We start from the raw sequence: 51,359 nt of genomic DNA, 5'->3' as shown, positions 1-51,359 counted from the left end.
ATTGTATCATTTTACCAAATGAGTGTTTACAGGTTTCACCAGAACTCACCGAAAGACAAGAAGGTCCAAAAGAGCATGACAGAGAAAACTGCAACGAAAAACAACACTAGATATTGGAGCTGAACATGATGCTTCTTTATATTCCTGCTGTGTTAAAGTACATTTGAGCTGGACTATGCACAGAAGTGTTATAATGAATACCAGCAATTAATGCGTAGTTTCCGTTCTTGCGCTGTCCTGCCCTGACTGGCTCATCATTAGCGTCAAGGCCCAGTGATTCATCTGAGATCATTTCTGGGGATTTTGCAAACAACACTCGCTTTCCCATCCTCTTAAAGATCCTGACAGACACAGAGTGAAAAGAGAAAGAGCAAAACAGGAAGGGGGGGAGAGAGAAAGAGAGAGAGAGGGAGAGGGAGAGGGAGAGGGAGAGGGAGAGGGAGAGGGAGAGAGAGAGAGAGAGAGAGAGAGAGGGAGAGGGAGAGGGAGAGGGAGAGGGAGAGAGAGAGAGGGAGAGGGAGAGGGAGAGGGAGAGGGAGAGGGAGAGGGAGAGGGAGAGGGAGAGGGAGAGAGAGAGGGAGAGGGAGAGAGAGAGAGAGAGAGAGAGAGAGAGAGAGAGAGAGGGAGAGGGAGAGGGAGAGGGAGAGGGAGAGAGAGAGAGAGAGAGAGAGAGAGAGAGGGAGAGGGAGAGGGAGAGGGAGAGGGAGAGGGAGAGAGAGAGAGAGAGGGAGAGGGAGAGAGAGAGAGAGAGAGCATAAGATGTAATGTAATGTATTATAAAAGATCCTCAACAAGACCCTAACAGTCCGCCACAGCTAAGAAAACACAAACATGTTTAACGTGTATACACATTTGCAAACATACATGTTGGCACACCCAGACACACATAACGCATTGTGTGTGACTGGATGATGACGATGATACAACATCCCAAACGTCTTTGTGAACAGTGAACACTTCTATCAGACAGACAGACACGCAGACAGCGTTCCGCACCTCACTGGGTTCTCCTTGTAAGGTGACTGACCCGTGGACCCAGCGAAGCCGGTGCTGGCTGCGCCGTCATCAGGCTGGTTACGATGACCCAACAACAGCCTTGCACTGCGCCTCAACATCACTGAGAGAGAAATGAAGCCAAAGTGGAACACTGACACTGAGAGAGCTACTGACGGTCAAATATACTATAGGACATTAACACTGCATCGAGAAAGGTTAATTTACCTATTATTTACGACGGTCGGCCCATTCACCTAGAATGACAAATTCACATTGTTAGCATTTCAAGTAACACAAGAAAATGTGTTATTGATTTGTCTCTCCCTTGCCCGAACTCTTGTGTATCTTTGGAACACCTCCCTTCAATGTCCACACCCACCATCACATTCTGTCAAAATCTCCACAGCCTGTGTCCCTCTGGGACGCTGTTGTTTGGACAAGGTGCTTAATCCCAAAAAATCGCCTCAGTAAATATCCAGCGGTGTAAATGGATAAGATGTAAGAATGGTAACCTATCGTAAGTCACTCTACATAAGAGCATCTGATAAATGACAATAATCCACAAATAATGTCATGGAGAAGATCCAGGACTGCTGCCAACCTGACCCTCTACCAGCTACCCTGCTTCACCTTTTCATCCTCGGTCACATCTGCTAAAAGCATCTTTCTACCAAGCAAAATTCCAGGCTGCAGCTACCAGTTCCTAATAGTTACCTCCCTTCTCCTCTCTGACTGTGTAGAGCTGTGCCCTAGTCACCTGGAGAGGGTCCGACTCAACTTTTGGGTATCTCAACAGGCGCCCCTCAGGGATCAAATCAAGGCTCCCTTCTATTTGCCTTAACCAAACCACACTTTTTTCTGCCATCCCCTGATCTTCTCACATATTATCTTGTATAGTATCTTGTGGAGAGCTGAGTCATAGTCTCCCCAAAGTGAGTTGTCATGGAGACACCTGAGTCTCTCCATGACACACCTGGACTACAAACCACCCTAAAGCTCCCTTCCAAGGCCTCTCCACAACCCTGGATGGCTTCACAGTATCACCATCCAGACACACGCAGCATTACATCAATATCATATTACAAACATCATACTCTTTCTCAACAAAAGAATAAATCTGTTCTTTATCACCTACTCAGCACTGCTGCTAGTCCATTTCCTTGCACTCTTCTGCCTGAACTACTGACACTCCCTGCCGGCTGGCCTCCCTGCCTATGCCACCAGACTGCTTCAGCTCATTCAGAACGTGGGTGCTCAGCTGATGTTCACCCTTCACAAATCTATATATGATCACCTCAACTTATTTTCAGTTGAGTCATTTATTTATTTACTTTTAATCATTCTGAGTCATTCTGGTTGTCATTATAGTTATCTTCCTAGGTGTGACCAGGCCTTCACACTGACTGAAAAAGCAAGGAGCGTATTTGTATATGCTGAGAATAAGTTACTATGCTTAGAGTTAATAGTTACACTTTAAACCATCTTCATAAACTTGGGCTGAGAAGTAGAACCGCTGTGATGTTCTGTCATTTTATTGTGTATCTTGTCAAATATTTTCAATCAAATCATTTTTACCATGACAATAAGAGGTTCAGGAAAAATCTGAAATAAGTTTATCTTACCTTCATCGTTGGATCTGCAACATGGGAATTTTGCTCTAACATTTGCTTTTGTTGAAACAGTTATAAACAACTTGGAATTCTAGAATTGTGCCAGTTAGTCTTCATTCTTGGTTGTTGCGTGCAGTTAGCATTGTCACGCCATAACGGTGAAAATAACAGGATTGGCACCTTTTTCAATATTTTTCAAACACGACACAATGTGTATTCACTCAAAATTAATCAGAAAAATTCCACATGGTGTATTGAGTTATATCAAAAACGTGTTATGCGCATGTTTTTGAAAAATAAATATTTGGTCTTGACAGCGAATACCTGGTACTCGGATGTTTTTTCTCCAAGAACAAGAACTAGCGACAAAGGGAATCGTATCCATCCAAGTTTTCAGCTAGGAGACCATGAATAAGATAAAATAAACATGATACATTTAGGACAAATGAGAACAAACAACCTCACTTCATGCAAATATGTGGTGTCTGTCTTCACCTCAGGTAAACACACAATCCACACGGGAGTGCGAGTAGACGCCCGGGGTAGCGGAAACTGGTGGGATATGTTACAGGCCCGATAGTCCTAAATTATTGGTGACCATTTCCTGAAAAACGGTCAATATTAACGGTTAATATTGCAATTTTAATAGCAATATTAAGACTAATGAATGTAATCTGCCGGCATCAACTGGTATAGGAACTGCTAGCAAAAGAGCTCGTAATTCACGTAGGACCGTCTAACGTTTCCTATGTGCATAGCTTCACAGCCACTCTGTTAACTAGCTACCGGACAGATGGCAAAGATGTTAACATTTTTCTAACGTTGGTATCAGGAAAGCTTATCCCACCGCTCCCCGGCAAGACGCATTGAGGAAAAATAATCAAATCTGCCGGGAAAGCCTGGAGGTGTAGGCGGAATGTTTTGATTTAAGGTTTTTTTTTTTTTTGGTCCAAAATGTAACATGCATATGGTCTGTGAAAGAAGATGAACCATGCCTTGCAGCGCAGTTATAACCACCTTTTAAAAACAAAACAAACAAACAAACAAAAAAAGTCATTTTGAAACGTTTTTGAAGATGCATGTTGCTTTGGAGATCCGTTTGTTAAAGTAATCTACGCGACGCAGTGTATCCTGAGCTTTGGCAAGGATTGTGCGTTGCCATGGCATGGTAATAACGTACGGCATCTCGAGCGTTATTTCTTTTAATAGTTTATGTGGTATCAAACACGTGGGGACAGTTTTACCCACCAAACTGCATGACCTCTGAAGCTATTTTAATTTTACGCGAATAAATTCTATTGGCAAGTGTCAGTACTTGTGACCGGAAGCTTCTTGTAATGCAACTTTGCAATTCCTAAATTACAACACACGGTGGTGCGTTCGAGCTATGTTACCTAACCTACATTGAGTTGTATTATTCCGCTTCGGACGCAGCAAGAAGGTCCACCCACAGACGGCCCCCGATTTACATCCCCCGTTGAAAAGGCGGCGATCAAGCGTAAACAGTCTTTGTTTAATTATTATGTCGGCTGTCAATCTATGTAACGTTAAAAGTAGGGGGTCCTGATTAAATATGCGACTACAAGAAAATGGCCGCGATTACAGTAATCGCAAATTCAATGGCCTGTAAAACACGGCAAGGAACAGTTTAACTCAGTGTTTGTCAATAGCCTACAGTTTAACTAATAGTCTAATAGCAAGTAAGCGACCCAGTTAAATAAATATCGAAATATTTAACTTTTTCTGTCAAATTCCGTAAGTAAATAAAACTCAAATCAATGATCTAGTTCCACAGAAAGTTCCCATTTTATTACTAAGGTCTATAAATCTTGTTATTTCTAAGACTTATTACCATCTTGAAGGCCTTTCACGTCCTGAGCCATCGTGTTACTGTAATGATACATGACAGAAAGTAATGAAAGCTCATATTTAATAATAATTTACCCTCAATCAATACAACACAGTGTGACACAGTGTAAACAGCTGACAACTCAATAAAGAAATACTGTTCCACCAAAAAGCGCATTAAATCAGCACACTATAATGGAATTTCTCATGTTCAAAGTTAAAATACCTAAATAAATAAATAAATATGCTGAAAAGACAAACATTCTCTTTAAATGTGTCATGCTAAGAAGCATGACAAGCTGCATATTACAGCTGTCGTAAAAATGCATACTTACAGCATTGACACACTGTGGTCAAGCTATCAACACACAACATGATGGCATGAAAGGAAATGGTATGGTAATCATGTACTGTACTTCTGGCTGTCAGTAATGAGGACAGGAAAACACGCCAGCTTTATCTTAAGGGACACATATTGCATGTAGCTGCAAAAACCCACCTGCATAAATGCAAATATAAAGAATGAAAGCTTTTGAAAGTCACTCTGGATAAAAGAATATGCTAAGCCATAATGTAATGTAATGTTACGTGGCATGAATAAATAATATCTTAATCTATCTTAATCTAAATAATAACAAACCCAGCATGGAGTTTGTTCACTCGTGTCAGCTGCAACATCTGCCCAAGGCCTCCTGTTTATCTAGCTACCCAATTGGTGTTCCATATTAAATTAGATGCATTACATGAAATAAACAATTTCACAAACTGCACATTTTGGAGAGTAGCACAGCCGTGTATAGCCCTCTCTTACAAACAACAAGCATGCAACAATGCCATTCTTAATTCTCAGGGGTGACCTTTCAGAAATTGCTCAGTTGCTGAGACAAACGTATTGGTGTTTTTGGTACAAGTGTACTGTCGCCGAAAATGATAGGGCTCTATTACGTCCAACAGACTCGAGGAAATTCGGCAGGCTGCCAGCATGTTGGGACAAATTAGCATCTGAGTGTCATTCAGGATGGGCATATTGCATTTACCTGTATAGGTTCTCCCCCTGAGTCTGCACAAAAGATAGAAAATAAACACTCCAGCATAACAGGATTGATTTTTAAAATGAGTTCTTGGTTGCTTCCTGGTGCTTTTGAATAATACACAAAGACAAAAGTAATTACTACTGATTTCAAGACCTTCAGTCTCTGACGAAGCATTGGCCATTCAGGTTGCGTACTGTGGGAGTGGTCAGCTCTATGTAGCAGATGCTGGGAAGGCACTGCTGTCTCGTACAAAAAATAACACATTGAGAATATATTTTACAGAACACTTTTTTTTTTAGCTTAATGACGATACTGAAAATATATGAATTATTGTCATTTTGGTATATTGCAGTGTATTTCTGTTTTAAATGTGTTTAAATGAGTAATTATGTTTTAAATGTATTTGTAGTATATTCTTAGGCTGAACAACATATTTTTCAATATGTTACAATATATTTTATTTTTGTATAGGGCTGCAGAGGTACCACGCAAATGTGCACAATTTGGTGACATTTTGTGAGGTTTTTGTCATCAGCTTTTTTTATTCTTATGGCAAGCAAACCACCATGTCTCATTCTGCGAACAAAGCCAAACCATGCTTGCAGATATGAACTACAGTAGCTGGCACAGGAGGGTCAAAACAGGAAGCTCTGATTTGAAAAATGAATGTGCTGTTTATTTTTAAAACCACAGGCAGAAGTCAACATGCAGAATCTGCCCCTGAGCCATGGTACCACATTATGCTGTTCTTATTCAAGGTTTGTGCTCAGTTTGTGTGATGCTGTTTTACATCTGTGTGTGGATATTACATGGTATTCTTTGAGGTGAAGACAGGTTGACTTGAACATTCTTATATTCTAATATATGATTACAGTTGATGCTTTTTTAATTTGTATTTCAAATATATTCTGTTTGACTAGGTCCTACATTTCACTGAGAAAAATGCAAAACTGTGTCTTATATTGTTAAAAGTTTATTGTTCACTCAGACTTATAAAAAGTTTGTAAATGAAAAAACCAACATGGATACGTATTTGCAGGCAATTGATCTTACATTTCATCAGAACAGATGTGACACCATGATATTTTTGCATTTTATTTTTTTATGCAACTTTCTGCTGCATGACCTGTGATGTCATGTTCACTTCTCCATAGCTTGTAACAATCCACACTGAGGACAACTGAGGCAGGTAGCCAGGGGCAGACAGAGATGGGAAATGGAAACTGGGAGTTTTAGAAAAGAGGAGAATGGGACATACTGGTGAAGTAACAAGATAAGTAATGATGAAGAAGTGGAGGGAGGAATACAGGTGAAGGAACATAACTATTGTTTGGTTTCCATTTGTTTCCATTTGTATTTCAGCTTCTGATGGTTGGGGCTGTTGGGTTTTGCGTGTTGTTGGTGCTTATTTCTGTGGTCGCGTTTTGTCCTTAAATGTTATGAGTATGAACCTTAAATATGTAATTATGCATATGTGAATGAAAGATGTGCTTTTTATACAGACAGGGTTACACAAGCAAATTGTGTAACTACTAAGTGTAATTTTGTAACAAATTACAACAAATACAATAACTTAGTTTTAAAAATAAAATATGTTAAAAATAAATATTATGTTGGTAAATATATGCTCTGTACTCTGACCCACACCAATTTTCTCGAAAATATAAAATAAAGCCTAAATGTTAGTGTACAAAAATCAGCAGCTTCATAACATGTAGGATAAACAAGTTTAATTGCCTCAAAATAGCCTCATAAAAAGCTGAAAACACCAAACGCCAAAGGTGAAAATCATGACTGAAGAGCACAGAAGGGAATACGACCACATGCTTGTACGTCAGAGGATATGTCAGAGGCTGACTAAGCTCTGGCTTACAGCTTCTTACTCTCTGGGGTGTTCAAAAAGCTATAGTTTCCAACCTGGCACTAGCCAAATGCAGTCTGCCCAGAATAGATAATGATTTGGAGGACCATGAGCAACACCTCCCCAGGTTCCACACTTCATCATGTTCCATCTTTGTGATCCGCCCCCCACAATTGCACCAGAGGCATCAGAACAGAACAAGTAGCTCGGCCGTGAAAAACTGGCTCCTCAGTCATCCTTCAGTGGCTAGATGACCGCAAGGGCCCTGTGCTATGCAAAGTCCATCAACACTGAAGAATGAGATCATTTCAGAAACATATTAGGTGGACTGTCCAGCAACAGAGCTATGTCTTCTCTAGCTATCAGGGTTTTAGTTAGGTGGGCATCTTGATACACTAATTGTTGCATATAACAGACTGATCAATATGAAAGTGCAAGTGTGACAGTCTAGGCAGGAGTGTATAGTTATTACAGAGCTCTGCATGCGCTAACTGATTTCAAACTGCATGTGGACTGAGATTGAACATGTCATTTATAAATCACATTTGCTTCTGAGAAAGAACAGCCTATGAGAGCTTAAACACACATACATCCACACAGAGAAAAGTATGCATATACTATTATTACATTTCTTCAAACATCTGTAAAGATGTAAAGGTGTTTTGAAATTTCCTGTCAAAACCTCACCAAGCTTTCAGTGGTAAAAATACACTGTCATGTTATCATATACAAAATATAACACCGCTGTATCTTTAACAATTCTGATAAATAAAAAGTATTTTTAAAAACAATAAACTTTGCAATACAGCCCACTGAGCATTTCCATTGCACATTTTCAGGTTTAATCAAGTTCAGGTTTCATCAGGCCATCCTTCCCCTGCACCCCTGCTGGAGCTCTTTGCCTGACAACCTCTGTCATCTGGTGATTTCACCCCACAGTACCCACATGTGCTGAACTTTCCCCTGTAACAGTGGAACAAAACTACTCGAAAACCACCACAGCTGCAGAAACACTCATTTTCGTATGCCACCAATACACACCTGTTCAGACTATCTTTCCACCCATGTAAATTACAGCATTGTCATTTCATAAAATGTCTTATCCAGAGAGAATTACATAGGTTACAATTTTACTCATTTATACAGCTGGACATTTACTGAGGCAACTATGTGTTAAGTACCTTGCTCAAGGTACAAGGTACAACTGTACTGCCCCAGCAGGGAATTGAACCAGCAACATTTTGGTTATAAGCCCTGCTCCTTACCACTACACCACAATGCTGCCCATGGTGACCAGGAAGTGATCTGCATTCTGCTCCTTGTGTTTCAACAGCCCATACCTTGAGGGAATTTTCACTTACTGTTATATTGTTCTCACATTCCTTTGATCATTATGCTTATGTAGGGGTGCCAAAGTGGAATCTGAGGTTCTTCAGGCTGTGGTGGAAGATGGACAGTGACTCCAATTTTCAGTGACTCCAATTTTCAGACCCCAATGTGGTTAACATTTCAGTTAACCACATTGGGGTCTGACCAGACAGGAGGTGGCAGTGTAGTATAGTGGTTAAGGAGCGGGACTTGTGACCGAGAGGTTGCTGGTTTGATTCCCCACTGGGGCACAGCTGCTGTACCCTTGGGCAGGGTGCTTAACCCTGAATTACCTCAGTGAAATATCCAGCTGTATAAATGGATAACATTATAAGTTGCTCTGGATAAGAGCATCTGCTAAATGCCTGTAATGTAAGGAGGCATGACCAGAAAGAGCATCCTGATAGAGAATGTATGGCCTGGCATCCTGAGGTTGCAGAATGTAGCAGTCTGGCCTACATTTAAGGTCTAATGATTGCAGATTGTCACCCCTCTCCCTTCCCACTCAACTAACACCAGTGTTTGTAGAGAGATGCTGTGGGTAGATCAGGTTGGATAGGATACATGTGGTGCAGTGGAGGACTGCTCTGGTGGCTGTATTTTCTTTAGCAAACAGAGGACCAGAAATAGATACAGAAAAGACACATGTTCATTAAAGCATTGCAGGGAGAAAAATGACAATGTCTTGTCTGTGGTTAGAACAGAGTGTTAGAGTCACCCATGATGGACTCCCATTGACATCCTAATGCGAGAAATTTGAATGACTGACAAATACAATATTTGACAAAGCATTTACATAAATGACAGTGACAAATTAATGACTGACAAAGTACTTGCATGTTTGAGTATAGGTTACAAGGCGGAGGTTACTACTGTAAAGAATGAAAACTGCAACATCATGTTACTTTTGCCTTCCACAAGAGTGCACCTCATGTGGCTTTCAACAAAATGTCAGCCACAAATCTAAGAAAACCATATATATCCAACACTTGGAAGTTCATGTAAGTAGCCTACTTCACCCATTTCAAACCAGTTTGATTTGTGTGACTGTGCCCCTACAGCACTTTGTAAGAAATGTGCTAGGTTGCCAGTTATTTTCCTGCATCTACATCTCAGGTTGAGGATTTGCCACTATAATACAAACAATAAATAAAATAGTTTTTGGCAACTTTCACCCAACATGACCTGACCTACAACATGTCACAAAAGCAACTTTGCCATATGACAGGTAGTTACATTTGTGATTGGGCAGATGTTGTCAGAACGATGGTGTCCTTAAAATGAACATTTATGGATGAGTTCGTAAAATAACACCTGCTGCAATATATATGCAATACATAATATGTGTATAGAACACCATGCTCTGGATCCTCAGTTCATAATGCTATTTATTTATTCATTTGGAAGATATTGGAATTTACGTAGTGTTTCCTGAAAGTATCAGTTTTTATGTAAATTATGAGAAATTTTGGGTGCAGGTAACTGAAGTGCACTACATGCGTGTTGGTTTTAACTTCAAACGAGCCCTTAATTAATACGGGCTATGTAACTATCGCCTTTTCAGGAGTTGTTAACTCCTGAAATTTAAAATAAGGAGTCTGAGGTATAACAATGAATGATGAAGCTATTAAGATGAAGGCGGAGGTGGAGGAGACAAAAATAATTGCGTGATAAGTGTTGTAAATAATAATATACAAAATAGACAGAGCAGCTGTGCTCTTTTGAACTTTTGGTTCTATAACGGTATGGAAGTTTAATTAATTTTGCTCATAAGTCTGCGAGCTATCTACATTTCTGTAATCCTCCTATGTGTGGGCTGCCAGTATAAAGCCTTCTCGCAAAAGCGGAAATTAACATATTTGCTTGGGTGACCACCATCCACTAATTTTAATAAACGATTTACCTAAGCCCAAAAACAATTCCACTAATCGACCAACTGTAAAAGCTGCGCGCGTTGGGGTGTCGAGCTAGAAGCGGCGTAGGTCCTACCTCCTTGTGAGGGAGGAAATTGAAAATCATTTTTGTTTACATTGCATTAGGTTCGTATTCTTCAACGGCAGATTGTGTTTAGCTTGTTCCGGGAGATGGTAAGAGAAACATAACGGCCTCCATGATACATACGTGGAATTAATTAGAAAACAGCGCGATACACGACGAAGCGTTTCCTAGTTTTCCCTTTCACTGTTTACAATTTCGCATTTATTTCGGTCGGTCTTGTCCCCCGCTGCTCCTGCCCCCTAGTCTTTGATAAGTGACCAAGCTGGGAGGAGCCATCGTCATATGCGCCCCCCCTCTTTCTCCCCCTCCCCTCATTTCAAATGAGAGAATGAAAAATAGAGGAGAGGGGTCTGGTTTTTATATGAGCGGAAAAGGCGTCATTTTCAGCGCACAAAACAGTGGGACGAGTCTTACAGAAAGGACTGGGGCTGGTTTACAGATAACGGGAAGATGGGAAGGGAAGGCGAAGTATAAAAGCGTCAAATCGCTGTAACAGGCAGTGAGAGTAATTTCTCCGCTTTCATCATCATCGGGATTAATATCTTCGTCCATCAACCGTCAAATGAACCGTTCGAGAAATATGCGTTGAGAATGGAATATCGGCAACGCTCTTTTCTCCCTCCATTGTTATTATCAGCCTGGTAACAAATTCATATTCGAACGCGCGCGTTAAAGGGACAGACCGGCCGACGGACGACGCGATTGACTGATTTGCTGCTTCTCTGTTCTCTGGAGGAATTGTACACTCACCCCCGAGACGCATGCTTTGCCGCACAGCCTAAACTATGTAGCGCCGCAAGAAGATAACCATGAACGGGGTATAAACGAGACCGGTGCACTGCAAGCCAGAATAGGAATGTCAGTGCCTTTTTGTCTCCACAGCGACGGCGAGAACAACTCCTTAGCCGCAATGAACATCTAATACACCAACCACAGGCGATGGGTAAGCTGTTTTCGGAGAAGGACGGAGGAGAGAGAGAAGCCTCACATTTTACCTACTGCTGTTGTTGCACTTGTGTTTATGACTGTGTATGTTAGTGGGTGTGTTTAGTACATCTCAGTATAGCGGGCTGCATAGAGGAAGTGTTCGTTTTTCCTGTATAAATGTAAGCTTTGTAATTTTGTATTGCTGGGGAGCTTTATGTGATAGCGTTAAAATTGCACTGTCAAAAGCACAGGAATGTGTTGAGCGTTGCCGTATATGAGGGATTATTATGTATATGAATTGCTTTTTCCGTTATCAACGCAATGTTGACCACATCTGTCTTGTCACGAGCTCCTTTCAGGTTTGTGTTGTAATATTTGGAAGCGTTCCAGACGATTCTTGGCTCTCTGAGGTCGTAACGAGAAATACCCCGAGAAAATAGGGGGCTTGGCAGTATATACATATATAAAAAACTGGCGACCTGAGCTCACCCTACCGTCCATAGATGCACAACGAATAGAGACGACCTGTTTTCAGATGACTTAAATTATTCTCTACTACCTTTTTTGCGTTTTTGAAGGGGCGTGCATTTTACTTGACTTATTATAGAAACGCGTGTTACCAAACGAGAATCTTTGCTGTTTTTTTAGAAGGATTTCTAGTCAGTTAAAAACAAACAAAAATGGAAATCACCTTTATCTTAAAATATTATCATCATCATCATCATCATCATATATTTTCATCATATATTTTACCCTCATTCAGATTTAACTGGTGTCTATTCCTCGCTTTTTTCTTGATATTGCGACAGCTTGCTTTGATAAATATAAGGGTGCATGCCCCTGCTACTCAAGGATAAATGACATCACTGTTAATCTTAAGAGACATTGAGGAAGGTTTCGTGAGAAAGGAATATCCAGTATACCACCGGACGAACCGACCGTTTATAAACCAGGCCTAATGACGTGGTGTGCACTTAGGTCCAGCTGAAAACATCGCCAGGGGTCCACGAACGAACGTAATTGTTATTTTTTGCCAGTAATATAAAAACCGTTTCAAGCTTTTATTAAACGCTCAAATTAATCGATAGTCGTAAAGTGAATAGAGGAAAAACCCCTCAAGAAAGGCTTTGTTTTTGCAGTAACAACAGCAGTAGGAAAAATAATGTGGTAGATGCCCAAGAGCCAAGGAGTCCACCAATTTTTTAATTGTGCATATTCAATATGAAAAGTTAATGGTTGGACAAAACTCAACAAAACTGTTATTCTTTATTTATTCACGTCACCCTTTTCTGCATACTTGGAACAGGTGTCAGGTTAGGTGTTGTATTGGAAAATATGAAGAAATAAAGTAAGTTTATCAGAGCACGCAGAGCCAAAGGAAGGTGATGGGCGTTATAGAGACACACAAAGCTGTGGCTGTTGCACCACAGGGGTGGAGGCATCTGGCTCTCCTTCTGTGTCTGTGAACTTCCATCTCCTGCGGTCCATTAAGAGGCAGCTTGTTGAGAGTCTTTTTGAAAAAATGTAGATTGATTATAATTTATTGATTATAAAAATATTGATTGGCTGGTCATGGATATGAGGAAGGAGGCGCTGAATGTAGATCAGATCGCCTTGCAGATCTTAACGTGAGGAGGAAGGGCGGTTGGTTGTGACCGACCAGTCAGACTCCACCGCTCTGTTGCGATGTTGCAGAGGTCTGAGGAAATCCCCTACCCTGCATTCCCCCCCCCGCTTTCTTATCTCTGAAAATGTCACAGCAGCTTTCTCAACCCCAACAGTTCAGCATTTTGCCCATGAGTACCAGCAACATTTCACCACTAAGGGTGTGTTCACATATTACTCTTATACGTTTGAATTCCGTGGTGCACAAAAGCATCCATGTATGGTATGACGTCGAGGGGAATGCATGGATTGATGAAATGGTTCCCTATTTAGGTTGTAAACTCTGCATTCTAGGAAGGATCTTCTACGTATTAACTCTAGGCATGTGACCACTTCATCGAGAGCCTGACTTTTTATTTTTGAACATGGGTTTAGATGAGGTTCAATAAAAAACCCACAAAAACACAAGCCTTTATGATGTGCAGTTGCATTAGTTGTCTGTGTGCACTATCAGAAAATATAAGAAAGCATCTGGAATCGCTACACAAAAATGGGTGTTTTTGGTGAGACTACACTGCAGCAGTGGTTCTGCAGTGGCTCCTTGTGTTTACTGTTACATTGCTTCAGAAGGATCTCTTTCTGATCAAGCAGCAGCTTGTTAAATATGCTTTGAAACAGAATGAGGTGACAATTCACACTTAAGCATTAGCTTTCGAATCAGAAGAACTGATGTATTTTCATATGTGAAAATGACCACACTGCTGGTTCTGGATCATTCAACATCACCATGACGACGTAGACATTTCATCAGACAAAGGGTTTCTGAAACATTGCACCTGTGAAAGAGTGCAAATGCAGAAATGGAGATCTGCGAAATTTAAAGGCTGTGTTGTCCAAAACCAGTCTCCGAGGATTGCTTTTGATTTTTGTCCCTGTTTTATCTTAGGACTCAGTGATATGATGAGGTTAAAGGTATCGCTTTGAGAGAGCTGTCATGTCTCCTCCACACCAACAGGTGCCATTCACAGGGTTTTTTCTTAAACACAGGCACCCCCCTCCCCCTGCCACTGTCCTTAAACGGCCTCTAGTCTTTCTCCGAGATCACCAAACATGGGGTGATTTCTGTCATTGAGGGAGTAAAGGGAACTCACATACTAGAAAATTAATAATAAGTCCTCCACAAAGGCTCCAAAAATGTATTTTCTTTTATTCAACTGTTTCTCATTGTTTAAAGTGGTTGGTCATAGTTCTCTCCTAGGTAACTGTGCACCTGCAACTAATTGAGTGATAATAGACTGAGTCGAGGCACAAAAGCAGTGTGATTTCTGTCTTGCCATATGGGAATTTATATCCTAGAGTAGGGAGTCTTTTTGCTGCTTCACAGCCCAAGCCATGGACCTGTCCTATATCTGTGATATTATTGTGTGCTAGCACAGTGCAGGCTAGCAATTGTCCTAGATGAACTCTCGTCAACCTCAGTTTCCCGGGTCTTAATCTCAGACATTACATTGTTCAATAAATATTTGTTGATAACATATTTTTTGTTGAACTGATGGAGAATTAACCATGAAACTCTGGCCCACAGCCTGTCTGGCGCTGGCCTTTTTACAAGCAGACCAAGCGTGGAGGTATGTTGAGTTAGTGAACCCAAGAGCTGCTTTGAAGGAATTTTTTACTGAATGACTTGGTTAGTATTCACTGAGATGTAGCGATCCGGTCAGCTTCAGAAAGATTTCACATGTAAATCCCCGTGTAACATGTATATGTGCTTAACTTACATTAATCTTGACCTCTCTAGCTTTGCAGGTGCGTGATACCTATAGCTATACAAGCCTGGGCAGCTGTTTACTTAATCTGCACCACTCAAACAAGGATTAATAGATAATAAAGCAAAGAGGATCAAGTTAACACATCATTTATTAAACCAAAGCTTGAGAAGCAGTATTTTTCTTTTTTGTGTTGAGCTATCTACAAGGTTGTATGTTCCTCTTATTGAAAGTCATGTGACATATTATTCTGTAGAAAACTAAGTCAGCCTTGTCAGGAGGCTTGGCCAGGTTCCGGGGCTACTCAGCCGGACATGGTCTTGTTAGCGGAGAAGCGGTGTTAGTGTTGTTCCGCCACAGTTCTGCTTTAAGGGGGGAATTCCACCGTCTGCCACTGCAAGGCAGCCTCTCTGCCTCCCCTCTGAATAAGGATACTGCCACAGAGACAGCGCCCTGTCAGGAGTCCAAGTGTAGTTTACCATGAGGCGAAAATAGAAACCCTGTTGTAGTAGCACTGGCAGATCCCTAACAGCTTCTGGGTCTGCTCTCTTTGTCTTGCCAGTGTCACCTTTCAGACGTGTCCCGCTTTGCCCTGGCCTCACCTGCTTGGGAGATATTGGCCCTGACCTGTACTTGACCTGTGCTGTGTGGCAGAGACAACAGACCATTCCATTTGAGATTTGGAAATGGGGGGGTGTTTATGAGCACAATAGGAGAACGTTGCAAACCATGTGGGTAAATAGAAGGCCTGAAATACACTGTGGCTATTATTGTAGTGTTCGTGGGCTTTCAAAGCTCTATACAAAGACTGATATCGTTGTGCCAGTATGCACAAATGCACGCACACCCACACACAAGCACACACACGCACACACACGCACATGCACACGCACACACACAGACACGGAGTTCCTGTAATTGTTAGAATTAAGCTCCAGCAAGTCATCAAAGCATTCAGCACAGAGATTTGGCCAGTGCAAGGGATAGTGTTTTCACTTATTCTTAGAGAAACTAACTTATTGCTGAAACCCTGAACCCCATCCTTGTCTTCTTTTTGTGGTGGTTGCGGTGGTATTGGTGGTGATCGGGGGTGGGAGGGTGGGGTTTGATCCTACAGCAAGATATTTGTCTTCATTATAGTTTCCCTGTGTGACCACAGTGTACACAACTCATGATTGGCTTTGACAAATTTTCATCCTTCACTGGATCATCAGACCTCCAGGGACAGGGGGAGGCCAGCTGGTGGAGTCTGCGTGCCAGCCGTCTCTCTCTCTCTCCCTCTCTCTCTCTCTCTCTCAGCTCTGCATGCCCGCGGAGGGAGGGGACAGTATTCCATTAGGATTACTTCAGAAATGAGTTTCATCTGGGGAAGTGGCTGTGTGTGCTTTGCAGCTTGGGGTGCCTGATTGGAGGGTGTGCCTCGAGCAGCTCCCCTGCAGCCTGCCGGGTGGGGGGGGGGGGGGGGGGGGGGGGTTAGGCTTTCACGTGAGCCTCCTCCGTGGAACACGGCGCTCACGTAGGGAGGAGAGTGACGATCCTGAGGCCAACACATTCACTGTCCAGTGTGCCAGGGCTGCTGGTACCTGATCCCCAGAAAGTGTCACGGGTCGATCTGCAGGCCTTTACCTGGCCAGCTGATACTTTTAAATTCGGTCTACCTTTCCTAGGGGTTGCCTCTCTTCACACATGGTTGGATGTGTATTTTTAATGTTTTGTGGGAAGTTACTAATGAAGAGATGAGGCTTGCAGTAATTCTGAGTGTCTTGAAATCCGATTGTTAATTTCACCGCCTTGCCTGTTTAATGAAATTAAACTTTTAATTATAATGTTTCCAGGATAGGTGAATTCCACATATTTTAAGTTTTGGTAATTATGTAGCTGTTGCCATGTGTCACTGTAAGATCATTCAGATACTGTGAACGATATTCTTTTATCATTTATTTGCCCTCCAAGCTCTGTGAATAATAGATCTTGTAGGTGAAAGTTGTTTGTCGCTTATGTTATGACCTCTGTGCATCACCTTAAATAGCAATGCCAGGTCACATGCACCCTTTTAATTGTCACACCCAAGTAGCAAGCCAGGTGATCACAATATGGTGGAGATACTTGTGCTATGTTGTGGCATGATTTATCCTGTAGCACCACTCTGGGCCCAGGCACTTGTGTGAGGTGCAAGGGTGCAGATTTGTTTTTGAACCACTTTACCAACATGGGTCAGCAATATTTGGGCGATTTACCATAAGACATGATGTAGCATCACACCATAATGTGATAAACACGTAATACTGTATGTGGAGCTGTCGACCTTGTCATAACACGGTGATGTCCTGCAAAGCTATTACCTTGACTTGGTATTTTAATACCTTCATACCATTTAAGATGCAGTGGCACTCAGTCCAGCAGTACTATTGCTAGAATGCATGGAATCTTTTAATTTGTTTACTTAGTGTTGTCTTTTTTTTTTTTTGAAAAGAGCTCCAGCTCTCAGGCACAGTATGTATAAATATTTTACTTGGTTTCAGTTGACACATATGAAGTAGAATAAAACTTTGACCCAACCCTCACTGCATTATTTGAATACCTTGTAAATCATGGCTATGAATAGGTGAGGTGGCTTGCAAATTTTGCCATGCAAATATTTTTTTAAAGTCACTGTAGTGCTGGGTAACACAACAAACCAAAAGGGGGGTGGGGGGTGGGGTGCCACTGATGCCACTGAAGTTCACAGTAGCATCTCTTGATGCTGATGTCTACCCATTCATCACCAAGATAGAGGGGATTGTGCCATAAAGAATTATCATACCATCATACCATCTGAAAATTTGAACTTCGTATGATTTGTGGTATTGAAGGCTAATTATCTAGCTAGCTGAAAATATGAGCACAGTGCCAAGCTGTTAGCTGGCTAGGCACTGAAGGTACTAATATAGCTGGCTAAAAATAGCCACAAGGAATGCAAATCTAGATTCTAAACAATGTAAAAAGGGATAAAGGTAGAGTCACACCTGTTATTACAAGATAGTTAAATCACAGGTCTTTGGAGCAGACACATTGTCATTGAGTGGGCATTGCCCGGTATTGGGCACGCACACACCCAGGAGGCTGTTATTGTTGGTACAGCCTCTTCCTCTTTGGGCACTGCAGCAGTAGTTCTTTCCTCATTTGCACTGTACTCAGGATCACTTTGAAAGGGCAAGTTCCACCCATTTTTAGGTCTTCATCCTCTTCTGGGGAAAGAGTTGAACATCTGCAAACAAGCGTAGCTTTGGGATAATGCTAGGGTACCTGGCATGGCTCCAGTCTTTCTTGTACTGACTGCTCTCACGAGGGTGGGGCATTTAAAATGCAGGCTCAGTGAAATACAAATCAATCTATACAAAACAATGCAAACTATACAAAACCACTCACAAAAGGTAATGCAGCCTAATGACAAATGGGTTTATGATTCTCTATTCAGAGGACAGTGCCCTTAAATGTTTTTTGTGACAACGAAATTCAGTGTTGTAATAAATCAAGTCATGTGAATGCTGTGTGTAACTGCCATCAAAACTTTGCTGTGCTACATTATGGAAGTGGTCATGTATGTTGTTAAAAGTCACTTCTATAAATGTGACTTCTCTCTATGTCAAGGTGAAATATGGCAAGATCATAAAATTGCGAGTCAGCAAAGGGAACTCCCACACTACAAAAATAATAATGAGGAAAAAATCCTTCGCAGAGGCTGCCAAAATATATTTTCTTTTATTTAACCAGTGCTCGTGTTTAAAGTGCTCAGAGAAATTTGCAGACAAATATTGTAGTCACAAGATCATCATAAGTGTCATGAATCAACTGGCAAACATACCCCGGCTTAAAGGAATACCATAAACTGGAGATCCTAATGTGCTAATTAGCCAGCATATTCAGATATGACATACACAGTACTTCAAAAGGAGACAAATGATACAGAGATTAAAATACATTACGCACTGGAAATATACAAAATGCTTTTGTAAAGTTTTTGTGTAATTTTTCGAAAAAGCATACTGTAACTCATAGCATACTATGCTCACGTAGGAAAATGAGAATCATCTGAAAGCATGGATTGGCTAACAAATTTATAGAAACTAACGTGTGATAAAATTATGTTTACATAAAATCAAATGCCAGATTACGCTTTTCAAGGTTTAATATGGTAAGAAAATAAAATAGCTTCACAATGGGATAGATCTATTCTTTTCTTCATGATGTTAGTTCAACATGCTTTGACATCTGTGATTTACCATGTAAGAGTTGTGTCATAGCTCTACTTTTCTCAGAAACACTCTGTCAAATGATGGTTGGGGGTTCCGAGTGGCACAGTCAGCAAGGCTTTCAGTTTGAGCTCTACAGCCCAAGTTGGTAAATGGCCATTTCGTTTGAAGACAATGACCAGAACAAATTGGTAAAACAAATTGGCTTTGCTCAGCCCGGGGATGGGGGGAGTATGTTGCCTGGGGTATCCTTATCTGACCGCTGTCAGACACCTGCGATTCATCATGCCTCTGCAAGTTGCATCGATGGCGTCACTGAAGTAGCACCTTTCCTCTGATGAGCGCCCGCTCCAATGCAGTATATTGTAGTGCTAGCAGTGCAGAAATAACCATTGGTTGTGTGCAGGCATGTTGGAGGAAGGCATTCACCCCACCTTAGCGCTCCTGTGCAAGTGCATTATTTGTTGCAGTGAGACAAGCCTAAAGTACAATTGGCAGCACCAAAAACAGGAGTGCACAAAAAAAGTGGTTCCTCATCGGAACAAATTTAGAAATCACAGCTGACCCGATTTCACTGCTGTTGTAGTCCCCTCTTTATGGTTTACACAAGGCCTATTTTTAGCAACAGGTTCCGTGTGAATGAGCACATGTGTACATGTGTGAGCTGCGCATTATTTCTCACTCACAGCGTAAACTCTCGTGATCTGCAAGCAGAGGCTAACCTCAAGCGAATGCTGCGCCGGTGCCCGTTTGTTCCATTTGGGCCAGGGTGCTGTTATTTCTGCTCGTTCGTTTATCCTCACTGAAGCGACGCTTCTGTCTGTGCTGCTTACACCTGGCCCCCAAACAAAAGACAGGCCTCGTCATCTCTCACAACCTGTCAGGGTGGGCTTACATACATCACAAAGATGCGTCCTCGAAGTGGAACCCCAGCAGCTAGTGTTGCTCTCATCCCTGCAACTAGAAGTGCGTGAAATCCAGTTTCTGCAGTTGCGAGTGTACAGGCAATTTCAGCAGAACCTCGAAATGGAACAACCCTCGTCCTGGTCATCCCCTGGTGTTCTCCAGGATTTGGCTGGCTTACTCCACAGCATCTGTGATCAGTCATCTGTGGTGACGTGGGATCTTGGACAGCAGACAGAAATCACAACAATGAGACTGTTTCCATCTGTGCGGTAAGTTTGTCTCGCAGCCTAGTTGACAGCGTGACTTATGAGGCCGTCTCATCTGTCGAGGTACATGTTGCGCACTCTGTTATGGCTGACCATTCTGCAAAGCTGTGAATGACATGAAGCTGAATCAATCTGAACTGTTAAACTGTTGGTAGATTGCAGTTTAAATTACACAATGCTCGATCATGTCAAAGATACCCTGATCAAGGCATCTAAACCAATCAATTACCTGAATGTGAATGTTTCTGAGGTTGCATGTCTAATTCTGTTGGTCATTGATGGATCATTGGTCATTGCTGGTTTATTTTTAAGTATATTGAGCATTAAGCCACTGATTAGCCGAAAGACAGTCTGTGCCGCAGGGAAGTATTGGAATGGTTTAGGCTTCAAGCGTGTAAGAGGACCCCTTATCATTTTTCCATGGCACCCTTTCGATGTCGCACAGTTGGTATTGATTTCTTACAGACAACTGGCTGCTTTCAGTTTGTGTCATTGGGGCAGCGTTGATGAAGCTGATCAGACAGCTCATCAATGCTTCTCAGCATGATGGCTGGTTGGTATCAGTGATTTAGTCGGGAAGTCAGAGAGTGACCACCAATTCACATCGAAGGCGACATGCGGAGACCGAACCACATGCCTGCCCTGTGTTTTGCCACAGGCCCGGTTGAATGAAAACAGTGATGAACAGAATATAGGAGGTTCCACCTGTTCAATATCACGGCATGCATGCTGAACTGACAGGAAAGGATCATTGAGAGAGACCGCTTGCCTGAAGTACTGTTCCAGTTGTGTTCTAACGCATCAATAGTTGTCCCTAGCCTACCATGGACACAAATTTCCACTTTGGATTTACACAGCTTGCCAGTATGTTTACTAGGTGGTAACTAGGTAACTATGTACTCAGTGATACAGTTGTTCCTTCATTATTGCTTTATAGGCAACATCAGAGTACTGCAACAAAATCTATTTGCAATTAGGGGATAAAAATATATCCACCTTCATATTCACACGATTAGCACTGCCTACTATACATTCGCTGTAAGGTAGGGTTTTGTAAAATCAGAGAGATGAACACCATTGTTTCTATAATCACTACAGGGGCCGTTAAATATGCATATAAATGGAATAGGCACCCTGGTATTGCTGAGCTTTACTTCAGACTCGCATAACAGAGAATGGCTCGACCTGTGGGGGCGGTGCGCAACATTCTAAGGCCTGACAGACAACACAAGGAGGCTTTTTTCATTCAGATCATCCGTGATGGACCCTTTCTTCTGATTTGGGTCGAACGGGGCTATGTCGCAGCGTGGCATATTTAAAAGCTGAAGAACGTCCAAGGAAGCTGGCACTTCTCTCTCGGTTCTTAAAAACAGCAAACCCCAGTGTTTCACCACTTCCTCTTCGCAGTTGGTGTGAATTGGCTGTTACAATTTCAGCCCATCTGTCAGTTCCTTCGGAGGGTCAGAGGCATGAGTCATTTAGCCTTTCAATACAGCCCTGAGTCAGACACCCCTCACAGCTCCCCCCCCCCCCCCAGAATCCACCCCACTGTGTAACCCCCACATTGAAGACTTGATTGGCTAACTCCAACGGAGTGGAAGTGATGCCAGTTTAACATTGTGGTCTTTCCATTTTCCCTGTCAACTGGCGTGTCGACAAACTGTTTGGGAAAGATCGGGTCCCGTCCTAACTGACTTTCCAGAGCATGCTGCGAAAGTGTTGCCTGGCAGCCACTGTAAGGGGAAGTCTCGGCACACGGGCCCGCATTTAAGGCAGCGGCATCTCGGTGGTGCAACGGGAGCTGTTCCGAAACGGACACGTTGGTTTCCCTCCAAACAATGGGCGCTGGGTGGGGCCGGCCAGACATAATAGCACATGGGATTATCAGGTGTGTGTTTGTGTGTCTGTTTCTGCCGGGGAGGGAAATACAAACTGGGTTAATGTTTATCGTCAGAGTAAGACAGGGAGAGGATGAGAGGGGAGGGGTGCACGTTTGAGGGCTGTGCTGCCTGCAGGCTACAGAAGGAGGCCATTGTATGCAGAGAGGAACGGAGATAGAGCATGTTATCCGAGAGCCACGAGTAGGACAGCGCGGAGAATAGGCCCCATTGTGCACCGGGCTTCCTCTGTCAGAGGGACAGTTAGGCTGGTACGGGCTGCCCGCATACATGCGTGGCCCGACCATGCACTGGATGACCCGGCGGTCTTGTCAGGCGTGAAGGAACGGTGCAGGGGAGTGATCGTGTTCAGAGGGATGGGATGAACAGGTAGAAGCGAGTAATTTAATCGGCAGGGGCAACTGTTTGATTAATTGGGTGCATTGATTGGAGGAGATTACTCTGTGTGTCCGCTGGTAGGTTTTGTGGGTGGATTAGCCCCTTTGCGTGGAAGCGTAACTGAAAAAGAAATCAGCATGCTGTCAAGATACACTGAGTTAGGTATGCATCAGTGGGAGTCCTCCAGTATTGACTATTTACATTCATACATTATCAAGCTGTCCACAGTAAACTTTATTTTAAATGACTACTTTAAACAGGATAAACACGCTTGCAGGTTGTGTAGCACTTGTCAGCCCAAATGAGACATTGACACCCTCCAGTTAAAGGCAGTAAATGTTTCATATGCATCTGCTATGATGAAAAGAATTGACGCGTTTGAAATGTTAAAAACCTTGTTTTTTGGTTTGTTTTGTTGTTGGATTCTGAAGAGATTTAGGTGCAATGCAATGGGCTTCTTTTCAGTCTAATGCTGCGTATCATTCTGAATTGCTGCTTACATGGTTAAAAGGGCTTTAATGAGCTTATATTAACAATGTGGTTCATTCTGAATTCTGTTGCTGCATCCCATGGAAGCCCATCTTGCTTGTTCTGGGCCTCAGGTATTTATTCTTTCATTCTTTTATTCACTTAAATGGAACGATGCTGTAAAAGCTGCACCCCCTTGCAATGTATTACAACAGAACGAAAACTGAATTATGAAAACATGAAATATGTACTGTCATGTCCATACAAGGATTAACGATAGTTTGAGAAGAATTACAGTTTGACATTTAGAGATTGGATGCTTAAATGGTTGTGTAGCCCTTTTTCATGACATTTTCTTTTGCTGATTTTTTTTATTTTATTAAGTCATGTTTTGTATTTTGGCTAGTTAGCTTCGTCCTGAGGATAAGCATAACACGTAAAGGAAATTAAGGTCCAGCAATTTATTTGCTAGTTCTTCCTGACCACATTTGGAGGCTCAGAGGCATTTGGAGGCACAGAGGCTCAGTGCAGTAATGTGGACCCTGACATGCAGGGTGCTGTTTTTTCATCATGATCAGGTGAAAAAAAATGAAAAAAATTTACCCCAAGTTTCTGGTCAGGTAAAAGGGGGAGGAACGTTGAGGAATGCCACAAGAAATTCTTGATCATGGTGACACTGCTGGTCAGCAGTGTGAGAGCCGAAACCGTTGGGTCTTATCTCTTCCTCAGCACAGTTTCAGGAGCCCTTCCTCTTAACCTCTTCTCTAAAAAAATTCATGCCCACGGTGTCTGATGGATTCACTTTCATCACTTTTTCTTTAAGGCAGCTCAAGGTCAGGTCTAGACTGAGGTCTGAGGTTAGTGTCCCTCTAAGGGGAAACCTTTTTCACATCTTAAAGACCATAAAATAACCACAGTGTATATAAAAAATACAGGCACACAATGGAGAGGGAAAACAGAAAAAGCGCAGTTAAAGGAGACAGTGTGGACATATACACTATAAGGACAAAAGTATTCGGACACCTGACCATTACATTGTAATGACATTGTATTCAAATACATATACTTTAATATGGAGTTGGTCCCCCTTTTGCAGCTATAACAGCTTCCACTCTTCTTGGAAGGCTTTCCACAAGATTTTGGAGTGTTTCTGTGGGAATTTGTGCCCATTCATTCTGTAGAGCATTTATGAGGTCAGGCACTGATGTTGGACGAGAAGGCCTGGCTCGCAATCTCCGTTCCAGTTCATCCCAAAGGTGCTCGATGGGGTTGAGGTCAGGGCTCTGTGCAGGCCAGTCAAGTTCTTTATAGTCCTTGCTTTGTGCACTGGGGCAGTCATGTTGGAATAGAAAAGGGCCTTCCCCAAACTTTTGCCACAAAGTTGGAAGCATAGCATTGTTCAAAATGTCTTGGTATGCTGAAGAATTAAGATTGCCCTTCACTGGAGATAAGGGGCCTAGCCCAAACCCTGAAAAACAGGTGTGGCCAAATACTTTTGTCCATATAGTGTATAATTCTTGGGCCTGCACTTTCAGAGTTTGTTCAGGAGTTGGATGGCCATTGGAGTAACGCCTGTAACCAGAAGTACCTCAGACCTGATCTGATAATAGTCAAAAGAATAGCATAAGAAGTGAGCAGTGTGGCTGGTAGCACACACCTTGCACATACCTTGGAAATGGCAGTATGCTTATTGAGCTTAGAGATGTCAGGTGTGGGGATGCAGGTAATTTTTGATGCTGCAACGAAGGTCTGTGAAGCATCTACAACTGTTGCTTGGACTACTTCTGAGCTGTGGAAGCATACTTGGTAGAAAGCTTCATTATCAGTCCGCAGCCCTAGGTATTTGAAAGATTCTGCCAGCTCTGCTGATTCTCTGTGTATAATAATCAAGCCATTGAAAGCAACTTTTGAATGGAAATCTGAAAGCATCTCTTTCGTTTTGCTGTGGTTGCACCACTCAACAAAATGTTGGATGGAAAAAGATGGGATTAGGAATGTCCCTGAGAAGGGTCAAAATTTATGCGTTTTCAGAGAACATTAAATAGGAAGTAACGGGGTCAGGACATCAGGAGGCGTTGGTATAAAGTACATACAGGAAATAACGGAGAGCACAGCCCTCGGGGGTTTCCGGTTTTTGTAGTAATAGGAGTGCAGAGAGTGCTGTCAGTTTTAACGTGCTGTGATGCATTGCTTTGAAAGCCATAACTTGCTTGCATAACTGTCTTAGAACTAGTGGGGCAATTAGGTTGCGTAGTGTCTACCATAACTATGGCGTTTGGATGGTATTGAAGGCAGAGCTGAATTCTACATGAAGAATTCTGGAATAATGGCTTGGCAATTCGTAACTTCTAAATACGGAACAGCAAATATTCTCATACCTGGTGAAGAAGTCAAGCTATGGCATCATGTGTAGCTTTGGTGTGCTGCTAAATGTAAGTGTTTGACAGTCACATTTCTGGAGTGTTTCATAACTGGTGTGTAATACTTACGTTTTAATGGTTTAGGTTTTTAGTGTCTCTTACCATCATAGATGATGTCCATAGTGTGAGGATAGGTACTGTGTTTATAGATTCTCAGAGCAGGGATGGGAGATGCTGCGAAGTAGCTCTTTATTCAACAGGGTAGAAATTTAGATGATGTGGTATGGCATCCAGCCTAGCGTCTTTGTTCTTCCTTGTATTTCCAGATCGATCACATTGATCAGAAAAAAATGTTTGTCATAACTTAAAAAATATATTTAGTAAAACATCTGTACCAGCAAAAGAGATCCAGGAAGATCTGTTTTAGAGAGGATTCAAAAGAGGTGGTGGTTTTCTGCTTGCTGTGAGACTGTTGATTTTACATATTGAAAAGCTTGGTTTGTGTTAATGTAAATGAATTCAAATTCGGTTTTCCCTTTACACTCAACGCTGACCTTTATAATTTTATTGTGGGTTTGCATCAGCAGATGTTAGAGTGTGCCTACAACTGGAGAAAAAAATGCAGTTTGCTTTTGTTTAAGTATGTCACGGATTTGAGGAGTAATCCACAGCTTGGAATTCAGATACGCTTTAACAACCTTTCTTTTTGGGATGGCACAATCCAAAAATAAAGTAGTAGTCTGTCGCAGCTGCGATCTGCACATTTACATCTTTCATGTCTGACAGCTGATTTTTCAGTCTATTCCCAGATACCAAGCCAAATCAAAATAGGAACTCACATGCATTCACAGGGGGGAAGTGGTAACAACTGAAAGGTCAGTTAAGACATTTAGTTGACATCTGCAAAAAACGTCAGCTCTTGGTAAGTGTCCTCTGGTATTTCCTCCTTCAGCATTACAGCTTTTTGGAAAAGCATTATGTCCGTCAATTGGTTGATCATATGGTTCGTCTGAAGTGATGCCAGTACAAGCCTCCGGTTCTGTAACTCGATGTACCTACTGAAAGTTTGAACGCCATGTTACGCTTTGTGAAATTAGTGTTAGCCAGGAAGACTGCATACTTTGTGTCACACTCAGGTTTAGAGAAACATCTTCCAGTTGCTGTTGAAGTTCTGCTGTTGTGGACTTTTTGTGATGGAACTCTCAGTGGCAGGGACACTTAACTGTCCATTTAAAACAAATGGAACAACATTTCTTGTTGCTGTAGAGAATCTTTGGTTTAATTGTTGGCAAGTTCAAATCAGGGGCATGGTTGCTCGGGGTTCACTGTGACCATGGTATGAAGCTCCATTTACACAAAGGAAGCACTCTCTTGCATGGGGACTGTCTGTGTTCAGTTCACTTTTTGTATGTGCAGATTTAGATGGCAAGCAACCCAGAAATGCATCTGACAGACTTAAAGTGGCTTTAAGTTGTTTTTCTCGGGGCACAGCTTTTTTTGGTTTCACTTTCAAAATCTCACAGAAAAATTTCATTTTAAGCACCCAAAGCGAGACTGTTTGGTGGGTGCTGTCGCTGCTGTATCACACAGAAGCATGGTTATGGTTACTGTAGACATGCAGCAGGAGGAAGTGGCGGTGAAAACAGTTCTTTTTCTGTGGTGTGAGGCAGTGGTGGTGCAGGCAAGCAAGATTACATTTCATCACATTTTACGTTTACCTGAGCCTGCAGGCGGCTTACGTTACACGTTATCCATTCGTACAGCAGGATAATTGCTGAAGCGATTCAGGTTAAGTGCATTGCTTAAAGGTGCGATAGCAGTGCCCCACCTGGGGTTTAGGCGCTCTGCTTCCCGGTCCATTTCCTTTGCCAGTGTGTCACGCTGCCGTCCCGGATCAGCCGCGATTACTGTCAGCCCTGATCAGGCAGGGATGCTGCTGTACTTTTGAGCCTACTGCCCTGCCTGATCACAGGGTGCTTTCCCTGCTGCGGCTCTGTCCCCTCCAGCATGTGAAGGAGAACGTTCATCTTTCCCCCCCAAAGCTGTTGGTTTGCTGAATGGTCAATTTGTTAAATGTTTAAGAATTGGTGGGTTTCCATTTCCAGCTTTGTCAGTAACTAAGCTCATTGATCCATTTCATCCTGCATAGGTTAATTGCTTGAGTGTTCATTTTAATTGTCAATATGTGTAATTTGCTTGTGGAAAACAGCCATTGGTTAATGAGCCACACCTGCTTAATTAAAGGCATATTAAATACAGGTGTGTGGCTGAAGAGCAGGAGGGTCCCTTTAGTTGCCTCACTGTGTGCTCAGGCTGGTTTTGTTCGTTGATTTTTTAAAATACATTATTTTTTTGTGAACATTTGCTCTTTCTGCTCATTTTTGTGAGAAGTGTCAGCCACCTTCTCCACACAGCAAGTAACTCCTTGCCTTAATAGTTTTTTAGAGGTTGGCCGTCCTAATGAGTGTACATTGAATTACATGTTTGTGAGGAATAGAGGTTATTACAGTGCGAAGCCATGCTAGTGAACATGAACAGTTAGCTAACCTATGGTATACTACTGCCGTGCTTTTATTTAAAGGGTCAGAATGTTCTGTCAGCATTAGTAGTGAGCAATTCATTCCTGGCTACTAATCAAGAATTTATTTTGTCCTCATTTTTACAAAATCTTTTTTTTTTTTTTTGCCAGTAGGTAAACTGCAGAAAAGATGAAACCCTGACACAATAACAGCAAAAATTTTGTTCAGTAATTGAATTAATTTCAAAATCATTGTTGGATAATGGATTAATTTATACTACGTTCTTATTGTCTATACCAAAATACTGGTAATGATCAGTGTGAAAATAATATGACCCAGGTTACTTCTAGTCAAGTCAGGCCAGCAGCAAGACATTCCATTCTGTCACTTCGACATTCTGATCCTGCTCACCCTGCACTTCTGACCAATGACAAGACGGAGCACATAACATTACAAAAAAAGCCCGTTTCAAAATGACTAAACCTAAGACGCTCAGTAAGGTTATTTAGTCTCTCGTGCTTCAAATTTGCGGCAAAGTTGCAATGGCTGGAAAAACTCAAAAGCCTTTATGCCACCCTGCCACGCAAGCGTGCCAGAGGGTTCAGCGAAGAATGTGGTGAAGGAGCCGCTCCCCTGTTTGCAGGCCTGTCTTCGCAGGCCTCAGTCCGGGGGAGGGTTATACAACTGGCTTACAGCCTGATTTATAGCACAAGACACATTTCATCAGCCTCTGGAATAATTTTGCGTATCATCCTGTCTGTGCCCAGTTCCTGGTACATCCCGCGCAAGCGATTAAGCGCGGTCACGTGACTGAGTGAATCTAGGCTACAGAGGTCATGGATGGATTATGAATGTTTGGCACTGTAACATTTTGGTGATAATTTTTGTGTGGAGAAGAAGCAGTTAAATATTCCTGTTTGACTTCTAATGGTCAGTCATGTTTATCTTTTTGACTGTTCAGAAGTCTACAAGGGCAGTTGTGTTATTTACATCTGATACAAGCACTGTGGAGAAAGATGCCTTGAATACAATTGGAAAGGCACACACACACACACAACAATCCAGTGTACTCATGCACGTCTACATGCTGTCTTGCACACCAATGTACTTATGCACACTTAAGGCAGTCTTGACTCTTCTGTCCAACACAACTGTGTCACTGTTTAACTGGGGTTTTCCCTCTCTGAGTGGCGCAGGCTGTGGGTAGGGAACCCCTGTGATTTTCCCTAGCTTGGTTTAAATGAAAGGCAGGTTCCCACTTCTGTGAATTCTGTAACGGAAAGCCATAAAGAAAACATGCAAATCAATGAATGGCTAACACACTGTGACAGCCTTTCCACTCTACTGACTTAGCTCAACCCTGTTGGTTCCTCTGCCTCCGCCTTCCGTAAAATGAATTTCTTAACACTTGAATGCAAAGCAACACGCTACACACTCAAGGTAGTTTGTCTAATGCATGGGCTCACATATAGCTGTTCCATTTTTATTTATTTGGGAAAGGCGCTGTCTTTGACACTAACTACACTTTTCATTTTCACTTTGTTTACTGTGTGTGTGTGTGTGTGTGTGTGTGTGTGTGTGTGTGTGTGTGAAAGACCTGCCTCGCTGTTCGCCAGCAGTTTTCCTTTGCCTTGTGGAGGAAGCCCTGTTGTAAATCCTGTTTTCTGCTGAATCTGGTGTGGTAATCAGGAGGTGGTCAGCAGCCTCAATGTGAACAGCAGGGGCTCCTGGGAGTGACTGCCCACTGCTGAACAAGCTCAGGGTGCACAATGCGATGAGAGACGGGGGAGGGGGAAGGAAACCAACCCAGAGGAGTTCAGTGTGTGTCACATGCATTATGTCAAAATTTATATCAGCATATTTTTTTAAAAAAGTAATGTCACAGACACACAGAACATTTGTGTTCATCTAGCATATGTGTCAGTAAAGCACAGGCTAATGTATCTCCAACTCGTGCTGTTAGGAGACTTGAAATATAAACACCTTTGTTACAATCCTTAAATGGTTTTCTCCTGTCTGTGTTAAATTAGTAAGTAATTGAGGGAACTTCAATGTTTAAATGTACTGTGTGGGCTGAGATGTAATTGCTGCGGTATAATAGCCTTATGGAAGACCTGCTGCTATATTTGAGTATTGTATTGGCTTCATGACATTACATAGTTGCTTATGAGGCCACTTACAGTGCATACCTTACGTATCATCATTTTACACAGCTGGATATTCATTGAAGCAATTCAGTTTAAGTACTCAGCCAAAGGGACAATATCAGTGCACACCTGTTAACTGCACCTGAAACTTTTGGGTTGCAAAGTTCAACTCCTTTATCACTCTGCCATGCTGTTGCCCTTCATGCTTCTGATAGAGGAAAGTATACGTGCTTAAAAACATTACGTCTGAGGTAATATTAGGACAGCTGACACATTTTAAAACTTACTATGAGAGGACACTAATTTTTGTTTTCATCTGTGATTAAAAAAAAAAAAACAGGAAACAGAAATCTTGGTTATGCGCTGCATATGTCACAAAGGCGGGTACGAGACTGATGAAGCAGATTTACAGATCTCACCTAAAGGTTCAACAACAATTGCCTCAAGTGAATATTCGTCTGAATAGATGGATAACGTGAAAAATGTTAACTGTGTAAGTTGTTCTGCATAAGAGCATCTGCTAAGCAATTATAATGTAATGACTTTTGGAATGTGAGGTGTAAACTAGTGTCTGTGGTGTCACTTGTGCATATAACTAATTAATCACCATTTAAAAGGTTAATGTGCTTACCTTATGAAGAGACTGCTCGTACCTATTTAAGCTAATGAAGCTACCTGGACACATGGCCCTATTTGAAGTCAAACATGAAGACCATTGAAAGCCATTTCTGGAGAGCCCAGAGCAGCTTAATTGGGCTATATGAGTAACTGTAACTTACTGGAGATCCTACCAAATAAAAAAAGATTAAAGTTCTGTTTTGATACAAATAAATGATAGCATGGGACTAATTCCTAAGGTAAAGAAATGTTAGCAGGCATACTGTAGAAACTGTCTCTGTTGCATCTCCCTGATTTTGATCTTAATGCCCTGGTTCCCGAGGCTGCCAACAGTCACCGTGGGACAGAGTGTGCTGCCGAAGGTCCCTGTGGATATATGTCTCTGACCTGGGAAGGATCGTGTTAGCGTGAGACTCATACAGTGTGCGTGAAGGGTATCAGGCTCACACAGGGAGGGATCCCTACCCCAGCTCTGACTGCAGCTGTATTTACCAGTCAGTTTCCAGGAGCCAGTGACCTGCCCTCCCTCAATAACAAACCATAAGTACTCCCACCTGCAATGGATCTTTGAACTCTTGTAGGAGTTCTTTACATTTAGCCATTTATCTTCATGAAACATTTACAGCCATGAGGAATTTTTAAATACAGTGTGCACGTTACAGTTACAAACTTGATATTACACATTGGCATTTTCAAGGAGGGGAGCTGCGAGCGGAGTGGTTTACATTTGTTTTTGTTTTTTGTTTTTCAGTATTTCAGTATTTTGTTTTCCTTTTCACATTTTGCACTGCTGTTTCAAAGTGCTTTGGATTGCAAGGGATCATTCTGGCATCCGATCTGGATCCTGATATCACTACCTGGAATCTGTGATAAGAGCTTGATTAGTCAGCTGTGCTGTGCCAGGCACCTGCATTTTCTTGGAAGTGAGCTCATCTCCTCTTGCATCAAATCCTGCTTTTCATCTTCATCACAAGCTTTTCATCTTCATCCCGAGTGAAAGCTTGCCAGCGCCATCCACGCTCAAAGGGTTGAGTTAGTTTAATCTGCACTCGAACACCGAATTTGGAATATGTACTTCATTGTTGCGGTTCTTTGGCAATTATATGTTTTTGTCTCGGATTCATCTTGCAAGGCTAAGAACACATTTCCCCTTGTGAATTTGAGACGTGTGATCAAACTGCTCACTCCTAGCTATCAGTACGGCTATGGATGACTCAGTGGATCAGTGGATGCAGGCACTGCCCTTTCGATTGCATTTTCATGCCACGGTGCCCAGAGGTACCCCAGGCAATGCTGGCAGCAGCCAATTAGACTGGTCTGCGCGTTCTCTCTGTCTCCGTCATAGCTGATCAGGGAGAAGTGCAGTTGACTGCGTGATGTTAGAAGCAAAGCTGCAGACCGGGCCGAGTGAAATACCTGACTGCGGCTCCTCCAGCCCTGTCCCAGGCCCAATGGGACACTCGGGTCTCTGACTGCAGGCTGTACGTGCCGGTCACAGAGTGAGTTGTGGCTCTCAGCTCCCCCCCACACCCCCCACCCCCACCACTGTGATGTTGTTTTGTCTCGGAAATAATGACAGGCAAAGGGTGTGGGCTATAATAAGAAACTGTCAGGAATGCGGCAGTGTTTACCGTTTGCGTTGTGATCGCTGTGATGTTTCGTAGAATTGCGGTTGCGTGGAATTTGTGGTCGTGAGTGTGCAGAAGTTGACTAAAGGCATCACAAGGTACGTTAACCCCTTACTGGGATGGGTCAGTTCTTGGCTACATTCCAGTCAGTGTCTGAGAAATGGTAGCAGTGTCTTTGCAGAGAAAACTTTATTTACAGACCACAAATTGAGCAATGACAAAGCTATTTATTGAGCACTGACAAAGGGAGAAGGGTGGTGCTGGTGCTTGGGGTGTGGCCTCAGCAACCTTACAGTTAAATGACACCACCACTCCCTTTGGTCCCCCCAGACATGCAACCATTGTTGAATGATTAATGCGATTGGTGCATTTTTCTGGGGCTCATCCTGCACGTAGCTACCATGCTTGTTGCATTATTTAGAACTACTTAGCACTAGCGCCCCTGAAGATCTGACATGTGAGAATCAAACCAGGCTGTGGCACTCTCCCGTGGGGGGAAAGGAAGGGCTGCGTGTAAAAAAATTGTGCATCTGTCGTGGCTGATAGGTTCAAAGAAATTGGCAACAAAAAAGCAAGATAGCTTCTTTTTTGTTGGTGTGTTGGAAGTCGCTCTGCATAAGAGTGGCTGCCAAATGAATGTAATTTAATGGTTTTGACAATTCCAGTTGCACATGAGTGACTGTTCATCCCGACAACCAGAAAACGTCTGACTAATGGAAATCCATGTCGGAACTTGCCCGCCCGGCCACGCCCAGTGCGATGTAGCCAGCGTGGATGTGGCTGAGTCCTTGATGTTGCAGAGTCGCACGCGGTGAGACAGAGGAACAAAAGGACAGCGCGCACCAAGGACAGGGTTCATTTGCTGAGCAGACAAAAATGGAAGCTCTGGGCGCTATAGAGTGGTGTCTGATCTGCAGTTACTTACACATTCTGCATGGTCAGTGATATTGGAGAAGCCGAGAAGGGCACAGAGAGCAGTTGTACCAGCGCTGGTGGTCTGGACAAAGGGATTGTTCCAGCAAGAGGGTGGAGAGTCCGCCACACAGAACAGCAGCAGTGTTGTCTGGTGCTGACAATTGGTTTAAAGTTAATATGCTGCTGCATTTCAGTTTTTTTTGCCTGCATTCCCGTGGCAACCAACAGTGCTGTTTTTGTCGACTACAAACGCACTCTTCAGCCACAACAGCACCTCGGATTGGGTGCCACGGGGAGAGTCATTTAACATTAATTTGGTCTAAAAAAGAACATTAAGTGCTGGTTATGAAAAGGAGTCAGCCATTCCCCAGCGTGAACAGCACTAATTTTCCTAAGGTGTGGTTATCCTACCAAGAGATTTCTGCAGTTGAAATTTTTGTATATCGCTGGGAAGTGTCAAAGTGTTTGGTTTGCTAATATAAAACCAGGCGTCTCACAGTGCAGTTCATTTGGTATTATTTCCTACAGAGAAGAAAGAAAAAAACAAGTTAACAGCAAGAAAAAAAACCAAGAACTTTTCACTCATTATCTTGTATTATAAGAAAATGAGAGATACGACTTGTGCAAACACCACGTGACCAGATAAAATGAAAAGTGCCTAATGTAGAGGCAGCCAGGCAGCCCTGAACTTCAATTTAATGAGACTGCCTTTATTGGCCTCAGATTTCCCTGCGGTCCTGTCTGGATCACGGCCTTGTGTCATAAAGGTAATCTGTAAGCGGCACAATATTTAACCTGACCAGCAGTGATGAACTCTGTAATTTGAAGTACCCCTTTTCGTAACTGGGTGGTTGTTTGACAGTTGTATTTGTTTTATCGCCGTTTGTGACACTGCCCTTCCTTATTGATAACACCAGCACTGGTGCTGCCAGTAGAGTGGGAATGGTGGGTCAGTATACTCCCACTCGTGGTAGAGAAGGCTGACCTTCTCAGTTGCATAAAAATAACAGTACGGTGGTCATGTGTGAGGTGGAAAATGCAAAGCTCCAAGCCTCCAGTCAGTACTCATTATCCCTCCAGCTACTAACCTTTTCGTTGACGGTCCACCTTCACTATATAGCAAATGGCACGCCCTTTCCTTCCCACTACCCATTTTTTTTTTTATCAGATGCCCTTCTCCAGTGTGATTTGCATAGCTCAGATATCCTCCATTTTAGACAGTTGGACAGTGATTAAAGCAATTCAGGATAAGCACCTTGCTCAAGTGTGCAACAGCCGTGGCCAACCCGGCAACTGACCTGGCAAACTTTGAATTGCAAGCCTGGCTCTTCACCACCACAAAAATGCCTCTGCCTGCTTCCATAAGCCCCACCTGACCAATCCTGTGAATAACACTCTCTTTAATTTATGCAGCACTTTTGTGCAGAGCTTTGCATGGTGTTTAGCAATGTGGAGCTTGAACTCGGTTTTCATGCTGGAGGTAAGAGAGAAAGAGAGAGATAGAGAGAGAGAGAGAGCAGCTGGGGCTGCACAGGACTCTACAGAGTCAATTCCCACCCCACATGTTTACAGTTGTAGCCAAGCCAAAAGCAGCATTAGGGATGTTGATAAAAACGGAAGAGGTAGATAAACGTTCAGTACTAGGCAGGAATGTGAATGGAGTGCTTATGAGGTCCCTGTAGTGTCTTTTCTTTACCTCTTCCATCCACTCGTTTCTTTTTCTCTCCTTCCCTGTCATCTTTTCTTTCCCCTCTCTGTCCCTCCTAGTCCTCAGCTGGCTTCTTCTCTCTTTCCGTTCTGTTCGTGTTCAATACTGAAAGGAAAACCAGGGGCCATCGCTGTTACAGCTACTTGAGATTCATGCAGTGTATTGTATAGTAATACTGCCAAATTGTTTTGTTCCTTCCTCAAGTTTTTTGAAATTTTTTAAGGAGGACTGTGGAAGATGCTGAAAGTCAAGATGGACGCAGTCTGTGTGGGAATACAGTTGAGCCTGATCTGTGTGTCTGCGCTGGTAGTACAACGGTTAATTCTCTCTGTCTGGGTCTTCTAATCAGGACTGATTTCACAGTGCTTAATTTCTCTGACACTGAATTGAGCCCCGCAGTGCGCTTGTCTCATGCTGATCAGTTGTGCTCGGCGATGAAAAACGGAAGCCATTAGAAATATAGCCCAGTAATTGTTGGCGGACCGAACGGGCATCTCTCCATTTGCCATTCCTAATGCATCGCACCTCTCACTCTGTCTCTCTGTCTATCAGTTCCTCTCACTCTGTCTCTCTCGCTCTCTCTCTCTCTCTTTCTCTCTGTCTCTACTTTCTCTGCTTTCCTGTGACAGCTCATTCAGCAGCATGGATCAGGGAGGGCCCCCCTTGAACGCTGAGCTTGTCCTTATCACTTTGCTCCATGAGTCTGCAAAGCTTATTTCACCCCCTGTCTCTCCCTTCATTATATCCTATAAATGTCTGGAAGTGTGACTGGCATCCCCTCTTCTTCCCCCATGCCCTTCCAGGATGAAGATGCGACGGCACAGGGTGTTCTTGCTTTGCACTGTGGGCCTGTGCGTCATCTCCTTCCTGCACTACTACAAGGCCCTGCACTACGTGTCCCTACTGCGGGAGCTCTCCGCCCCCTACCCCAACATCCAGTCCTTTATTATGGTCACTGGCTTCTTCTGGAAGGACAGGGCGACTCCCCTCTCTGGCACCGCCCCAGGGGAGGGCCCGCCCCCTGCCCTGCGGCCCTCCGACACCGGGTCCCGGGACCCCGAGATCTTGGAGAGCCAGAGGACGTTGGAGCTTCGTCGGGGGGAGGAACTGGGAGGCCCCCAGTTATGGGAGAGACCAGAAGACCTGGAGCAGAGAGAAGTAGATGCCATTGAGGTAATGATTTTTACTTGTCTTGGGCTTCATTAATTCATGAACTGATTGTCAAGTCACCATCAAAGGTGGTTTATGTTAGGATATAAGAACTTATTTAATGATGTGAAGCCGACATTCAGCCCAGTAAGGCTCATCATTGTGCCTGTAGCCTAGATTAAATGTAGTCCAGAGAGTATGGTAGCCTAGGGTTTCTGCTGCCACCACAAATCCTTGCAAACTGTTCTATGCACTTACTACTCTCAAAGTGAAACCAACATGCACAGAGTTACATCTTAAATGTCCTGTATGCCTTTTTGTGTTTCTGCACAGGAAATGAGACTGAAGGAGCACGATCAGAACCTTATTGTGCATCCCTGGTATCCCAGTTATCCAGCTCACATCAGGCCTGATCCGCCATTTCAAAAGGAGGTGGTGGTGAAGAAGAGCCCTCCGACTGCCTCCGTCTCGGATCTTGCAGTGTTACTTGGGGACCTCCATGTACGTACCTTCCAGCTTCAGGATGACTCCACTCCCTATTTTGTGCGCACCAAAGCCGGGGCCCTGTGCTTCCGGCAGGGGACAGAAATGGCTGCCCCCAGGGACGATCCAGGAAGAGGTGGGGTGACAGCACCGAGCCAGCGCAGGATTTTGGAGCTCCAAGAGGCAGCAAACCCGCCTGCTTCAAAACCCAAGAGAGGAAAGCGTTTGGTGAAGTGCGTGTGTCGCCCGGGTTGGCACGGACCATACTGTGGGGTGCCGACTATGGTACATCACTCCAACCTGCCTACTAAGGAGAGGCTGACTCCCAGGGAGGTGCCCCGCAGGGTCATCAATGCCATCAATGTCAACCACGAGTTCGACCTCCTCCATGTCCGCTTCCACGAGCTGGCTCAGGCGGTTGACCTCTTCCTGGTGTGCGAGTCCAACTTCACGGCGTATGGCGAGGGCCGCCCACTGCGCTTCCTCAACCTCCTCCTCAACGGGACCTACGACTACGTTCGGCACAAGATCCTCTACGTCTTCCTGGACCACTTTCCTGAGGGCGGCCGGCAGGACGGCTGGATCGCCGACGACTACCTGCGCACCTTCCTGACCCGCAACGGGATGTCCCGGGTGCGGGGGGCCCGGCCCGACGACGTCTTCATCATCAACGACGCAGACGAGATCCCCGCCCAGGAGGGCGTCCTCTTCCTCAAGCTCTTCGACGGCTGGACCGAGCCCTTCGCCATCCACATGCGCAAGTCCCTCTACGGGTTCTTCTGGAAGCAGCTGGGCTCCCTGGAGGTGGTGTCGGGTTGCACCGTGGGCATGCTGTCAGCCGTCTACGACAACGACGGCATCCGGCTAAGGCGCAGGGAGTACTACACTATGCCGGGCTTCCGGAGATACGAGAACGACACGGGCCACATCCTGGTGCAGTGGGCCGTTGGCAGCCCCTTCCACTTCGCCGGCTGGCACTGCTCCTGGTGCTTCACCCCGGAGGGCATCTACTTCAAGCTCATCTCGGCCCAGAACGGAGACTTCCCCCGCTGGGGGGACTACGAGGACAAGCGTGACCTCAACTACATCCGGGAACTGATCCGAACGGGAGGCTGGTTCGACGGGTCAGTGCAGGAGTACCCCCCCTCGGACCCCAAAGAGCACATGTATGCCCCCAAATACATGTTCGACAACTACAAGCAGTACCGCTACTTGCTGGAGAACCCGTACTCTAAGCAGGGGAGCCCGACGGAAGGGTAACTGCTAGTGGGCTGGAGGCAACAGGCTTTACTAGTAGGTGGCTTGGCAAAAGGATGGGATTCGGCAACATGTTACTGGGGAGAACTGACCACCAACCGCTCATTCTTCCCTCTCATCCTCAGTTTAACCCCATCGTGTCCACCCATCGCCTCATTCCCCTTTATTGACAGGAGAGGGGTAGGCTGCAGAAGACTGGGCAGGGAGCAGACAGCGCACGCGTGGAACCCTGCGAAGAATCAACTTTTTTTTGTTTTGTTTCTGTCCTCGCTGTTTCCTTTGTTTCCCCTGAAGCGACTCACACACCGTGGCCAGTCCTCTTGTTTGATTTTTCTTTTTCCTTGTAGTGTGCTTTCTTCTCCAGACCCTCCCTCGTATCAGTTGAAAGTGAGGTCTACACGCTTTCATCTCTCATAAACAAAACAAAACAAAACAAACAAAAAAAAAGTTTCAGCATCTCTGGGTGATGCTGACCCACAGTTCCCCCCCCAGTGACAGTTTGCTCAGAACAGGACTGCATATGTTTTCATTTTCATAACTATGTGTAACTGAGCAAACTCCTATGTGGCAGGTCACTTCGTGTAAAAAAAAAAGAGCCTTCTGTTCAGCTCTGTTTTCTTTCAGAATTTGCTGATATGTAAACCCTAATGGAGTCTGCAGAAGGGTGCTGCGTCATCCCCGCTGAAACAATAATCAATCGATCATGCAGCGGGGCCGCTGCGTGTCCAACAAGCTGGCGTCTGCTGCTGTAAGGTTTCAGACAGGTCAGGCCTGTATGCTTGTGATGAGCGTTTTTTAAGAATGTTTTCATAAATCTCTGCGGGGAGGGTGGGGGGGGGGACTAAAAGCAGGAACCACCAGCCCAGCGCACACAAACGTCCTGCTGTATCTGCAGCAGTGTTAAACAGCCTGTGTTTCCATGACAACTTTGCTGGGGGGGGGGGAGAAAGGAAGTGGGAGGAACCGTTTCAGCGAGTGAGTTCATGTTAGGTCAAACGGGCCTTTGGAGGGAATGGAGGAAGCACAAGGGCCTCAGAGACGGCGTGGACCTCGGCAGAGGCTGAGAATCAGCCAGAAACGCTGTAGGAAAGTGGGAGGAAACAAAGAGCAACAAAATGTCAAATGGAGAAATCGCAAAAACAAGTCTTCAGGACTCTGCCTAATTGCCATTCAAGGTGGAATCTTAGTTTGCACAACGACTCCTCCCCCCTTGTCTTTACTGGAGCCTCAGATGTTTCCTTTTTAGTTGCCAAAAATATAGACAGGTCTTTCAAAAAAAAAAAAAAAAAAACGAGCAACCTCTTCCCAGTCGGCAGACAGTCGTGCTTGATCACGTTCATGCTTGATCACTTCTGTGCATGAAAGGATGTAGCAGCCAGCCTGGCTTCTCCTGGGGCAAAGCTGTAATGTTTAATGGCTTGCCCAGCCCTTTGATTGTACAGTGTCTCTGTCCCATTGCAACAATATCAAGCACCACTTACATGCCTATAGAAGTCTGAGCATGCCTGTTTATTTTGGTAGAGGTGTCTGTCCTCTGGTGTACCTTGACACGAGCTGTAAAGAAGTTCTGTAACAGCGGGTTTGCACTAGTAATCTTACAATCTTCACTTTGTCAATGATTAGCAGCCCAGCAGAGATATTAGATTTCCAAGTAACCTGACTCAATGAACCACTCCCTCTCCCCTTGGAACAAAAAGAAAATTCCCCATGAAAGTCTGGATGGATTTTCAAAAACAACAGAAGTTACTGGAGAACAAAGATTAAATGTAGCGGCATTTTTTTCACATCTGTTAGCGTTTGTGCCATGGCTCTGTTCCTGTGGTGTTAAAGCAGAGCTTTGATACTCCTGCTGCCATAACAAGCCATAGGTCTCGACAGCTGCAGTCGAAAATTCTGGTGGATTCACATCTCTCTTGTTTATGGTAAGTGGGCTGGGCTCTGTTCCTGAACCGATGGAATTGTTTTTGTGTTTGGACTCTGAAAATCTGCCACTCAAATGGCACATGGATGTGAGGCGGCGAAAGCTGGTATTGACCGGAGTAAATGTAAGTCAGCTGAGGTCAGCTAAATTTAAAAGAATCAAGGCGAGGAGTTGACCTCAACTTCAGTAGATACTGTTCTGGCCAAGTTTAAGATGAATGCTTGCCTTACAAAAAAGCAAACAACACAGATAAATGAGTAATGTTTATAAACTACATTTATAAGGCAGCAGAGTCTTTATGTAAATGATCACAGGACCATATGAACACATGACACCAAGCATGACAGGCCAGTGTAAAGCTTTTAACCAGTTCTCCCAACATGATGTGGTCAAAGAACTGCCATTAACTTATTCAATCATTGACTTCAATCAAGTGGCTGTACTTGCTTTCCCAAATAACATGGTTACACGGCATACCATGTACTGAATGTGATTGCACTGTTGAAATGTCATATGTTGCCATTCTTGAAAATTGTGCTATTTCAAGAACAATTAATACAAACAATCTCGCTGTTAAATCAACAAGGGTACATTTCCATACATAAAAAAAATCCACGCCTACCGAATTCATCTTCTTGTCTGCCGCTGGGAACACGGTTTTTGCTAACGAGGTAGTTTCGGGGGTAGTTATTTGTGCCACTTACTGCATTTTCATCTTTTTTTGTATCCTTTTTTTGCGTGATGCAGCACTGAGGAACTTCTTGTTTTTTTAAATTAAGTTATAGCTGGACTACAGACTGCATATACAGGACAAAATGCCTTCAAGCACTTGGCTGTAAGCCCAAGTCACTGGGCTCTGCGATTGAAGTTTTTCTGAGAAAAATTGGGCTGTGGCGGAAATGAATAAGGCCAGGACCTCTGCGGAGACCCGTACGGCTTTATGCTTTCGCGCTCGCCCGTTCTTTGTTGTTTACAACTCTGGCTGTGCTTTTTTTTTTGTGTTCGTGTGATGTCGTTGTTTATGTGAACATTCTAATTTATTGTTTCTGTTCCTGAACTTAAAAAAGGGAAAGAAAAATATCAAACAGAATCTGAACCTGTGGAGAAGAATACAGACCCGGTGCAGGAGGAGGGCAGTGTCCGTTCGCTCAAACCCTGTGCTGCGGTGTTTTGGGCGCGTTTAGTATGGATCAATCAGGGCACACATGTTCTGTTTTCCCGCTACCTGGCTTCCATGTTCCTCTTCAAAGAGCATCTTGGGCCATTCTGTTAAAAGTGAGTTGCAGTTTACCTGACAGCCATTTATATGTATCTTATAATTTAAAATGTATACGTAATTGGAGCTTTTTAAACTTGCCAGAAAAGTCATTGTAAAAGTATTTGAAAATGTATGTTCTGGAGATAAAGTATGCAATTGGACATAGCAAGTGCTAATCAAGTTGACAGCACACTTGTCCAACCACATTTTCATTATCTGACAGAACATTTGTCTGTATGGCGCTTTTTTTAAGCAGTATCTATGTAATATGTCAATTTGCTGTACCCCAAACAGGACTGTACTCACTGAAGCAGGTTGAATTTTTAAGGGGCCAGTGTGTCCTATCAGCTCTGGTCCCAGGGGTCCACTGTATGTGCTGGCTTTCCCTCCGTTCTTTTAATTAGGATTGATTGTTCTGTTGATTGGATAAGATACACAGCACACACAGTAGGTCCCCAGGACCAGAGCTGAGAAACTGTGGTTTAAGCGGCCTGACTTCCTGAATCTTTTTCAGCATCAAATAAGCATTTTACAGGGCCGTCAGCAGGAGGTGCTGTTCATGCTCCAGGGGACAGATGGACGCTCCCTGAGCATCTGGCTGTGGATATGTCTGACCTGGCCTTGCCAGAAAGGCGGCCTGTTCTCGCCCAGCTCTGTAACCCTACCCTCCAGCCTGACCTGTGTGTGTGTGTGCTTGCCTGAGAACACGGTAATTAAATACTAACCCATTGAATAGGGGTCCTTTGATGATTGGCCAGGGCCATATGGGGGAGGGTCAGTTCGAGCCAAAAAAAAAAAAAAAAACCTGACACAAACACTGAATCTGTGAAAGAAGTTGTTGAGAGCTCCTACTTTACAATTGACTGTATGTGAAAATGGAGACATGGAGTTACAACCTACACCGCTCACTGTATGTTTATGGAGGTAAAATACCACATGCTAACCTTTTTGTTTTGTTTTAAATAATTGCTTTAATGTGAATCAGGGTAAGTCCGGTTATTCATCAAACGTAGGCAGTTAGTTTAAAAGGTGGTTGGATAGACTGTTGACACTACTTAAGACTTTCGTTCTGATTGTTATTCGTTTTGATGTTTTTTTTTTCCTCCTGGCAGATTCTGTTATCTGATTGGAGCTGGGCAGTGCTTCCTATCAGTCTCTGCGTCATTGTATCACAGACCACTATCATGCCCTTACAGCTCAAGGGGGCGGAGCATTCCAGGAAGCGATGCTCTGTTTCACCAATCACGCACAGTCTGCTTTCTCTGAATTCCACTGATTCATTTTTGAAGTGTTTGTGGTCGTTTCACTTGAACTCGGCCATCCCACAGAGAACATGAGGAAAACAATGTTGTTGACACAATGATATTTTAAAAAAAAGTCTGACTTGGGATTGTGGGAAAGACGGGGACCATTGTCGCAAAATTCCACAATCTTTATTTGCTGTTCCAAACAGAAAACTTGGTTGCATAGGCAGTGAGACCACCATAGTGATTTTCTATGCAGCAGTCAACAACTAGCTAGGCTGGAAACAAAATCAGAACTGGGGAAAACAACACTGGGAGATTTGGTCATATTTCTTTCTCTGGTATCAGAAAGGTGCAAGGCTTTTACTAGCATTTCTGTCTCTTGTTAATAACACAGGTGTCACAGCTTTTTGTTACAGATGATTAAGTTGCATGCTAAATCGCAGCTAGCTGTCTGTGAAGTATTAGTTGCTTCTTATTGTAATGGAAAATCATTCAGTCAAGGAGGTTATGTGGCTAGATTGGTCTACGGCAGGCAGTTCTCAACATATTTAAGGGGAGCAGGGTTTTCTGGCTTTCATTTGACCTAAGATCCTTTGAACCTCAGCATAACCATGATTCTGATATTTGGTCCATGACATGTCTATACAGCCCACACCAGTGCTGTGTCATCTGACATTGGCCACTAGGGGCAGGCTGTCCTTCTCTGAAATCCTAATACTAACAGGAAGAGACAGAGGGTATGAAGATAAGGTTTGAGCTCCTGAGGACAGAGGCAGTCAGCCTCTCTGAGGTGACTGCAGGACATTGGCCATTGCTTTATCAGCTGTAAATGCGGTAATGGCGGCCATAAAATTTCCCTGTGTCTGAGCCATGTGCTGCCTTTGCTGGCAGCGGCAGTTTGTATAGGCACCTCTCGCTGACATGAACCTTCCTAGTTCAGTGCGGCTCATCCGCAGAGACCTTCAGTGGTGTCCAACCAGCGGTCAGTTAAGTCCAAGGGTGGAAAGAGGCTGAGGAATTCCCTGATGGCCTCTGTATCTGGACATACGACAACCCCCAGTCCAAACGTGCGAGTGCTCTCGGCACCGGCATTCATTTACACAGACTATTTGTATCTCCCAGATTCGGGGTCTGCAATGGCTGGAAACATTACCGGAGCAGTGAGTCCACCCGTGGGTAGGCCTTGGTAGGAAGAAATGTAAAAATGTAACTATTTAACACAGCCCTTTATCGGGCAGAGGGGGCTGTGTGTGGGGAAGGAAGGGGTGGCTTAGGCAGATTAATTTTTTTTTTCTGTCCTCGCCCCCGCTGGAGATCCAGTACAGTGTGAAGGGCCGTTCAGAGCGTGACAGACACTCACAGCCACAGCGATGCCCCTTGGTGCACGGCGTAACCACATCACATGCTACAGGCGTCATGCCCGGTCAAACCGACAGTATGGAATTTCCGACAGGTTTCCTCCAGTTTTTTTTTGTTTTTCCGTTTCTCGGGCGAGGAGGGATGAATGAGTGGACCGGCCTGGCTACATCAGCTGGCTGCCATCGTTGTGCTGTCGATGTGTGTTGGCGTCAGCGCCGGGGTGTCCGGGTGACCCCAACAAGCTGCGCCTGTGTCGTTGTGCCAGTGTTTTCGAAACGGGGGTTCAGAGCCACTCCAGCCCCTGTACCTGCCTGTCAAAGAGAGAAGGAGAGACAATTTACCAAAATGTCGATTCAGAAGTAAAAAAAATGTGTAAAAAGGAATATTTTTTCTTCTATTAACATGGAAGAGTGTACATTTATGAGTCTGAACATAGAAAAGCATTTGTTTTGTATATGAATGGCTGTATGTTAACCTTGAACAAAAAAGGATTCTATGACAAAGAAATATAATAAATTAATTTAAAATTGTACTCTTGTGTTTTGAGTGTTTCATGCTTGTAGCCCTGCTTTCCTGCTGTTGGTAAGTTTTGAAAATGTTGTCTTTCTTTGTCTTTCTTTCTTCTGTTCCTTATAATCCATATCCAGGTTCTGTGCATTCTCAATGGCTGGAGGTCCAGCACAGTAACCTGAACAATGTGGTCTGGCTTCTTGGTTTTTTGGAGAGATTGGTCAGATGGAGAGAGCAGCTAGGAGAGTGTACGACCACAGTCAACTGAAAGGGAAAGGATAGTAGACCATAATGTTTGAGCTTCACCCACTAGATGGCAGCAAGGATACAAAAATAAAACATTTCAGCATGCATGATTTATTGAACGGTAAGATTAACTACAGCCAGTCGATGCAAATGGCAAACTGAAGTGAACGCCACAGATGGTAGTGTCTACAGTCAGACATATGTCAAACACTGATACATTATTGAACCTAATATTGAGAGGCTTTTGAAATCTAGTGTTTGAATAAACACTCTGGGCCTCTGTTGTTCCTGATGCTTAGTAACCAATAGGTGTTTGTTGAGGGTGTTTTATTGGATTATTCTAGCACTTGTTATTTTAACTGTAGGTTTCAAGTCTTGCTTTTCAGTTTGTTCAGTGCAAGACAGTGCACTCTTCACGCTTTGCAGACCACGCCAAACCTGTTAGTCACTAAATGAGGATAATAGGCTGTTAGGAGGCATATTTAGTTCAGCCATGTGTTCGATTGTAAACAGAAATTCAATCACATTTTTGTGTTGTCTGTTTTGCTGGGTTTTGGATCAGTTGTTGTTTGAATTTGAAAACGTTAATGGGAAAATGATCTGACTTGAGGCCAAGACACATGCAGCTCTTTATCTCGGCCTGTGCTACGAATATCCTGTCCTTATGAGGGCATTCTGTCCAGCCAGCCTCTTAATTACATAATTGAATTAGATTAAATAAATTCAATCCTTTCCCTTTGTTTCTTGAGAGAGGTTAGAGACGCATTCATTCCTCTGGAGAATTCCACCAAAGACCTGAGGAGTGACCCTCTTCACTCTGCCACACCCATGAAATGACATTGATTATGAGCTGAACCAGCCTGCTTTCCACATTCTTGTTTATCTGAAGAACAAGCGTAATGCAAACAATGTAAGTACTTACACCTGTGTGGCATATTAGTGTAGCGTAAATATACTCATCTCCTGGAAAATAAGATACACAGATACGCAGGAATAAGCTTGGACAAACTGCAGAAATTACTGTAACATGTCACTGCTTTTACATTTTGCGCAAAGCAGCCAAAATTGTTGGCCCAATTGGCCCCAAAAAATGAAGTTCTAAGAAACTGGAATTGAGCCTCAATGTTTAAGAGTTATGTGACAGCTGGATAAAGCTGGGCTGTGTAGCATGTCCAGCAGTGACTATATATAAATCTTCATTACAGCATCCGTAAAGACCTGCCCAGACTCTGAGGACAGGGTGTAACCACAGTAGAATTAAGCCACAAAACCTACGGAATGCTTATTATGTGTGTGTTGGCGCAGAGGTAGACTGTTTGGAGTAGAGAAATATACAGAGTCAGGGAGGCTACACAAAGAAATTTAAACAAGAAAAAATTGTTTTGGAATAAGGGGAAAAAAGGGAAAGAAGAGAACTGCATGCTATCGTGAGAATGTTTTCACGTATTTCATGGATTTCAGTTTTTTGTAATATCCTTTGAATAATAATCTGGAAAATTTTTTACTCCTAAAAAAAACCCATCATTATTAAAATGATTAAAAGGAAAGCTTCCATTTTGTGATTAAGAGATTATCTTCACGCTTTCCTCTTTCAGTGATTGGAGTGAATGGATGAATGGAAAATATTTTTAGAGTGTGCACCTCATTTGTTGGAGGTTGAACAAATGCAACCGTAAACTCTTACATAAAACCAAGCTCCTGGGATTATTTCCTCAAATCAGTCACTTTGTCATAAATGAAAGCCATGATACTTTATTTATTTCTAATGGTAGTGCTGGATTACGACCTTCCAGTAGCATGGCCGCCATATACAAGGCGATCTGCATTGTTTATGTTTTACATTATTAAACATTTATACAGCTGGAGTTCCACTGGAGCAATTTGGCCTGTGTTACTTAGGGTTACATCAGCTGCTAGACTGAAATAATACTACCAAACATGAGTAACATAGACAAGTAGAGTAAATATATTTACTGTATGCATGGGGAAAATATTTGAAATATAAATAAAATCAAGTGTATAAATACAGTAAATGAGCTTTGCAGATCCTCGTGAGTCTTGCCGTATTGTTTATCTGTGGTTCTGCGTTACTCTGAAGCCCTGGGAGGGACAGAGTCATGTGGTGGGGCCCCTGTAATTAACAGCAGTGCTGGAGCCAGAGTGAGGCCGCGGGGAGGCTAGACAGGCTCCATACGGATGAGGCTGAACCTACATACTGGGGCAGCAATCTGGATCTCCTCTCCACTGGAGCCAGAGTGCATTACTCACTGTAACTCTGCAGCCATAGAAATGATAGTGACACTTAATTCCTGACTGAGCAGCTCCCCCAGCAGTAATGACAGTACCTTTGTTTTACCACTAGATAGCAGAAAAAAGACACTAATGTTTCATGGTGGTCTCAAAGCCTCTGAAAAGTGCCCGTGCTTGATCCTGAAATATGCACAGCCTGGTACAAAAGGTGGAGCTAAGCAGGAAAGGCAAGTGCGGTCAGCTGGTCCGATGGATCAGTGCTTTGCTTGTTGGTACCAGGTACAGGGTTCTCTACCTCCCTTTTTGTTGTGTACAAATGCAGGGTGTGTACAGCAATATTGCAAATAAAAAAATCCTCATTTGCTCATTCCACCAAAATGTTACAAAGAGTACATCTACCATCAGCTTGACCTACTTTGGCCACCTTGAGCATCAAACTGGAAGTTGGATCATTAAAGACCAGTCTGAGCTAAGGTATACTGAAGGGTAGTTTAAAATGTAACACCAGCACTAAAAAAAACAGGCTAAAAAACCTGACCTGTCAGACACCCAACAGGAGCCATGATCCTGATCTGAGCCATTATCAGTTGTGGAGTATATGGTGGCATTTGTCACAGACCTATCCCAAGTTTGTAATGGTGCTGACTGGCTGTTATGTGAGGACATCTGGGAGACAGAGAGGAGCTGCTGGATACATTATCAAACATTATGTGATGAATTCATAACTTTTTACAAAAAAGTTTTACAAAACACTTGTGTGAAAAAAGTACATGGGGGAATTGAGAACAGCAATTGTTTTCCCTCAGATGCTCACATTAATCGCAACACAAAATCACTTCCATAAAGGTTAGTATGTTTAATTACAGTAAATTCAAAGTACATTATGAAAAAGTATACACTATTCATGTACAGTATATATAGATCATTTTTATATTTATGTATAAAAAGATTGCACAATTATCAAATCCAATACAATTGTAGCACCTACTGTCAATCAAGACCTAAGCACCAATTCTGAAAAATAAAACAAACAAAAAAGTCCTTCAGAAAGTAATGTTGAGTACTTGTTTGGCAACTGTGCTGTGGGCATTCCACAACTGATGATGTATTCATGCTGATGGCATTTTTGAGGTTCCCATGATTCCTTGTTAAAGATCTTTTCTCTGTTTCCAATCTCTCATGTTCTCCCATCTTGTTCATTAGTGCATTTCATTTGTCAGCAAACACTCCACAATCTTCTATCTCACTGAGCTACTGGGAATGTTTACAAAGCCATCTTGTCCATTCAGATCTTTACATGCTCATTATTCTGAGTGTAATCACTCTATAACTCATTAATATAGTGGATTTATTGAAGCCAACTGGATCTTGGAAGTTTTCTCGAGTCTACCAGCTGTTTTCTCCACCTGAGCTTGAAGCCTATGGCCAGAACCGCTTCTCCACACTTCTGCCCACAACCATAAAACTCTTACTTTATAGACTTTTCCTACTTCTTACACTTCACTCCCAGTTTGCTCTTGACTCTATTCACGCAAGTCCTGACATGCCTTCAGTCCCACTAATGTTTGTGTTGGCAATACCAACCCAAAGCAGTAAAATCCCTACTTCCACTGAGCAGGCCAAGAAAGTGTCATTCTGACCCCCCACTCCCCACCCCCAAGGCACAGTGTTAAAAAAATTCCCTGTCTGAATACTAGTCTTTCTGACTGAGGCCTCTGCACACAACACCTGTTTTGTAAATGAAGCCTGACTGTTTTAACAATAGCTTCAAGCTGCTGGCTCAACACAGCCATGATGAACGTACCAACACCACATCTCCCGTTGCCTGTTCTGTTCTGTATTTTTCTGGTGCCACTTTGGCTGTCAAGCCATTTGGCAGAATTATCTTAGGGGTTTTCAGGAGCTCAAAGAATCCATTTAATGTTCACCTGCTCCTCTTCATATCTTCCAGGAATCTATTCAAAGCATGAAATTTGCTTTCGTTTGCTGGTAATTGGGCCTGAATGACAAACTATTTAATGACTAAAGAGTACGACTGAGCTGTCAACAAAGTTCTAAATTACCCACTTGTTCCATATCTCTCTGTCTCTCTCTGTCTCACTCTCTTGCTCTCTCTCCCACTCACTCACAGGCTAGCAATGTTGAAGTCTGGTTTCGTTTAGAGAGAACCAACACACTTCTTTCACTTCCTTTCCTAAATCTTTTCAAAAACAGCCCCCAGCCATCCACAGTGTTTCAATACAGATGGGTGGGCGAATTCAGATTGGACTGACATTGAGAAACGTAGGGTTTCACCACATGTTTAAGGGATGCCCTGCCCTTTAAATTTAGCCTTTACTGTAAATCCATTGACTCAAATGTGGGCACCCTCACTAGCCTTTGTAATACAGTAGTTTAGATTTAGGACTCATTCATCTGCACAGGTTTATAGCATAGCTGCAAAAGCACTTTGACTGAACAGACATAATGTCAATGTTTTGTATAGTCTGGTCAACTTAAACTTAAAGGTTGCATTGTACTTTATGCCAAACATATGGTTTGGAGATACCGCACATATGCACTGTGTTGTTGCCTTAATGTAAATCAGTGCCTGCATTGTTATGATTTGGAATGGTCTAGGCCATGTGATGTAGAATTTATTAAGGTTTTCTGCCAGTCAGTGTAATAAACAATGGCACAGAGTCTGCTGTTTACATTTTCCCTTTGAGGCTACAACCAACACTTTAACCCTTCTCATTTAGAGGCCTATACCCTACTGTGCGGGGCTGTTTATTCTCATATATCATAATTGTCTGTGAGGGTGGTTTGGGAAAAGCCAGTGTAACTCTTCTGCTTTGTTTCTTTGTTTTCCCCTGAGATACTCCTGCAATTCCAGGGTGTCACACAAGGAAGCTCAACGCACTGATGTGCCTCAACTTCAAAGATGGCAAAGTCAAGCGCTCAAGAAAACAATGTCTTTGGGGATTAATCATGGAGTCTTTTACCACAGACAGCACCAGAGTCAGTTTCTGCTGAGTCTAGACGAACCTTGTGGAAGAGGATTAGCATCTTGCACTTTAACATTGTGCTCTTGTTCTTGGCGGCGAAACAGAAACGCAGCAACAAATTATCAGAGATTTGGAGGATGTGAAGACATAGAGAAACATCCACCGTCCATGTTCCCCTCAGTTCTAACCCTGAACCCCTGATAAATAGATCATTCCTGCAAGACACCTTTAAATGATCAACAGCTAATGCTGATGCTAAAGGTGAACAGCCCAGCTGTTTCACATGTTTAACAATCTGGATCATTTACATATATTAATAAAAAAAAAAATGAGAACCAGTTTAACTAAACAGGTCAATTAGGGACTTGTAAAATTAAGTACTGTACATAATGATATGATGGCGTTGGTGCAATGGCTTGAAAATCCCTCAAGGCCTCATTATTTGTTCACTTACTAGCTATTTACTTAGTGTCTATGGCTTTAATGAAATCTGGATTTTAAGATTTAAGACAGAACAACTTTGTGACTGTTGCCCTGCCAATACCTACATAACAGGACCACTAATGGAGGGGTTAAAACTGGGGGCTCGTCACAGGGTTTACTCCACACTGGGCTTGATGAGGTAGCCGTTGAAGGTGATGTAGACGTCCACGTCGTCGCTGTAGATGGCATTTTCCCGCTCTCGCTTGTAGAGCCGCACCCACACCTCGTCGTTCTGCTCCAGTTCCAGCATGATGCTCTGGCTCTGCATGATGCTGCGGTCGCTGGGCTGGGCGTAGACGATCACCTTCTCCTGCTCGTTCTGCATGATGTGCAGGTAGGTCTCCTTGAAGTTCCAGGTGTGGATGTTGACGTTGAAGAAGTAGATCCCCGGGATGTAGCAGTAGAACTTGCCCTTGAACATGTTGAAGTGCTCGTGGAGGTTGACGAAGACGGTGTCGAAGACCAGCGCCTGGTAGTACTCCACACTGTGCAGGGCCTTCCGCCGGCCCACCGAGAAAGCAGAATACTGGGTCTTGCAGGGGTCACCGGGAGGACCAGCCTGGCCTTTGCTTCCTTTGGGACCCATGGGGCCCTGGGACCCTGCCTGCCCCTCCTGTCCTGCTTTCCCCGATGTCCCTCTCTCCCCTCTGTCACCCTTGTCCCCTACAATGAAAAAAAAAAATCCCTTTAACAAACTTTGCCAATCCTACAGACCATACATGGGCATTTCCTCAAAAACCATGACCCAGTACGCTCATGGGTACTGTTATGATAAACAATGGCTGTGGGCTTGATATAACATAAATAAAAACAGGTGAATTGACTTTTGGCCCAGATTCTGTCATCAACCAAGTGAGTTCAGGCAGAAACTGGAACGAGACCAAGAGGCCTGGTTCAGCTTTCTCAACTCAATACACTCTTATGTACATAATACTGGAAACCTTTGGAAAAAACTGATGAAAATCCCAGCTAGTGGGAAACATCAAGAGCATATGGGTGATTCCCAGCATGGCATGTGAATACATGCAGATGATAGTTACTTGCATAAAGCTACACTTTCACCCGACTTCCAAGGTGTTCCCTAATTTAGCTCAGTGTAATGCTCAGGCTGCAATGTACATGGATGCACACCAGTGGCGGCTGGTGAGCTGGA

The 51,359-nt window shown here is 43.4% G+C and overlaps 2 protein-coding genes across 3 annotated transcripts in view; one reads left to right on the top strand and one right to left on the bottom strand.

Annotated features, from left to right (window-relative positions):
- Nucleotides 1-11,051: 11,051 nt before the first annotated feature.
- LOC118776746 (beta-1,4-mannosyl-glycoprotein 4-beta-N-acetylglucosaminyltransferase-like) lies at nucleotides 11,052-39,871 on the top strand. 2 transcript variants are annotated; one of them, XM_036527289.1, is made up of 3 exons: nucleotides 11,052-11,658; nucleotides 35,860-36,229; nucleotides 36,539-39,871. In XM_036527289.1, exons 2-3 carry the CDS (start codon nucleotides 35,861-35,863, stop codon nucleotides 37,946-37,948), a joined length of 1,779 nt encoding a protein of 592 aa, XP_036383182.1. In that variant the 5' UTR covers nucleotides 11,052-11,658; nucleotide 35,860; the 3' UTR covers nucleotides 37,949-39,871. The 2 variants fall into 2 exon arrangements, with proteins under 2 accessions (XP_036383182.1, XP_036383173.1); XM_036527280.1 differs by lacking the exon at nucleotides 11,052-11,658 and adding an exon at nucleotides 25,525-25,593.
- Nucleotides 39,872-50,130: 10,259 nt separating this feature from the next.
- Nucleotides 50,131-51,359, bottom strand: part of LOC118789433 (complement C1q tumor necrosis factor-related protein 1-like) — a 6,651-nt gene continuing 5,422 nt past the window's right edge. Inside the window, exon 3 of the mRNA XM_036545855.1 lies at nucleotides 50,131-50,869. Coding sequence (XP_036401748.1) covers nucleotides 50,322-50,869 — 548 coding nt within the window. The 3' untranslated portion in view covers nucleotides 50,131-50,321. The remainder of the gene's footprint in view (nucleotides 50,870-51,359) is intronic.

This window comes from Megalops cyprinoides, chromosome 1 (assembly GCF_013368585.1).
Source record: "Megalops cyprinoides isolate fMegCyp1 chromosome 1, fMegCyp1.pri, whole genome shotgun sequence".
Lineage (NCBI taxonomy): Eukaryota > Metazoa > Chordata > Actinopteri > Elopiformes > Megalopidae > Megalops > Megalops cyprinoides.
Note: the sequence above shows the minus strand (reverse complement) of the source record. Positions and strands in the feature narration are given on the sequence as shown.

Excerpts from the sequence above, each read along its gene's own strand:
- LOC118776746 (XM_036527280.1), top strand. Across the intron at positions 36,230-36,538 it reads GAGAAGTAGATGCCATTGAG|GAAATGAGACTGAAGGAGCA; the intron begins GTAATGATTTTT and ends GTTTCTGCACAG.